At 32.2% G+C, this 72,089-nt stretch overlaps 2 protein-coding genes across 2 annotated transcripts in view; one reads left to right on the forward strand and one right to left on the reverse strand.

Moving 5' to 3' along the window:
* The first annotated feature begins 8,085 nt into the window (after nucleotides 1-8,085).
* Nucleotides 8,086-38,989, forward strand: LOC120076142. The gene is made up of 2 exons (XM_039029916.1): nucleotides 8,086-8,180; nucleotides 38,638-38,989. Exons 1-2 carry the CDS (start codon nucleotides 8,086-8,088, stop codon nucleotides 38,987-38,989), a joined length of 447 nt encoding a protein of 148 aa, XP_038885844.1.
* Nucleotides 38,990-71,619: 32,630 nt separating this feature from the next.
* The window catches only part of LOC120091562 (monothiol glutaredoxin-S10-like), a 670-nt gene continuing 200 nt past the window's right edge, over nucleotides 71,620-72,089 (reverse strand). The window contains exon 1 of the mRNA XM_039049656.1: nucleotides 71,620-72,089. This exon is cut by the window's right edge and continues 200 nt beyond it. Within this exon, the coding sequence (XP_038905584.1) occupies nucleotides 71,866-72,089 (224 nt within the window). The 3' untranslated portion in view covers nucleotides 71,620-71,865.

Below are 72,089 nucleotides of genomic sequence, written 5' to 3' on the forward strand. Positions count from 1 at the left end.
TTGTCGATATATATATATAACAACGTTTATGGATATTGTAGTTTGAATATAGTCACCGCATCCCTAACATTATTATATTGAAAATACTTAGATTTGGAAAGTGACTTATGTTTAATTTACATTAATTTTTTGCATGTATAAATAATTTATTATTATTACTAGAATGTCATATCTTAAATTATAATCAAGCAATTAGAGATTTGTCTCTTCATCTACAACATTATATTGTTAATATATATATATATATATATATATGCTTAGATTTGGAAAGTGACTTATGTTTAGTTTACAATAATTTTTTGTGTATATTTTAGTTTATTATTATTTTTAAAAATATCATATTTTAAATTATAATTAAGTTAGGAGAGATTTGAATCTAACACTTATGTTCAACGACTGAGCTATATATTCATAATTAAACATTGTAAAGTGTATTTTATATTTGACAAAAAAAAGTAATATTACAATCTAAAGACAAGGATTGAAGTTTTGTTCAAGTGTAACCTGAAATTGAAAGGGGTGATTATTTTAAGGATTGGACTTGAGATGGGTTAGGCATCCTAAGCTCAACCTTTGTTTGGGGCAAGGGATTGTCAAGGCTTCCTGGGTTTGAATAGTAAACACTATTCAAACTCATGAGTTACATTTTTTTATCTTTTTTTTCTAATTTAATATAGAAAATTTTCCGACCAACTTCTGAACACTACTTTCGGTGATCGTCATTGGTCAACTTCGAGATCACCTCCGATGATCTTGCCGGCGAACTTCTGGCCACCAACACTGGCCAACCTCTAGCCGCTACCGACAAACTTTGAAAAATATTAATAAAACACTTTTAGTATATAACAAACCAAATAAACTTATACATAAAAATACTTCTAAGAAAAATTTGTTAAACACATGTGTGTTTTTATTTTAAAGAGTTTTTATCAAAAGTATTTCAATGAAAATGATTTTTTGGAAAATATTTTTTTTGAAGTCATTTCAAACATGCCTTTAGTGTAATTACAATAATGTTTTTTTAAAATACACTTTCTCTTTCTTCAATTTTTTTTTTCTTTTGTAGTTTTTTTAATTATTATTATTTATTATATTAGATCTTTTAATTCTCTCTCTTCTCTTGTTTGTCTAACATTAATGTTTCCTTCGTTTTAGATTCCATTTCTTTTCTTGTATTTTTTTTAATCGAAAATTGATCACCTATCTATAGGCTTGTATAGGTTTCAAAAAGAAAACTATTTTAGAAAGTTCATAACCACATGAAATTTCCCTTATATGCTTCTTTTCATATTAATATTATTATTATACTTTTTATAAGGTGTAATGAAATATATTTAATTAAAAAATATATGTAGAAATTCCTAATTTAAATTAGTTAAAATGACAAGAGTTTATGAAATTTTATTTCAAAACTTAGTAAAATCAAAATATCAAATTATTAAAATGATAGATTAAATAAAATTATAATATTTATCAAATCTCTTTTTCAGAAATAAAAATATATATTCTTCTTCTTCTTCTTCTTTTTTGTTTATTTAAAACTTAACTTATTAAAATAATTAAGATAACAAATATAAACTAATTTAAAATCTAACCAGTAATTAGATACAAGAAAACATTTCACAACTCAAGTTTTATAAATTTGCATTTCACTCTCAGGCTTCCTAAACTTGCACTTCAGATTCTTGAACCCAGACTTCCAAAACTCGTATTTTGATGCGTTCATACCATGTGATGAAATGAATGTTGAAAATTGGGTTTTGTTTTATATAGTTAAACCCAAGTATAAACTCAACTAGAGTCTTGGTGAGTCTAGGGTCGAACTCATGGATTGCTTTATTATGAATGTGTTGACAACTAATGTTCTGATCTTGACGCAATTTGAACTTTAAACAGGTGATGGATTTTGATGTTATTCTAATGCTAAGATTAATTTTAGTAATGGATGCGATAGAATTTTCACTTCAAGTGAAACAGTGTATGTGATGAATGTGAAATTCAAATGAGAGATGATAGGGTCGAGAAGAATATTCATTATTACCTAAGCAAATATATAAATCATGCGTTCAAGCAGTGTACTCGATATTATAACCTACACCTTTCAACATACATAGCCACAATATCCTTTTTTCAGGATGCATGCAATGAATGTATATTGCGAAAGATATTTCTTTATTTATAAAGAACCTCTCTTTTTGTTTTACGAGTTATAAATCTCTAGTTCTTTTGAACCTAGATTTAATCTACTTAGAATAATCTCTCGAGTTATTCAAGCATTTCAATAAGTATGCATAAAACAAGTTGAACATATGGTTTAAATATTGTTTAGTTCATGTTAGCTAAATGCTTCTCAACCTATGAATGATTTAGTTACGCATAATGAAAATAGAAAGGATGGATGAGGAATGAATTGACTATGTATTCATATTGAGAAAATAGGGTTCTCAACATTTATACAATATAAATACACTAAAATAGGAAATAGAGATAGAGAAACAAGTCATGGTGTGTAATTTCTTGCTTTCTCCGACTTTACCAATGACTGCTTCACTAGGAGTGTTGAGAAGGGAGTTCCTCTTCTGCCTCCAGAGGTGATTATTAAGTTTTCTCTTAAGATTTACAAATGGTGGAAAGAGAAGAGCCTTTTGCAGAGTCTTCCTATCCTCCCGTGTTCTTTTGCATGGCAATTTCATGGTGCATTTTTAGGAGTTTAGAGGCAGCTTTTCCTCTCTTATTAATAATTGTGCTGATAAGGTGCATTAAATTCCATACCCTGATGCGCCATCTGCTGCGCGTCAGAAATTCATTGGTTTTGCAGCGAAGCTTTCTTATCAGCTACCACTTGATCTTTGATTTGACCCCCACCGCCTACATGTCATTGCATATCTCATCATATGATACCACCGACTTGATCGACTTTGCGATCATATATTGGCATTGAAAACTCATGTGATCGCATCGACAAATTTTCTACACCAAACAAGTATGATTTTTAACCTTTTGTAGACAAATTAAGTTTTGTGTGTGTGATCACATGATGTAATTATTTTCATGAATTTCTTATCAAGTTGTCATATTTTTAGAGCTTTTTCCTAATTGTTTTAGATAAAAGAGGCAGAATAACTTGTATTTCTACAAGTTCACACCCAAATTTAAAACAATGCTTGTCCTCTAGCATATACTTGGAGTCTTAACAAAATTTGATCATTTTGACATGTCACCTAGACTTCTTAGAGTGTTTTCAACAAAACCCGTTGGACCAAGCTTTCTTTAGTTTTACTCTTCTACCTATGAAAATATTTTTAGTTTTTAGATGCGGCAAGCTTATTCTTAAAAAATCCATTACTCATTTCCAAAACTACCTTATATTTCAATTTTCAGGAATGGGCTTTGGGTTTGAGAAATTTTCAAAACAAAACAAAATTCTCCTTGGTGTATTAATTGGATTTGATAATGCGCTGATGAGCATCTCACCTTCGTTTTGGCTTGCTCCCATGGGTGTCATGTGGACATCCAACTATGGGCAAGGTGCTCTTTTCAGACTTAACCCATGCCTATGACAGTGGAGTTACGATTAATTATTTCTTGTGTTGATCACAACATCTCATCTTCGTTTTGGCTTACCCCACAGCAGTGTCGTGCGGATATCCAACTACGAGCAAGATCCAATTTCAACACTTTTTTTAGGAACTCAAATATTAAGAAATGTGAATTGAACGCATTAAGCTCAAACCTCCCCCTCCTCCATCCAAATTTAGAGAGCAACAAAGCCCTCATTGCTGAAAATAAAATTATGTGACAATGTCAGAAAGATATCACAAAAGAGGTTTGAGGTAAAACTTGCACGCATACTAAATTCAAGAAATGTTTCCTAAAGAAAAATCCTAAAACTTAATATTGGCACTAGTCTATCTAATCATTGCGTTGACACATAGTATTATCATTGAAGTCTTTTATGGAACACGATAAAAATAACAAACATTATTAAGTGATTAGAAAAAATAAGCGAGATACAAGAAGAAAAAAAGGCAAGAAAAATTGGCACATATAATGGAATTCATGAATTCATTCATAATGTGATGATAAGTGAATACAAAAGGAGAAAAATTGAAAACAAAACACCCTCAAATTTTAATTTTCTCCTGCATCATTGTTTTGCTCCTGCGGTAGTGCGTTTTCTTCAGGGAATCGTAGTGGAGCTTGGAGATGCGAGGGAATAGGTGGTCCAACCACTAGGCGAGCAACGAAGTCTTGAAAAAATTGCATCATAAAATGAAACTGTTCGTGCTGCCTTTGCGTTTGCTGGCGAATGAAGTCACGCGTAACACTTTGTTGGTTTTGTACAAATTCCTTCAACCTGTTTTGTTGTCAAACGAGTTCCTCTCGTTGTGTTCATTTGCATTGTGAGTGTGATAACGGGCAGAAATGCACGTTATCATAGTGCTAAGTTCTTAGACAATGTTGGATTGCGTTGATAAAACATGTTAAATTGCGTCCATCAAGCATCAATTTTATAATATTATGTTCGCATGCGTTCATCGCATTAGAACAGTTGATTTTTATATTTTTGTGCAGAATTTGCGTTGATGCAATGCAAGAATTGCGATCATAGGAAATCATTGGTCGAGCGCAACTTCACCGCAAGACTTTGCGATGATTGTGTTTGCAAACATTCGCCCAAGAAGGATCGCCGCAACTTGGTCAGCGCAACATGGTAGGCGTATCTGGGTGAAAGGCTAATTAATCGCGATGGGACAGAAAGCTGATGACAATCGAATCTAAATTAAATTGATAGCCGATAACGATCACAAGTACATTCGGCTTTTCGATGACAAATATTCGGCGCATCATCAGGAATTAAAGCCGTCCCATCTGTGCAATCATGAGAAAGAAGCCGCCGTTCACCTCGAATGTTCTATAAATACCAGAGGCAGCCTTCGAAAAAGGGGTTCACCATTCTTTAGTTCGAAATTCATATGTTCGCACGTCCTTATTCATAGTTTTCTTTCATTTTAAGGCGGATGTGAAAGAGAAGGTTGTGCCATCAGATCATTCCGGTAAGCTTGGGAGAGCGTCGAAAGCTTCAAGGACAGAGAGAGGGCCGACGTCTGCGGAAGCGAAAACATCTTTAGAACCAAATAGAGATTTCAGTGTAAAAGCCTCGGTCAACAAGGAATTGCTACTAGACTCTCTACCTTTAACTTCCATTATTATTTTGTACTCAAACTCATTTGTAAAAATGGAATTTCCTTCTCTATATCTGTTCACTCTCTGTTATTCACGAATGAGTAGCTAAATCAGTTGAATGGATTGAGAAGCATTTAACTAGCACAACTAGGGAATCTTCATGCCAAGTGATTATCTTGTATGATGTATACTTCATTTGTCCATTAGAGATACTCAGGAGGGTAGTCTAAGGACAGGATCTAGAGTTGGGAAGGTCAGGTTAGAATCTAGGCTGGGAAGAGTCAGATTAGAACGCATAATCAAGAAATAGAAGCTGAGGAATGAGCACTATTTGTTATCAATGCATCGCATGCATCCTATAAATAGGATATGATTGTATGCGGTCACTTTGCTTTTCTGCATTTTGCATCATCGTATAGGACAAGAGTAGAGACTTAGGGATAAGCTCTATGGACACTTTTGCATTCAAAAAATGCATCCTAGACTTAGGAGCATTGCATTTGCATTGGAAAATGAGTTGTTGTGCATGGTTGTAACATGATCGCATAGTCTGACGCATTCCCAAGTAACACTAGCTAAATATTTTCTCAACCCGTTCATCGCATACTCATCGCGTCTCTCACACAACTGACTTTTCTCAAATCCGCCGCATTTGTTTATTTTCTCATCAACGCAATTAATAACCAACCAACAATTTATTTACTTGGTTACCGCAAAATTTTCATAAAAATTATCAATGCATCCTGCTTTCATAAGTCCCTAGGTTCGACCCTGGACTTACTAGGAAACTAAGTAGAATTTACACTTGGATTCTGCTAAGGAAACTCGAGTGCACAACGAAATTTCACCATCGCATATCATCCACATTTCCATTTCACAAAAATAAGCATCAAGTGAGTGTTGCTGCCCGTGAAAGCTCATCAGGGCCTCTTAAGATTTGTTCTCGAAGGTCATCATGGAGGAATTTATACCACTCATCATCAGGATCGATTTCCTTTAGTGCATTGGCGTCGTTGTGCTGGCTTCCTTCGTCAGTTTGACTCTTACTAGCCTCACCAATGCATGATCGCCGCCTATTTCCAGTATAGGTGTTGGTAAGCTTGGGTCATTAGCAGTGACACGTGGTGGGCCTATGTTGGATTTAAGGGAGGATGGAGGTGTTGGTAGTCTGGTTGAAGTAAGAGCGATGAGAAGAGGGCAGTCTTTGGGAGTATGGGCTTTTCGAGCAAAGGTGGGCATTTGTTCAGATCGACGTCTAGCCTAGAAGACTCCCTTTGATCATCGTTGTTTTGGTTTGAGGCAAAGTCTGTTTTAGGCTGAGGCAATGGGGTTTAGCTTTTGTGAGGCCGGGACCTTTCATCGTGGGGTTGCGCGATCATCCTTTCTTTAACCCTTGGTGAAATAGTCACCTTTCGCTTTTTTGGTTAAGAGGGCAGAGGAAGCGTTAGGATTTATTGGGGCTATCACTTGGTTCGCTGCTTGAGCTGGCTCTCAGATTGAGCTGGAAGTCCCATAAGGCAGCAAAGGGACTGACTTGTAAGAGTGCTTCTAACATTCACATCCTCCCATTCCTCAAAACTTCGTTGCGCAATGCATAGTTTCGTAATTAACGACGGGAAGAAGAGCTACCTCATTGGCCTTGAGAATGATGACCATATCTGATATGCAATAATGCGACCAACATTGATTGGGATTAGCTACATTATGCAGTATATGGCCATCACTCTATCTCTTGATACGGAGTGATCGTGCATTGGTGGGAGTAACTTTTTCTTGACGAAGTACAACCACATGTTTGCTTCAGGCACTAGGCTGTGTGGCGATAGCATCTTGACCCCTTTTGCTGAAGTAGACCACTTCGTCCCTGGAAAAGCTACCATCTTCAATGCCTCTTTCTATTCTTCAAATGTAGGCGCTTCTATCACTCGGTTGTCTTCAGCGTTGAGGATATCTTCCAAATTATATAATTGATTTATCTTTTTAATGTCAAACCCGATAGTTGTTTCACTAACATCCGCTCGGTATTGATCTTTGTGAGGTTTTCCCTTATAAAATGTGGTCATTATTGATGGTTTGACCGTTTTTGCCTCTTAGAAGTCTTTCCATCCCAATGGGCTGATCACATCTATGATGAATGAAGGAAAATGTGCATTTTCAGGGAAGAACCCCATCTCTATCAGTATTGAAGGCCTATTCTTAAGCATTATCTCTTCTACCACCGCAGGCGCTTTGCCCTTGTTTTCTCTTCTTGCCTTCGCTCTTTTTGGCGCCACTTCCTTCTTCAAGGTGCCGCCTACTTCAAACATTTTCTTCCTCCTTTATGCTTTCCTTTTCTTCTTTTCTTTTCTCAAAAGTCTATTTTCCTCATGATTTTCTTTTTCAAATTGCACTTGATACGCTCGGTCTTCTTTTTCAGGCCTTTTTATTCTCATCGCATTCTTCCCTCCACTCCTTTTCAAATTCAAGCGCGGAGATATCCACATTATCTAAGGATTTGTCTGATTGTGGTTGGGAAGATGCCCCTGCTTGTTCAATATCTTCATCGTGTATTTCATGGTGCATTTCTGTCACCGCGATGAGAGCTGTAGCTTCGATCCTTAGCCCTTTGAGGCCCTTTTTTACATTTTTAACCTTGCTCTCGATTTTCTCTAACAATTTCTCGGCAGATGATGTGGGAAAGATCACTTCATTGCTTCTCCTATTTCTCCCCATTGTGTTCTTTTGCTGCATAAGCTCGTTTTCTACATCTACAACATCAACGCATGCCACTTCCATCGCGTTGGTTTATCTTCTTGCCTTTTTCTCTTCGAATGCGATGAACATCCTTCCTAAGTGCTCTTCCTTGATGCCTAACGGGCTCTGTACTTTAGATGTTAGCGCCTCAGGGCCACACACCGCATGGCCATAACCATGTTGAGACATTTCAACACCAACCCTCTCCTTGCTCGGTTGGTTTACTACATTTCATCTTCGAGGGAGTCGAGTGATTTGAGGTTTTTCATAATATCTCTGTAGACTTCCCACTCGTCACATCGCCTCCCTTCATAGGCGTTGGATACTCTCGTTCGGAGGCATTCATGTGGTGATGAAGAATGAGACAATATTGGTTCAGGTCTACCGAGTGTGGGGTTGAAAGAGCGAGAAGACGTCACAGTGGGTGGTGGCGCATAAATCAGTGTGGTGTCGGCTGGAAAGGCAATGGGCTGAAGGCTGAATGAGGGGGAAACCACCTTATAAGAAGAGGAGGATGTGGTGGCGTGGATGGAAGAATGGGTGTTTTGGTGAGCCATTTATGGAGGAAGAGAGCTATAACGTTCAGAGAATGGGTTGGTTAGAAGGCTAGGGTTGCCGGAAAGTTCAGAAAGCTTTAGGGTTAGTTCGTTCAAAAGTACAGAGAGCTTGAGAGGAAGAAAGGGATTGGTTTAAATAAGCTTTCGAGTGGAATAGAAAACAATTTGATGTGCTGCTCGAGATTTGATGCAATGATGATTCATGCACAATAAATGGATGGGAAAGAATGTCAGGTGGAACGTCCCTTCATTTATAGTTCCCTCACCTACGATGAGTTTGATAAGGATGCGTTGGATTGCAATCCCCACCCCAAGCTCATTACAACACTTGACGCATCTAAACCCCGATCCTCCCCTCCCCAAATTTATCCAATCCTACCGAGCAATTAAATGTTCCAAAAGTAGTAAATTAAACGAAAGGCAAAGAAAAAACAAGAAAATCATAAAAGGATACAAAAAAAGATATAATGCATCCCTGAAAAAAAATTCATCGCTTCTCTAAAGGAACTTAGGAGAGAACCTTGAGGGGAAGCAAGATCATCCCAAATCCATTTTTCATTGAATGTAAGTTTTACAGTAAATTAAGAACAAGATATGCATTTACATAAATTATAGCATGCATTAATAAAGGAAAACTTAGGGTTTCAGAAACTCTTACCTTTGATGACTATTCTTCAAGAATTCCTCAAACAAGTCATGAACGGATCTCCTTCTCCAAAAAGGACATCACCAAACAGAGCCTCCTATATTCTCCTTAGGAATTGAGAATGGCAGAAGGTGTGGCCTCTGCCTTAGGGTTTTGGAAGAAGGAAGGAGATGGAGAGGAGGAGAGGGAGGAGAAGAACTTTTCTTCTCTTTTCGTTTTTCTAGAGAGTGATATTCTCTCAGTGTTTCATGGAGGAATATCAATTAGCACCATTCCTCTCTCTGACCCCTCTCATCACGTATTTGGCTGAGAGAAATTAGAGGGGGGAGGGAAGTTGTAACTCCCTCCCTTTAATTAATTAATATTAATTTAATAAAATAAAATAAATAATAATTATACATATAATAACAATATTATTATATGTATATAAACTATATGTTATATCCCATATAATACATAATCTATAGTTACATATTGTATCAAATACAATATAATCTATAGATGTATTTTCTTTCAACTATACATGACATTTAATATAAATCACATTTATAGTAAATTCACTTATATGAACCTCATTCATATAATTGATATATGGATCATATCCAAATATTTAATTCCTCTCAATATAAATCATATTTATATTAAATTTAATTACATGAATCACATTCATATAATTTGTATTTGAATCATATTCAAATTCCTCTCATATTACTTTATATTATAATGTATCAAATACATTATATTAATTATATCACATATATAATTAATTCCCTTAATTAATTTTAACACTTCAAATTAATCCAAAAATAATTCTCAATTAAATCTTGTTGAGCTACAGAGGGGACCTTATGGACCTGTAGATTGAAACTCCAATGGTACTTGGATAATTAATTAAACTCTTTAATTAAATTACCCAACATCCATTAACTGCCAGTCATTCTACTACAGACCGATAGCTGCACTTTTTGCATTATAGATAATTTTTTATGTCCATTGGATATAACCAATCAATAGTGTGATGACCCTTCACGAATTGATCGTAAGTACAGTTACGCCAAAATTATCGTTTTGCCTCTGTAGTTACATATAACTCCTTAAGTACTACGGGTCCCCCTAATGAACAATAAATCATAGTCTAATTATGACCAAGTCCCTCTTGGGCAAGGAGAGGGTGTGGTCAATATGTTCAAGCCCTGGAATTAGTCCTTAAGGGAGCAATTTATCTACTTGTCCCTGCATCGAGGAATGAGTGAATTCCATCTCATGTAGCTGTGTTCCCAGCTCCCCAGTCAGACGAATCCTCAAAATGGTAAGATTATTGAGTTGGCAATCTGGCCACTTTCACCATACAAATCAAAGGACCGCCTTCATGAGCAGGAGTGCACAACTCACTCAAGATTCAGGTCATATCACCTATGGTCATCCTAGTGAAATGTAAGTCTCTATTATTAACGACGTTATATAAAGAGACTAATCATTTCGTGGTTAAGTCTTATACAAACTTTTTGTATAGGATACCCCTGCTCACACGTCTCTATATGAATTATCAAGATCAGATCATTTGTAGTACTTTACAACACTTGTAATACCTACAAAGCGAGCCATATCCATAGTGTCACCAAGATAAGGTACCCAACCTTATCCATCTACTACAAACCGTTTAGGTTATTATTTAAACAAGATCCACTTGTATGTATCTACATACTTGTTTAAATTACATAAAACAACCTAGGATCTTAATTTATTAGATCGAGTATATGATTATAAAATAAAACTTATTTTATTAACAACAATATGTTTATACAAAGTTTACAAACTACGAGATTACAAGGAGATTCAAGGCACCAACCAACATTTCAGCACCGGGACGCCTCGCACTTTATTACTCAAGTTTTCCCAAATCTATGGAGGCCTTTTCATGATCAAACTCGCCTCTATAGTAAGGTTTGATTCTTTGACCATTGACCTTAAATATGTTTATTCCATTCTTCATGCGTCAGCTCTACCGTTCCATGAGGGTAGATTTCTTTTATGATGAAAGGTCCTGACCGTCGGGACTTTAGTTTTCCTGGAAATAAATGCAATCTGAGTTAAATAGTAAAACTTTTTGATCAATTTCAAAAGTTTTCTTGCTGATGCGTTGGTCGTGCCAACGCTTCATGCGTTCTTTATAGATTTTGGCATTCTCGTAAGCTTGCAATCATCACTCATCCAATTCCAACAATTGTAGTTTTTTTGCTTCACCTGAAGCTTCCATGTTGAAGTTGAGTTTATTTGTTGCCTAAAATGCTTTATGTTTGAGCTTTAAAGGCAAATAAATAGCATGCCTTTCCAAAGACAATCGCATATGGGGACATCCCAATAAGTGTTTTGTATATGGTGTGATATGTCCATAATGCCTCACCTAGTTTTTGCACCCAATCCTTGCGCGTGACTTAATAACCTTCTTGAGTATTTACTTGATTTTGCGATTGGACACCTCAGCTTGACCATTTGTTTGATGATGGTAAGTTGTAGCTATCTTATAATGAACATTATACTTGACCAAGAGCTTACTTATGATGTGGCTGATGAAGTGAGTTCCTTCATCGCTTATGATAGCGCGATGGGTGCCAAAATGAGTAAAGAAATTCTTTTGCAGGAACTTCCAAACTGTGGCCGCATCGTTTGAGGCACATGAAATTGCTTCAACCTATTTCGATAAATAATCGACAACTACCAGAATGTAGCTATGGCCATTGGAGAGTGGGAATGGGCCTATAAAATCAATTCTTCATACATAAAATAGCTCAACTTCTAGAATGACGTTTAATGGCATCACATTCCTTTTAGAAATGTTCCCTGTGCCTGGCACCTACCGCATTTTATGACGTATTGACGGACGTCCTTGAATAATGTAGGCCAGTAGTCCGTTTTGCAGTACTTTTGCCGCCGTGCAGTGGCCACCGTATGGTGACTCATGACATTGGTACATAATGCAATGAAAGATGTCTCAATAACACATTGTCTTAAAATATTATAAGGGCCTCTCTTGTACAGATGTGGCTCATCCTAGTAGTAGAACTTGCAGTCATGCAAGAGCTTCTTTTTCTGTTGTGATGTATAATTCCTTGGAAACTAAGTTAATTATCTAAAATTACTGAGTTTAAATTTCCCTCTCATTTGGAAAATTGGGATTAAATTAAAATAATTGAAAAACTTTTATTGGTTAAATTGAATTTAACTGATTAGATATTCGAACTGATTATCTTGAAAATATTGAATTTTGCTCCCATTTGATTTTGGATTTTAGGGCCAACTTAAAAAAAATTAAAAGAGATAATTAATTTCATATGGTTTTGAATTGATTTAATTTGTATCAAATTGATGGATCTTATGCCCTCTAATTTTGGTTTTTGAAGCCTAAATTAAGATAATTTGAAAAGTTAATTGATTTATAAATTTAATAGTATATTTGGAGATTTTGGAGATATTATCATAAAATATTTTATTTATCTTTTCAAATTTGGAAAAAAAAATAAAAGAATTAAGATTTTTTTTTTCAAAATTAAATGAGCGTGAAAAGAGACCAAAAATTGGGAGAAATCAATTCGATTTTTCAGCGACAGCTTCCACAAAATTATCGATTTTTGGAGTTTGAACTGTTGGATCGTGCTCAAATTTGGTCAGTCTGTTAGAGACATATAGAATTTCATTTTGAACGATTGGATCATTGTTTGAAGGTCTGGTTTGTTCGTAATAGCTGCTGAATAAAACCTGTAAAACTAAAAATTTCCCTTCTCTCTCAGTCTCGCAAACCCTCCTCATGCAAGACCCTCACTACCAGCTGCTAACGTAAACAATTTATACCATCCGACAGCAACACCCGCTGCCTATCTATGGTAGCCATGAGCCGATGCGCCATCAGCCGCCACTATCTTTTCCAAAATCTTGAGAAAAACCTTGGGTAAGACTTATTTTTTCCTTATAATTTAGGAGGTGAAATTCACCCATTTGATTTTGGGTTAAATTAGTAACCTCTTTTTGGTGTGAAACTTAGATTAAAGATTTGAAAGTTTTGAGGCATTGACCATCAAGCTAGAGACCATTTTTCGTTTTGTAGAAAATTAATAATGGTCGGTAAGTTCTGGGTAAGAGCGGTTGAGTTTAGAAGGTTCTCGACTGCTCATTAAATTTTGGTTTTCTTTTTGGTTGATGCCGATTATATTTGGAATTTAGATCCAAGATTGGAGTACTTCAAAGTGTGCAATGTGCTGTCCAGCGGATTCGAGTTCGTTTGGCAGGTAGTTTGGTAAACATTGTGATCCTTATTGTTGGTTGTCGGCCACTTATTGATTATTGGACTAAAAGAATGGTTTAATTTTAAGTTTTTTGAAGGTTCTAAGTCGTTATCCATTGAGTTTTAAAATCTGCTAAGAGGATATTTTGGAGTTAAAATTCTGCGAGTATTTGTTGATCAAGTTTCGTTTGGGTAAGTTATTTAGTGACTGTTTGATTAAATTTGTATGTTTGGGTCCTGGTTCCAAAGACTGAAATTTAGTATTATGTCTGTGTTAAGGGACTTAATTCAAGACTTATTTGGTTGGAGATCATTAGCTTGGATTAATATATGAATTTGACTTCGAGGTAAGTAATTTTACTACTAGAACTACCCACGGGCCAGACACTGGATGTATGCTAGCATGATGGTTGAATGTTATGGTAGAATGACAGCATGATGAACTGATAGTTTAGTATAACCGATGCGTGTTCTTGCTTGAGGATCTGAAAGATGTATTTGTGCACATAGATACTTGAATGCTAGCATGAGATGGTATTGATTTCATGAGGTTGTATGTGATATGTTGATATTGAGGCACGTGTATGTTGTAGAGCCATGATGTTGAGGCAGATATATATGTCATAGAACCATATTGTGATAATTATAGTGTCGAGCCTATGATAGTGATTTTACTGATTAGTTAGAATGCCCACTAGGTTTGTGTTTCCTTCGAAATTCACCAGTTTGTGTTTCCTTTGGGATTCACCAGTTTGTGTTTCCTTTGGGATTCATCAGTTTTTGTTTCCTTCGAGATTCACCAGTTATTGTGTTTCCATCGAGATTCACCAGTTTGTGTTTCCTTCGGGATTCACTAGATATTGTGTTTCCTTCGGGATTCACCAGTTTGTGTTTCTTTCGGGATTCACTAGTTATTGTGTCTCCTTCGGGATTCACCAGTTTATGTTTCCTTCAGGATTCACCAGTTATTGTGTTTTCTTCGGGATTCACCAGATGTAGTGGGCATATTTAGCTACAGTAGGATAGAACTCAGTTTTTCATGTATGTATGTGTCCCATGAAGACTAGGACAATTTATATGTTCCACGAGAGGTAGGCATCTAAAGGACATAGATGTCTAACTTGACCCCAGTAGTGGAGTTACTTATTGAGTATTTTATACTCATTCTTTCTCATGTTGTTGTTTCAGGTAAAGGTAGAGATGCACTAGCGATGGACAAACGGAATTCGTTATCGAGCCACTGGGACTAGTTTTATGCTTTCGCTCATGAGATTTAGATTTCCTTTTATGTTTTTCTTAACTTTCAGTTTTGATGTTTAAAACTTACTATTAAGAATCGTTTTCAGACTTATTTATTATCATTTATGATTTATGAGTACCCTACTGTTGTTTTTAATGTTTGAATTTAATGAAAGTCTTCTGAACTTACCTTATTTAATTAGCATTTATTTCACCATAACAGAGTGTCATTTTAAGTTCCATGCATGCACGTATTTAGTAAAAGCCTAACTTAAGTCCTAAGGGGTTAGGTCGTTACACCCTAGGTCTCGCATTTTTTGAGGAATTATTGTGCTGCAATCTTGCGTCAATGCCACTGTCTTGTAATTGCCTATTTTTCTCTTTTTGGATATAATATCCTTAAGGAATTGGGCATATGCTAGCATTTGTTTTAACGCCTCTATGAGTGGGATATTAATGTGTAGTTATTTTAACACTCCTAGAAAGCGTTGAAACTAGCATTCATCATTTTTCTTTCTTAATCTCTGTGGGAATGGAGATAGTTGTATCTCATTTGATGTCGTTGATTTAGAAGTTGTTGCAGATGTGTCTCTGTGTTCCTCTTGAGCTTCATGTGATGGCTGAATGTTGCTTTTATCAGAAGAATATTTGTGTGCTTCTTCAGGGGATTTATTTGACTTTTCCTTCACGGTTTTTGTTGTGATGCGTCCACTCCTTAATGTCACTGTTTAACATTTTTCTTTTCTTAAATTCCCCACACTACGAGGGATCTCTGTGGTGCTTGAAAGTGAACCTTGCGGTCTATTCTTCAATTCCCCTACAATTTGTCCCATTTGGATTCAAGGTTGCAAATCGACGTCTCTTGGTTTTGGAGAACCGATTCATTCTTTTGTATATATTCCTTCAACAACATTTTCAAAGGTAAGGTGGCTGGTGGTTGAGATTAGCTGGTTGCTTGTTGATGCCCATTTTGTCTTTGATGGAACACAGGTGGTCCATTTCTAGGGGCGTTGTGAGAGTATCCTTGTGGTTGCTGATTTCCTCCCCATGAAAAGTTTGGGTGATTTCGCCAATCAGGGTTGTAGGTGTTGGAGAAAGGGTTATTTTTGATAAAGTAAACAGATTGTGGGTTGCGCCGATATACTTCAAAATAATGAGGTTCTTCACAAAGAATGCAACTTTCATTAGTCATTTGAGTAATTGCGTTCACTTGCACATTTCTTGCGCTAGATTTGGTCATGGTCATCGCCTATAGTAGGTTAGTCATCCCGCTCACTAGCGTTTGAAGCATTGCGATGGCATCATTACTCTACCTGTCATTTGACCATGAACCATTTTCTTTCCAATCTTCATAATTCGAGATTCGATCAAGAATGTTTTTAGCTTTAACATATGTTTTTTCCAACAACCCACTTGCTACAATGACATTAACTTCTATTTACGATGCTGAGTTTAGCCATAGTAGAAAATTTCCATTAGTAGGTAGTCAGGGAGTTCTTTATATAGGCAGTCTCTTACTTACCTCTTGAATCTTGCCCACGTATCACTGAGCGTTTCATTTTCTTCTTGCTGAAAATTTGTAATTGCCTTTCTTCTCTTCACATTTTCTGTTAATGGGAAGTATTTTGTCATAAACTTTTCTACTACTTGCTCCCAAGATGTGTGGTTCAAGTGAGTATGCCCACTTTCTGGAGTCATCGCACAATGAAAACGGGAATAATATGAGTCAAACTTCTTCCAGAGTGATGTTTGGTAATACAAATGTATTGCGGATTTCAATGAAACTCCTTAGATGGGCATGAGAATCTTTGCCACGCCTTCCCCCAAACTGGCCAGCTGCCTGAATCATTAGAAGCATTATAGGCTACATTACAAATATGGTTCCATCTAAAGCTAGTCGTATGATTCCTTGTGAGAAATCATACAAGTTAAGTGACACATAGTCCTTGATGGGCCTATTGCAATCATTTGCCAAAAGAATAGGGTTGACAAGGAGAACAACATTATTATTGATCACTGCACGCGATTCTTCCAGATGATCTCGCTGATCTGCCATTCTTTGAGCCCTATTCCTTTTTCGTCTATTTTCTCCTTGTCTTCTGCGAAAAGTCCTTTCGATTTTCGGGTTGTATACAAGCTCGGACGTAGATCCATCACTCATCTTCTTCACGGGCAAAGGTACGATACTCCAACAACCGAGATCTGCAAAAATAAAAAACAATAGTCTTAGCACACTTGGTTACCGTATTCCCCGACAACGGTGCCAAAAATTTGATGCGTTCATATCATGCGATGAAATGGATCGTGAAAATTGGGTTCTAACGCACTGTTTTATCTAGTTAAACCCAAGTATAAGCTCAACTAGGATCTTGGTAAGTCTAGGGTCGAACTTAGGGATTGATTTATTGTGAATGTGTTGACCATTAATGTTCTAATCTTGATGTAATTTGAACACTAAACAGTGTATGTGACGTATTTTGATACTATTATAATGCTAAGATTAATTTTAGTAATGGATGCGATAGGATTTTCACTTTAAGTGAAACAATGTATGCGATGAATGTGAAATTCAAATGAGAGATGGTAGGGTCGAGAAGAATATTCACTAACATTCCATAAGCAAATATATAAATCATGCAAGTTCAAGCAGTGCACTCGATATTATAACCTGCACCTTTTAGCGTACATAGCCACCAATCCTATTTCTAGGATGCATGCGATGAGTGTATATTGTAAAAGATATTTCTTTATTTTTAAAGAACCTCTCTTCTTTTTTTATGAGTTCTAAATCTCTAGTTCATTCAAACCTAGATTTAATCTACTTAGAATAATCTCTCGAATTATTCAAACATTTCAATAAGTATGCATAAAACAAGTTGAACACATGGTTTAAATATTGTTTAGTTCATGTTAGCTGCTTCTCAATCCATGAATGATTTAGTTACCCATAATGAAAATAGAAATAATAGGCGAGGAATAAACTGAATATGTATTCATATTAAGAAAAGAGGTTTTTCAACGTTTATACAATATAAATATACTAAGATAGAAAATAGAGATAGAGAAACAAGTCGTGGTGTGCAATTTCTTACTTTCTTCGGCTTTATCAATAAGTGTTTCACTAGAGTATTGAGAATGAAGTTCCTTTTCTGCCTTCAGAGGTGATTTTTAAGTTTTCCCTCAAGATCTACAAATGGTAGAAAGAGGAATGGAGTCTTTTGTAGAGTTTTCTTCCTATCCTCCCATGTTCTTTTGCATGGCGATTTCATGGTGTATTTGTAGGCGTTCAGAGGTAGCTTTTCCTCTCTTACTAATGATTGTGCTGATAAGGTGCATTAAATTTTATACCCTGATGCAACCATCTGCTGCGCGTTAGAAGTTCATTGGTTTTGTAGTAAAGTTTTCTTATCAGCTATCACTTGATCTTTGGTTTGTCCAACCGCCCACATGTCATGTCATATCTCATCACCTGATACCACCGACTTGGCTGACTATGCGATCATATATTGGCGTTAAGAACTCATGCAATCGCATCGACATATTTTCTGCACCAAACAAAGTATGATTTTTAACCTTTTGTAGATAGATTAAGTTTTTTCATTTGTATGATCGCATAATGTAATTATTTCCATAAATTCCTTATCAAGTTGTTGCATTTTCAAAGCTTTTTCCTAATTGTTTTAGATAAAAGAGGCAGAATAACTTGTATTTCTACATGTTATCACATTTCAAACACGGTTTTCTTAAACCCAAACTACCTAAACCTTCTGGCCTAACTCCCAAACTTAATATTACCAGATTTAACATTTCAAACCTGCGTGCCAAACACCAATGTTTGTTTTCATATTTCTTTCTTTCTTTTTTCTTTTTTTTTTTAGAAAAAGAGGAATAACCAAGGAACTCAAGGAAACGAACCAAGCACGGAGAACGGACTATCCTTGTTTAACGTAAGAAAGATTCAAACTAACACATCTCGCCGTCTTCCATAGAAAAGACCCGATAACTCAACAACCCCCTCTAATCAGGCTGCAACTCGAGTTAACTTATGCGCAACCGAGATCCCAATACGATTACAAAAAGAGAAACTAACACGCTCAGAGCATTGAACTTAAAACATAATAACAAAATTGATCTTCGACAAGTCAACAATCTCATGACTCAAAATCTCCTACAAGTCAACATGTCATGTTTACTTTTCTTTATTGTGTGTATATATATATATTCTTGAATGTCACCCTTTATTACAAAAATATCTTTATTATTTAAAAAATTCAATATTATCCTTCACATCTTATAAATGTTAAGTACTTCTTGGAGTAGAAATTATTTACAATGTCGGCCGAAAAGCCTCTAATATAAATTGTGATCCGAATACCGTGCCACAAAATTCTAAGTTACCATCACACTCGTTCGAATTCTCAAATTTCATTCAAAATTCTAATGAATTTCTTACTCCAACAAGATTCAAGAGTTTTTTTTTTTAAAAAAAAAAAAAGCTGATATATATGTTAAATTACAAGTTTAGTTTTAAAACTTTGAAGTTTGTGTCCATTTAGCCTCTAAGCTTTTAACTAGAGTGTCTTAACAAACAAATTTTGATTTTGTGTCCAATAAGTCCCCAAACTTTAAAAAGTGATTAATCATTAAACTTTTGATTTTGTGTCCAATATATCTTTAAAATTTCAATTGTGTGTTTGTGACCTAAAAATCTATCAATCTACTAGATACAAAATTGAAATTTTATATTTTTGTTAGTTATGAAATTAATAGATCAATTAATTATTAAAAATTTTAAACATGACAGCAAGTCAGCAAGTCAGCAAGTCAGCAACTTGAAAGCTTATAACTATATTATACCATTTTTAATTTAAAGACCATTATATACAAAATTAAGAGATTTAAAATCAATTGAACACTTATAAAAGTTCGAGAACAAAATACACTCTATTCTTAAAATCTTGAAAATAAACTTGTAATTTAATACACAATAAATAAATAAGTAAATAAATTACTCAGGTAAGTTACTGATTTTTTTCGAACTGGTGGAAGAATCACATCCCAATACCAAATATTAAAAAAATAAATAAAATAAATAAATAAAAATAAAAATAAAAATGGCTTAGTCAGCATAGTCAAAAAGTTGGTCGACAATGTTGGGTAAATGATTTTGAGGTAAATTTATTTCTATTTATATCGACAATCACGTTTTTTCTAGTTATCAAATTATTCAAGTCGATGATTACGTTTTTTTTAGTTATCAAATTATTCAAGTCGAAGCAGTATATAGGTGCGATATAGATCATAGATATGAAAAATCACAATCGTAACGGTGAAACTATGTTTGGACGAACAATCACGTTTCGTACCTTTTAAAATTTCATAAATTTCTATTTTGTATTCCCTTTTCAAATATTTACCATTCTAAATTTTTAAAAAAATAATTTTTTTCTTACCATACAATTATATATACATATATTCATTATAATTTATTTAATTTCATAATTATCTTTCAATTATTCATTCTCTAAATGTTCTCTAAAAATAATTATTTTAAGTCCATAAAATCCAATTTTTTAGAATTAAATATTGAAATGGAATGTTTAATCTTAATCAATAATTGAAAATAAATAAATAGATGTTCTAACCTCTTATTTTTTAAAATGAAAATTTAGATAATTAATTGGAATAATCTAAACCAATCTAATCCAAATATTTTATAGTTGGGTTGGGATCATCATTTAATTAGTATTACCGCATAAACATTATTATCCATAATTAGATAAACCTCTAAACTACTACAATTCTTTTCTTTTATTTTTATTTTGAAGATTCAAATCCCACACTTTATTATAGGGATATTAAAAAAATCCGATGCTCCGAAAAAATCAATCAACCAAATCCAACCAATGCAGTTTGGATTAGGTTATCAACTCATTTGATTTGAGATAGGTTGGGTTTAAATCAATGAATTTTTTTTTTTGTTAGGTTGATTCTAGGGTTCACCTAAAGTAATCCAAATCAATCTGAACCAATGCGAACAAACACAAATTTATTATTTACTTAAAATTGTATTTTTTTTACTTATGATACAACTATATACATATATATTTATTTTTATTTTGTTTAATTTCATTATCTTTTAGATAATTTATTCTTTAACAATTCATAAAAATAGTTTTATAGCACTTTGAAAATAAAACTTGCATTATATAAATTGAAATGGAATTGTTAATCTTAATTCAATATATAAAAATAATTAAATCAAATTTCTACATATTAACATTTTACTTATTTTTAGAACAAAAAATTAAATAAATAACATGAGCAATCTGAACCAATCCAACCCAAATATTTCATGGTTGGGATGGGTTGGGTTCTTTTTTCAATAAAGGTTATTTAAGTTAAGAAATTTACCATCCGAATAATTAGGTTGGGTTTAAAAAGTATTTCAACCCAACCTAATTCACCCCCGACCCACAAACACCTCTAATTCATCACATATTCAACATGTTTTTTTTTTTTAAAAAAAAAGTACCAATTCTAGAAACATAAATCTTTTATATATCTTTCCTTTTTCTTTCTAGAAGATCATTTGGGGTCTCTTTTTAATGGGTTTTGTCCATATCCTTTGAATCAATTTGCTCCATTGTTCTATATCCATTTTATATTTCAGGAATAGATGATATTAATAATTAATTGGGTTGCATATTATTTAAATATTAAAGCTATATATAGCTACCTATTAAATTTTCCACCTTATGTGAAAGAAAGAGAATCTAATATAGAGGGGGAATCAATTCCATCTTATAATTAGGTATGGTGAGAATTTTTCTATATTTGGAGAAAAAATAATTTTGACATTTTCACTTATTTTATACTGTGGTTTCTTTTTAATTGGATGCAGTAAAAAAAAAAAAAAAAAAAGTTACAAACATATCAATGGTCTAAAAGTGAAAAATATAGCTATGGAAGAACATCTCTACTTATATTATGAGGTCTTTTAAGTGAAAGTCGGTTGGTCATTTGAAGTTTGTAAATAATGGCACATTTTCCATAAAAAATTAAGTTATTTCATTTTATTTTTTCATATATCCAAAAAAAAAAAAGTAATTTCAATAATTCACCTCTATCATATGTTTTAAAAGAAACTGTACCTAAATTTACGAACACCTATTTGACACACAATTGAAAATTTAAAGATTTATTAGACATTTTTGAAAGCTTAAATAACAAATATATAGTAGAATGTTTGTGAGTTTTTAGGTTGAATTGAAGCACTTTTTATGCTCAACTCAATTATTAGGTTATAATTTTTTTTCAACCCAAATACCCTTATTAAGTAATTAACTCAACTCGACATGAAACATTAGACACTTTTGAAAGTTCATCGAAACAAATAGACATTATGGTACTTGTGGGTTTGGTCGAGTTGAAACACTTTTTAGATCAAATACAGATTGTTTGAATTGTAAGTTTTTTCAATCCAAATAACCCTATTAAATAACGAATCCATCCCAACACAACTATAAAACAGTTGGATTGGATCGATTCGGGTTATTCATGTTATTTATTTATATTTTTATGAAAAAGAAGTTAGATGTTATATGTAAAAAAATTATTTAATTATTTTCATATACTAAACTAAAATTATCGACTCAATTTCAATTTATATCAAGAATTTTTTCTCTCTAAATGGTTAAAAAGAATGTTTTTATGAGTTGATGGAGATTAAATTACCCAAAAAGACAATAAAATAGAAATAAATCTATGTTTTTAGAAATTTTTAAGTTGAGTTGATCGAGCATTTTCGATTCATCAGATTTTTTTAACAATTTTAAGAGACACAAACATCAAAATTTATGGACTAAACTTGAAATTTATGTTTATTTTCGCCCAATTTTCTTATATTATTTTTTTCACTTTCTTAAATAAACATTTGAATTCTTAATTAAATTCATAAAACAAAAACAATTTTAAAAAAATAATAGTAGAAAGTGAATAATAAAATAAAATAACTTAAGAATCGTATCTATAAGCTTAATTTCAAAAAACTAAAAACCAAATACTTATCGAACACACGAAAGGGTCGTTCATTTGGCCACAACTTCAATTACACGGAGTGGGCTATTATACCCATTCATAGATCATTTGGGGCAGAAACTATCCTAAGACTATAATACAATCTAAATATTATTTTATAATCCCTAATTAGTTACAGTTAATACTATTTCAAAATCTCTATTTGCTGTAGTATTTACTATTTTCTACAGTTTTTACTATTTTATATTCATCATTTTTTTATTCTTCGCTACGGTGTTTACTATTTCATTCTCAAACTAAAATAGTTTACATCACAAAACTATACAATTATAACCCAAACTAAAATAATCTATATCCAAACACAACCTATTATAACCTAACTATAATAACTTGATTACAATAACAACTCTTTGTCCCAAACCCCTGCTCACTATTTTGGCCTCCAATTATAATCGCCGACGATGTCAATTATTATAAATTCACAATTAACTACAACAATATTATCTGACTTATTTTTTTTTTGTTATGATGTTAACTATTTTTTATTTATCCTTTCTTTGTGTTATGATATTTCCGTAGACTAATATAATTTATACTTAAAACACATATTATTATACCTATAAACAATAGTGACAAACTGAACACACGAAAGTTTGCTATACATAAGTTGAACAAAACCTTCTGCTCTGGAAAATCAATTCTAATCCAACCATTCAGTTGAATTCAAACCTTCTCCATTTTGGGCTTATTGGGCCTAAACTTGCAATACCTATCTTCGGCCCAAATTTCAATCCAACATTAATAAGGTAATCGTTTGATTCACCCCCACAATTATTGAACTAAAAAGAAAAATAATAACAATCAATTTTCTTTCCAGAAAAGACACAAATGTGAACATATATCTATGTAAAGGTAATAAGAGGAGAATTCTTCTCTTTTATTTTCACCCTTACAATTTTTTACCATTTCTATTTGTTCCTATTCTATCTTTTCCGTTAAAACATTTCTAACATATATCTCATCCATCAAACTCTTTCATCGAAATACCCTTCTACTAAAGGATTTCATTCCTTCTACAATAACTACCTTAACTTTTTTATAGGATTTTATTTATATTATTACCAAAGATTGAAATGGAATCAGAGCGGACATGACTCTGAAATCTAGGGCCATCGTTGATATGACCAAGTGATAATTTCAAAATGATAATTTCAGGTTGAATTTCAAAACGATAATTCTAGATTCTTTTTGTTATCTCTTTTATTTTTGTTTGAATTACTTTTTGGAGAAAATGTTAATGGTCCTAAAATTTTTACTTTGGTTAACCGGACGATTTTTTGTGACTTTGTGTAGGTGTTGAGAGGCAACGATTTATGACATCGTTAATATTTTAGAAAATGTTGGAGTAACAAATTGGTTCTTGTTGTACTCTTTGTTCTTTTAGATGCATGTTTTTGTGCTTTTTTGTTTAGTAATTTCCATTTGATTATATTTTTTTGAGGAATAATTTTCATTTTCACTTAATTCTTTATAGAAAGACGAAGAATCCATATATTTTGATAAGATTTTTTGGCATTCCCAAGGCCGTCCGACAACAAGGTATCTGTATTCATTTGTTAAAATTCATATTTACTTTTTTTAAAATACATTATATATATATATATATATATATATATANATATACAATCATTTTATTTTTATTAAATTCTTATGTTACTCTTTGTCAATACTATGAGTCTTTTCGAGTGTAGGTATCCATTCAAAAGTTAATAGATGTGACAATTCTAATTTTTAATTTACAAAATATATTTTTATGTTTCAAAATTAAAGTTTTATGTAGAATATATGCAACTGGTGTTGACGGGACGCTAATCTTCGAGCGTATGCGTTTGATGAGCATTGATTGATGCAAATGATGCTAACAAGATGTGAGGATGATGGATACACATCGAACAGATGCTTCTTTTCATGTAGGTGTGAGATGCATACATAAAACAATAAGTTTGCTTATGTTCTCACTACAAGAAAAGAGAGTTTTAATAATAATTTTTTTAGCAGCACGTGCAAATTTTGTCACTAAAGGTCAATTTATAACAACGTTTTGCAAAAATGTCATAAAAAATTCATTATTAGCAACATATCTTAAATTTGTGTCACTAAAAGAATTAGCAACACACCCATCAACGCCACTAAACATTAAAACTTTTAAGCAATACATTAAGATGAAAAAATGTATATATTATTGTTTAAAAAAAAAATTGTGGCTTTCCTAATTTTTTGACACTCATTCCTTTCCCTTCTCCCCTCTATTCCTTCCGTCCCTCTTAACTCATGCATCACTGCCAGGACGAACAGAGGTTTCTGCTCACCGCCAGCAACGAACGCTGTTGTTTACCGTTGCAAGAACCTGCTGCGAACCCACGAGATGAATGGCCTGCTGCGCAAAAATGGAACTCCTTGTTGCAAAAGGAACACCCTACTGCCAATATATCGCCAATGAATGGACACCTACTGCGAACGGATCGCTGGTGAACAACCTCCCTACTGTGAATGGACCATTGGTGACCGGATGTGTTGTCGAACCCACTCATTTTGGAACTCACACATCACAACCAATGAATGGGTTGAAATAAACCTACGAGATATTTGTTTCCACGTGATCCCACTCATTTTCAAGTGATTTTTGTGTGAAATTTTTATCAATTAGTACACATTTAACCTCGATTTCCAGACTCACGCAGCTCTTTGATGATTCCCACCTTCTTCTAACCACAAGGCACTTGTTTTTAGTGAACTACCCATTTTCAAGTACTTTTATGTGAAATTTCCATTAGCTAGTACACTAGAAACACTTTTCGATAGTTTTCTACCTTTCGACAAACTAGAAACAACTTTATTTTCGATAACCCACTCATTTTCAAGTTATTTTTATGTGCAATTTCCATCAATTAGTATGTATTTTATTAGTATATTTAGCCAATCAATTTTTCATCAAGAGCTTATTTTACGAACTCAACAAGTTTTAATTTCTAATTTTAAGAACATATGGGTTTGGTTATTTAGATTAATGCATGTTAGTTTCTTTATTTGTTGAGAAATGCTTCTTGTATATTAAAGATAATATGATAAAGAATTGAGAACCTTTGTACAAAATCCCTAAAATTGAAGTTAAGTTTAAGAATTTATGGATAGTTTTTCCCTAAAATTGAAGTTAAGTTTAAGAATTTATGGATAGTTTTCAATCTTTCCTTATATTAGTTCATGAAAAATAGAAAATTTGGTAAAATAGTTTTTTTTTTGCTGGTAGTGCAACAACTCTATTTAGGTATCTTCTCTCACTTTGAATATAGTATAGGGTAGTTTTAATGATTTGTAGCAAGTGATTTTAGCTTCGATTAAAAAATTTACTATATATCCCAACTCATCAATTTAAAACTGAATGTTATTAGTAATTTAACGTGGTATTGAAACATCTAGTAATTTAACTTTAAAATTATTTTGATCGCCTATTTTACAATTTACATATGACTTAGACTCCATTTTGATTTATAACTTAGGTACTTATTTGTATTTGTCCCCTCCCCCTTCCCCCTACTTTGTTTGGTCCATTTTAGTATGACACTAAAAAGTCATCCATCTAGTATGAGTTTTCTTGTTTGTGTTATGTTCTATGTTAATGAGTTTTCTTGAATTGGCGATGTTTAGCATGAGTATTCTATGTTATGCTTTTGACCCCCTAATCATATTTAGCATGAGTTACTTTGTTTGGTCCCTTTTAGTATGTCACTATGAAGTCATCCATCTAGAATGGATTTTCTTGTTTGTATTATCTTCTATGATAATGAGTTTTCTTGAATTGGCAATGTTTAGCATGAGTTTTCTCTATTGTGCTTTTGACCCCCCAATCATATTTAGGATAGTTACTTTGTTTGGTCCCTTTTAGTATGACACTATGAAGTCATCTGTCAACATGAGTTTTCTTGTTTGTGTTATGTTCTATGTTAATAAGTTTTCTTGAATTGGCAATGTTTAGCATGAGTTTTCTCTGTTTTGCATGGTTTTTGTTATTGATATTTAGAATATGGTCGTGCTTTTGACTCCCCCTCCCCCTCCCGCCCAAATCGTATTTAGGATAATTACTTTGTTTGGTTCCTTTTAGTATGAAATTTAAAGTTCATCCATCAATTTTTTTATCCTTACGTGCTTACATATTTCACTTCTTTGATTTCCGGCTTTGATGTCTCGATGTCTCCCGTACAAGATGTTTAAGTTCAACTTGGAGATGGGAATGGATAGAATTGGTATTGGCATTTTATACTTTTATTTCACAGTGATATTGCAATGCTTCAAAGACCTTCAGTTGAAATTTTTGTAATGAAAACTTGTGATAGCTAGTATTCTTTTTGTGATAGATAGTGCCGATACTAAATTTGTTCATATTATTGAAGTTTATTGATATAACTTGTAGCCAAGTTAGTATTATTTCTTTTTGTTTCAGTGATAGTCTGTGATATTGGGAATATGTATCTTCAATTATAACTTTTGGTTTAAATATAAATTGATTAGTTGATTCTTGATTTGCTCAAAAGATTATTATATTTTAAATTTTATAACAAGTTTATATATTAAATTGTGTATTATTTTTTAATTAATAAAATACTTTTACTGACGTTTTCTATAAAGTCAGTAAATTGTATCTTTAAAAAAAGCATCCAAAAATTTACAATGGCATAAAATATTCATTTTACCAACACTTGCAAAAGATACTTACAATGATCATTGATCTACATCTAGCAACAGTCTTATATGTTGCTAAAACATAACTTTCAGTGACAAAATGTCAGTGTCACTGTATATGACAAATAGTGACAAATAATGTGTTGCTAAAGTTAATATTTAGTGACGTATATGCGTCAGTAAAAAATTACTTTTAGCAACGTGTGCTAAACACGCCACTAAAACCTTTAGCTACGCGACAATGACGACATTTACAATGACGTGCTTCTACGTATTGCTAATACCTTTAGTGGTATTTTTGGGCTTACAACAATATTTTTTGTGCGCTACTAAAACTAACTTTTTTTTGTAGTGTTAGTTAAACAAAAAGTATTTCATAGAGCTAAAATGTAGGGAAAAATACAAGAATTTTTAAAGAGACAAGTCTAAAAGTAAATAAAGTAGATTTATATATAAAAAAGTTCGAAGATTAAAATTATGCACATGCGCATAAATTAATTACGAATCTTGAATTTTTACTTAAAAACTAGAATAAAGATTTCAAAACAATTAAAAAAATTTGAAATTACTGAATTTCAGTAGAGATGATTAGTTCTCAAATTAAAAATTTACATGTATTGTATTGGTTTTTTAAAATTAAAATATAATCTTAATTTTTTAAGTAATATTATATTACATTTTTTCATAAATTTTATGGAGAATAAAACAAACTTCAAATAATATTTAATTATGATAAAATGATCTTAAAAAAAAAAAAAATAAACCTCTTTTAGTTACTTTAAATTAAGACAAGATTTTATGATGCTATAAAGAGAATATTTATCTTACTATTTAATTCTTAATTTTTTTTTCATAAAATCCTCTTTTGTCATTCTGTTCAAGTAGTTACCAACAAAAAATAAATTGTTTGGTACTCTACAAAATATAATATAATTTCTTTGTTAAAAAACGATAATATAAAAATATAAAAAAATTGTTATATTTTCTAACTATTAAAAGTTTATGGTAATTAAAATAAAAATAATAATAATTTATTTATTACAGACTAAAAAATCACTATAGTTAAAAAAAAATTTTAATAAAGACTAAAGCTTTACATGCATATCCACGTGTTTCTTGACTAGCATTTTTAAAATTTACGAAGAGGATTGATAGAATTTTTTTTCTTAAGAGAAAGGTTAATCATAAACTAACAACTAATAGGACTAATTTTAACTTAAAATCAGTCCTATTAATGATTTAAGAATGGTTCTACATTAATTTCATAAAATAAATTCAAATATGATTACCAATTTTCCACTCTTAAAATTCTTATAATACTACAATAAATCTGGCCTTTTACAACTAATAAAATTCATTGCTAAAACTATATTTTTGTTGAAAAACATTTTAGTAATTAATATATATTGTTGCATTTATTAGACGCTAAAGGCATTCGGTGAAAGTTTTTTGCAACTTTCTGAACAAAATCGTCGCATCATGCAACAATTCTGACCAAAGTCACAAGCTGTGACGTCCAAGATGCCTAAACGAAAGTCACAGGATGCAACGTTTACTACAAAGTCGTAGGATGCGATGTTCTACATTAAAAAGTTGATAGATGCGATGTTTTTATGTTCATTGCATTGTTCGTTGTCTATGTTCTCGATGCAATACATGATGTTTTAAGTTATGTCTCAAATTTTAATAATATTTTAAAAAAATTAGTGGTGCAAATCTATCGTACTATATTAGAATATGTTTATAAAATATTTCATATCCACTACAAAAAAAAAAAAAAAAAAAATCAACAAAGTTATTGCTACCAACAACTTCACAACTAAGTCCAAAATGTAGCCTACTACAAAGATTACAATAATAAGCTATGGTTTAGTCCTGCACACACGAATAGATACATGTTACATTATTTTAAAATGCAAGTCACATATTTCAACAATATCCAAAGTTAAATATCAAACTTAAACAAATTTACCATTTTACATAAGAAGATTAATCCATTTTATGTTATCACTCGGAAGTTGGTCTAAAACATAATTATCACGCAACTTAATTTCAAATCTAATTATTACAAAAACTTATCATGTCACAACAAACATAAATTCTCATTCACCAACTATAGTTTTCACAACAACAAATATGAAATATTCATTAGCTACTACATAATAAAAATTATAAACATATTTCTTAATCACGCATATTTTGCATTTATTCTTCTCTCTCCTCTCTCTCCCCCCCTAAAATATGTAGTTTTCATATATGTAATTTTCACCCCTAGAATAGTCGCTACAATTTCTTCATCACTCACTGGCGTACTTGAGTTTTCTAGCTCTAGTTTTAAGGCAATCATTTTTTTCCTATATGATTCAAAATAAACAAATAAATGTCATAAATATTAAAACATTTGAAACTAATATTATTTGTTAAAACACTTTAAATAATACTAACATATGCTTCATGTGTTGCATCGCCAATCCAACCTTTTGTAACAGAGCAATAAGTTTGGTAGAAGATGTCGATGGGACTTAAATAAGTACCATCATCCCCTATCTTCGAAAATATTATTCAATATTAGTAAGTAAAATAATATAGGTAACTATAGATAAAGTATAGTATCATAACTTTTGAGCTCGATGAGATAGAAATGATGTTGTTCCAGCATAATGATCGAAAGGAGTTTACTTCTACTACTTTTTGTTTTTGTTTTGATTTTTGTTTTTTGTTTTTTGTTTTTTGTTTTGTTTTTTTTTTTTTCACTTTTCGTGCATTATAATGTATAGTTATAAACAACTTGTTTATTTATATATTAGAAATTATTAATACTCCAATTTATCACACAAAAATTGTCATTCTTCAGTTGTAACACCTTTATACGGATGTTGACAAGCTTGCTCTGAATCACCCAATTTTCTATAATACTGGTATAATCTTGCTCTGTAGTCCTTAAATTGATTACCAATCTCATATCTAATGTAGCTTCTGATATGTGGTTGAGACTAGTATCTACTGCAAGATAACAATGTTATGACTTATGTTATAGCAATCCACAAGACAATTATCAAAATGTAGAATAGATAAAATAACACTAGAGATTGGTAACCCAATTTGGTGTAAATCACCTACGTCTGTGGTACAGTATACCCAAGGAAGATAATTTCACCAATGTTAATGATAAGTAATTACAGCACAATATTTATCTGTAATAGATGCACGACTACGGTGACTTTCGTATAACTTTATCACGCAACTAATAAACTAGGCTCCCCTAGGTGTGAGACTCATTCTCATGGTGTTTTAGACTCCCCCTAAGTTATATTAGTGAAGCAAATCTTAGGCTCCCTCTAAGATCGAGACTCTCTCTCTATAAGGCTTGAGCTTCCTTCAAGACGTGGACTCCTTTTCACTCGTGTTGTATCTTTCCTTCTAAAAGCTAAGTCCCCTTTGCTCGAATGGCCTAGGCTCCCCCTAAGCTTGAGAATCCCTTCTCAAAAGATCTTTTACTCTTGATGTGAAGAACACAAAGTACGTCTTTGAGAAAAAACACAACTTTGTCAATGTACTACAATGTTGACTTGATACACGTTGATTGTTTGATTCAATAAGAGCTTTTTACAATAATAAGAATCTTTTAAATATGAGCAGCAAAAACACATCGGACAACCCTAACTTCCATAGCAACCAAAACAACAACATTTGAAAATTATTTTCTTCGTCTTCTCCTCTTTCTTGGTCATGCTTAAAAAAAACTTGAGAAGATTTTACCAAGGGAGATATCATCCACATCGTCATCCTATGCATCAGAGCTTCCACTCTGACAAAGACCATTGTTCGTCACCTTATATTCGCCGTTTGAAGTGCGTAAGTGTACTTAACTTGAAGCTTAAGTCGTGTCTAAGGTCGAACGCAGGGATTTTATAATGTGACTCGTTGAATGATTAAATGATCTATTGTAGTAAAATGTAAATCGTAAGCAATGATGACGTGTTTATATTAAATATGTTAATAACTACAATGGTGATGGTGATGATGATGCGATGACTGTGAGATGATGACTAGGCGAGCAATACAAAAATAACAGGCGATGGAATGAGGTTGAAAAAAGATGCATAAAGTAGAGTCAAGAAGATTCACTAACAACTCCTTAAGCATAGCATACGTAAGCATTCATGTATCGATTTTTGTTAATGAACCCACCTCTCGATGTCAGAAGTTACATTTGTTCTATCCTTAGAATGCATACTGAGTTGATTGTTTCACAAAAGATCTAACTTTATCTCTAAAGCTAAATCTCTCTTTATTTAATTAAGTCTAAGTCACTTGCTCTTTCAAGTAGTTGACCATTTATACCTAATCGAGTTTTCACTAAATTAGGCATTAAAATAAATGTAGATTAAACAAGATGAATTATTTTACGTATGTATACTTTTGGAAAATGTTAAGTTATCTTCTCAATTCATTGAGAGTTTAGTTGCACATGGTAAAAGAGAAGGAGAATATGAGTGAGATGAAATGTATAGTAACCATATATATATAAAAAATAACAGAATTCTTAAATGTGATTCGTAATACGAAATATGAAATGAAATGCGAGAATAAAAATAATAGATAGAGATGTTAAGCTGTAGGTTGCAATCTCTTACTTCCTTTGGCTCAAACGTTACCTACTACTGTTGATTGCTTCGTAATAAACGGCGAATTCTCCCTCAGTTCTAGAGAAGAGACTAAGCTCTCACTTAGATTCTTCACTTAGAACTTATGAGATTGAAGATGGAGGTATTTTGGCAGAGCTTTTGCAATCTCTTGTAGAGCCTCTATGTCTTTTTCATGTGCTGCCACGAGCTATTTATAGGTATTGAAAATATATTATGAACATCTCTCTAATGATGATCTGACACTTTTACATTTAATTCCATGTCCTACTACGCCAGCTAATCGTGTCATAGATTCATTGGATTTGGCTTGCTTGGGTTGAGGTCGGTTACCAATTTGCTTTGTAATTTAACAGTTTGCCAACCACGTTATCGCTTTGTGGTTTTGTCGTGTACTAGAATCTTACTCGCATGGTTGTTCTATGTGTACAAGTTTTGTATCACCTTCCTTTTGTCTCTGTGATTAAGGCTGTAGCTTTCATCTTTTCATGAGAAACTTATTCCTTTTTTTCATCAAATCTTGCGTCGAAAAAAGTTAAAACTTTTAATTTCCAAGATATTATTTCTTCTAAATATGTGATCACGTAGCTTGGATTGTTTTTATGAATTCTCCTTGAGTTAACACATTTTCTTCTTATTTTCCTTAATTATTTTAAATAAAAGGTTAGGATAACTTGTATTTCTACAAGTTATCACACTTTCAAATTTAAAACAATACTTGTCCTCAAGCATATTTTTAGAACTTTAATTAGATTCTTAACTTGAGATGCAACATTAACTAGATGTCTCGACATGTTTCCAATGTTTAGGACTCGTTGGGCAAACTGATCACCCCAATGTTTTATTCTATTTCCCACAAAAGCATTTCTTTAGTCTATACGCAACAAGTTTAAGTCTCAAAATACCCTTACTCATTTCTAGACAATCTTTTTCTCCCTTTTCAGAATGGGCCTATGGTTCAAAGATTTACAAAAAAAAAAAAGAAAAAAAGAAAAAAAAGAAAAAAAGGTATTTAACTCCTTGTGTTATTGAGTGATCATGCGTTCATACGGGTGTCTTACCTTCGTTTTGACTTGTCCTCATGAGTGTCATGCGAACATCCAACTATGAGCAAGAGCTCTTTTCAAATTAAACTCCCGCCTTTGAAATTTTCTTTCAATTTACGCAATGGAGTTGTGCTTATCATTGATCATGATTCCCGCCTTCGTTTTGACTTACTCTCATAGGTGTCATCCAGACATCCAACCACGAGCAGGTTCTAATCTCAACGCTATTTATTATCATCATCACCATCATCACCATCATCATTATTATTATTGATGAAAACAAAAATTTGAACGCATTTAGCTCAAACCTCACCCCCTCCAAAATTTGAAGGCAGCAACGTCCTCATTGTTGAAATTGAGTTGAACGCCTAGCAAATATCAGAAATGCTTCCTAAGGCAAATTTCCTAAAACTAGAGTTGAACGCTTGATTGTTGAATCCTAAAGTATGGTTAGCATAAGTATCTTCATTGAGGTCATCATTGCAAACACACCAAGGTAGGAAGAAATAATTAAAGTAAAAAAAATAAATAGACTAAACACAAAAAAAAAAGAACATAATCCAAAAATGGATAACCAGTGACGTATTTATAATAATAGCAAATATAATATAGTGATCACAGGTACAAAATATAGAAAGAAGAAGGACAGAAACAACCAAAATAAGCAACATCCCAAAATTAATTTCTCCTTGCATCATTGTCATTATTGGGCGTGGGAGGATCGTTGTCATGCTGGAATGGTAGGGGTTGTTGAAGTATTGGTGGGATGACTGGGGCGGGGACGCGTTAGACAAAGTGTTAAGTTGTATGTTCTAAAACTCATCGTTTGTAAACATTAAACATATTATATTTTGTAATAAACATGTTATTGAGGTTTATTTAGTAAATATGTTATTGAATATGTGAATTGCACCTTTTAACCCTAAATCCAATAAACTAAGAACCCCTGGCTATAGCATGAATATTTGAACTATATATGGATGTTGGGATTGGTGTCCTAATTCTCCTGGTAGTCTCATAGTTCTTAAATACTCTATAAACATATTGTTATTAATAAAATAAGTGTTATAATATAAGCATTTACTCAATCCAATAAACTAAGATCCAATGTTATTTTATGTAACATAAGCATGTATGTGGAGACATACAAGTGGATCATGTCTTAAGTAATAACCTAAATGGTCTGCAGTATAAGGATAAAGGAGGGATACCTTATCCTTGTGACACTACGAATATGACCCGCTTTGTAGATGTTACAAGTGTTGTAAAGTGCTACAATGGTCTGATTCTGACCATTCATGTGGAGACATGTGAGCGAGGTATCATATACAAAGAGTTTATATAAGACCGGACCACAAAATGATTAGTCTCTTTATATAACGCCATTCATAATTGAGACTTACATTTCACTAAAATGACCATAGGTGACATGACCTTAATCCTGAATGAGTTGGGAACTCCTGCCTATGAGGGCGGTCCTTTGATTTGTTTGGGTGAGAGTGGCCAGATTGCCAACTCAACAAGCCTACCATTTTAGAGATTCGCCTGATTGGGGTGCTGGAAACTCATCTACACAAGACGAAATTCACTCATTCCCTGAAGTAAGGGTAAGTAGAAAAATTGTTCCCTTAAGGGCTGATTTTGGGTCTTGAACATAGTGGCCACACCCTCTCTTGGGAAGAGAGGACTCAATCATTGTAGAACTATGACTTATTGTTCATTAGAGGAATCAATGGTACTTAAGAAGTTAGATGTAACTATAGGGGAAAAACAGTGAATTGACCCAGTTGTACTGATGACCGATTTGTTAAGGGTCATTGCACTGTTGATTGGTTGTATGGACACAAAAATATATCTGTAGTGCAAAAAGTGCAGCTGTCGGTCTTTAGATGAGTGACCAATAGTTAACGGATGGTGGATCTCGTGATTAAAGAGTTTAGTAAGTTATTCACGGACCATTGAAGCTTCAAGCTACAGGTTCATAAGGTCTTCTTGGTAGCTCAATGGTTCAAGTTGAGAATTAGATTTTGGGTTAGTTTGAAGTGTTCAAATTAACAAGTTCGAGTATATAGCCAAAACGGTCTATAATATAGTGATAAGGCTAGATACCTCAACCTGGGGACACTGTGGATGTGGTCCACTTTGTATTTGATACAAATGATGTGATTCTGAATCGTTCATGTGGAGACAAGCGAGTGGGGGCATCCTATGTAATGAGTTTGCATAAGACCGAACCACGAAATAATCACTTTTACTTTATAACGTCGTTTATAGATAAGACTAACTATTTCAATTCGATGACCTAGGTAACTCGATCTTAATCCTGAGCTAACTATGAACTCTTGTTTACTCGGAATTATCCTATAATATGCATGGGTGAGAGTGGCTCAACATACCGACTCAATAAGTCTTCCATTTTAGGGGTAAGACCGGGTAGATAGTTGGGAACATAGTCCTGCAAGATGAAATTCTCTCCTACCTGATTTTAAGGATAGTAGATAGGTTGTTCTCTTAAGTGCTGACTCCAAGTCTTGAACAAGGGGCCGATCCTCTCATTGGCCTGAGAGAAACTCAATTTAGTGGTTGGACCACAAACCAATCGTTCATTAGAGTATCGGTGAGACTTAAGAGACAAGATGTAATTATAGGGGTAAAATGGTAATTTTGACCCAACTGTAATTATGTACAACCTCTGAAGGATCCATTTACTAATCATGGTTATATCAAGTAGACAGAAATATATCTATAACGAGGACAGTGTAGCTACTAGGATTTAATGGAGTGTCCCGGTAGTTAACGAATGTTGGTTAATTAGGTTAAAAAGTTTAGTCGGTTAACCTCAAATTATTGGAACTCATCATCTATATGTCCATTAGGTCCCCCTGCTAGTTTATATCGCACTAAACCTTAGAGCAGTGTGATGAGAGAATTTGAAACGTTCAAATTTGGTTTAGGGAATGATAGTTAATTATGTGCGATATAATTAACGTAATTATATAGTTTAATTGTTGAATTAAACGAAATTGGAGAGTTGTAAATATTTAAATTTAATTTAAATATTGTACACGTAAATGAGGATTCACGTTCAAGATTGGTGTTTTATTAATTTAATATTTGATATTAAATTAAATTGTTTAATTAATTATTTGAAATTAATTATTATTTTAATTATTTGAAATTAATTATTATAATTAATTGTATTTAAAATTGTTTTTAAAGAAATTTTAATATTTAAATTGATTTTATGTAAAACTAAATTTCATTTCAAAATTGGATTTTTGGAAATTCATTTTTTTTAATGAAATTGGAGTAAGTGGAATTATTCCACCTTCTCTACTTTGCTTAAACCCCTAAGCCCACCCACTTTTGCATGTTGAATTGGTGTCAACATGAGAAGCAATTCATTTTGCATGATTTATTTGACTAAAAAGAGAAATTGTTTTCTCAAGTTATTAGCTCCAAACTCTTCCAAAACTCTAAAATCCCCTTCAATTTCTTTATAAATTGGATCACACAATCCATTCTAAGGTCAAAGAATAGTGGAGAAGACTCTAGTGCTAGTCCACGACGAGTTCATGATCAGAATTAAGCAAGGGATTGCAGAGATCTACAAAGGTTGTGTTTCTGAAACCCTAATTACTTGTTATGAACATGCATGCTTTAATCTTAAAATTAATGTAGTTAAAGTGCTTATAATCCTGATTGCTTCCGCATGTGCGTTGAGCATGATTTAAGCATTCAATTTGCATTAATTTTAGCTTGGTAGGTGTTAATTCATGTGATGAATGTTGTAGTGGCTGAAGTGGATATATTACGGTTTTGACATTAAACTTTACCTTCAATTCTGTTGTAATTGTTGTAATTGGCCCCTTGTTTATGGGTTTTGATGTGTGAAGAAGGGTCTTTAAATTTGCTAAAGTATTCAGAGTTGTTCTTTAGCAAGGTGCGTGTGCGAGGAGCAATAGTCCAATTCGACCGGTTTGGCTCGATTCAGCCCATTTCGGTTTGGTTCAGTCTATTTTGGTGCCTTGGAGGTTCGGTTCAAGGGTTTTTTTAGCTGGTTTGGGTCGGTTCGAAGTGTTCGGGAGCGGTTCAAAGCTGTTTTTTGATCATTATTGTAATAATTTAGTTATTTGCTTGCATAGGATGCCAAAACCAATCCACTTCAGTGTGTTTAATTAATTTTGCATTTGAATGTATGTTTTAATTAAATTAAATCTTATTTATGTATAAAGTATGCCATGTAGATTTATAATCCTACCATAGGAAAGCATATTGCATGCATTGAAAGTATATTATAATTGTTATAATATATATTATGCATGTGTAGGATTTCATGGGATTTAATATAAGTTATTATATTAAATCATGAAATATGTGATGTATGTTATGGAGAATGTCTAAGTTATAAGTGTTACTAGATATTTCAAATATATAACAAAGATAAATGCATGCTCACCTAGGGTTGACAGATTACAACTTATTTTAATAGTTGAAATAGGTCGTTATCTTGTAAAACTTTGGTAACAAACTCACCCGACAAGATCCTGTCTAAGGTTGGAGGTACTTACGTTGACGGTTTATAAAACACCTGCCTTCTGAAGATCGAGCCGGTTCTTGAGTTTCGTTGACTCGGTTTTATGAGCATGCTTGAGCGATGTAAGGTAATAAATAGTTTATCACTTAGAAATCGTAAGTTAAATACAGTGTGAAAGTTATACTCGGATAAACACCTAGATTTAGGTTGTATTTAATTAGCCGGAATATACTTAAGTAAAAATTTACCCAAACTATCTAGAACACTTCGGAGGGAGATTATTGATATATATGATATATTATTTTTAGCTCTCACGTTCCTAAGAGTTCACACCGTGAGATTCATGTTTGGCTTTATGTCGTTTGTAAGTGACCGCTCCATTCAGAAAGTGTTTGCATGGGTCAATAACAAGGTGAATAGGAGAAGTTGTTCATAGTAAGTGGGTGACAGAAGCGTGTCAAAATATAATACAGTCTCCTCCATTAGGTTGCACTGTGAGATTCCCATGTTCCGACTGTGTGTCGTTTTTAAGTAATCACCCATTTGGAGGGTTGTTTCATAGGGATCGAAACAACACAAACTCCAGAAATGGATAGGGTCTCCTAGATCCATCTTAAGCATTGTCTATCCCTCTGTAGCTTATTGATACCGATCTATAGGATCTGAAAATGGCGGCTTACACTAATAAGAATTAGTAAGTATTAGTAAGTTCTTTACCAAAAAGCGACAACTAAATGTCTTGATTCAAGGAAGGAGTAATTGACTGCCCCTTGTTAGCGATTATTTTGACTCATTCAATGAGATATAGGTACCTTATTACTTTTACTGAAGCTTGATTGGATTTAAAAGCATTTCACTAATAGAACTTGTTTAATTTTTCAACATGTCTAGCTCAATCATTCAACTACTCGCTTCTAATAAATTAAACGACAACAATTACACAACTTGAAAATCTAATTTGAACACGATACTATTGATTGATGATCTTAGGTTCGTTTTAAATGAGGAATATTCTCCGACTCCCAGCTCATCAGTAAATCGAAATGTTCGGGATGCCTATGGTAGATGGGTTAGAGTAAATGAAAAAGCTGGAACCTATATCTTAATAAGCATATCGGATATTTTGACTAAGAAACATGAGAGAATGGTTACTGCTAAGGGGATCATGGATTCCTTACATGCAGTATTTGGACAACCATCCTCATCTGTCAGGCACGATACTCTCAAAGAGGTTTACAACTACCGCATAAAGGAAGGAACCTTCGTTAGAGAACATGTTATGGATATGGGGGTAGAAGTAAATAGTGCTGTCAGAGATAAGAAAGTTGAGAAAGCAAAGTAAGGTAAATATGATTTACTCGTTATTGAAACATGTTTAATAGAGAATGATACATTGACATGGATACTAGATTCAGGGTGCTGGAAATCTCTTAGAACTCAAAGTTCGTATTAAACATTCTATTTATCAATAATAATAAGTTGTTGATTTTTCATTCTATTATGAAAATCCAATAAACATATTCATGGCTATAGTCGGAATACTTTAACTTTATGTGGTGACATAAACAGGAATACTATAAATGGTCTAATAAGTATATAGATGAAATTGGGTATCTCATCCTGGTAACACTATTGGATGCGGCCCACTCTGTAGTTGTTACGGAGTTATAAAGTGCTACAAACGATGTGATCCACAGATCGTTCATGTTGAGACATGTGAGTGGGGGCATCCTATGCAATGAGTTTGCATATAGACTGAACCACGAAAATAGTTACTTTTCTTTATAATGACTGTTTACTGTTAAAACTGACTATTTTATTATTAAGTAACCTAGGTTAACTTGATCTTAATCCTGAGTTAGATATGAACTCCTGTTTGTTCGGGATTATACTTTGATCTACCTGGGTGAGAGTAGTTCAACAACATTGCTCAATAAGCCTCCCATTTTGGGGATAAAACCAGATGAATAGCTGGGGATATAGCCCTACAAGACGGAATTCACTCCTACCCGATTTAGGATTAGTAGATAGGTTGTTCTCTTAAGTACTGATTCCAGGTCTTGAACAATTGGGGCCCCATTTCTCTTGATAGAGAAAGAACTTGATTTATAAGCATTATGAATAAAAAATTGTTCATTAGAATGTCAATAGAAACTTAAGGAACAAGATGTTTTCATAGGGGTAAAACAGTGATCTTGACCTAGCTGTAATTACCAACGACCTATGAAGGATCGACTTACTTATTATGGTTATATCAAGTGGACATAATATATCTACAGTGAGGGGAGTTCAACTATGGGCTACGCTATAGTGGAGTGACCCATTAGTTAACAAATGGGGATTAATTCCGTATAATGAGTTTAGCCAATTAATCTCGAATCGTTAGAGCCTATGATCTGTAGATTCACGAAGTCTCCCTACTAGCTCGTAAATGGATAAGCTTTAGAGTAGCATGATAAGTTAATTTGAAACATTCAAATTAGAATTAAACGGAAGAGGAGAATTTATACTTAAATATGATTTAAATATATGAAGATGAATTTGTGTAAAAATTAATTTAATATTTGATATTAAATTAATTAGAATTATTTAAATAATTATTTATTAATTTTATCAGAAAATTAATTTATGAAATTAAGTTTATAAAATTAATAATATTTTCAGTTTTAAAATCAAATAGATTGATTGAAATCATTTGTTTTTTTTGGAAAAATTATAAAAATATGCACAAAATGGAAAAATAGTTTTTTCTATTACCATCTTCAACTAGCTCACTCAAAAACCATTCACTTTCTCTTCAATTACTCCAAGCATGAGTTGCACCTCATGTAGCCATCTTCTTTGCATGTTCAATACAATAAATAAAGAAGATTGGAGTGGAATTGTGGCATGCATTCAAAATATTTTTATTGAAAAATCGGCAGAAGAATTGTTCTTCAAATGGTTTTGTAGCAGTGAGCTTTACACCTAATTTCTATTTGTTCAAGTTGTTCTTGAGTCCCACAACTCATTCTAAAGCTTCAAGAGGATAGTGGAGAAGATCTTAAGGTGGTTCATGACAAGTTTTGGAGAAGACATCTGTTGAGGATCAAGATCTTGAAAAGTTCTACAAAGGTATGACTTTAAACCCTCTTATATTAGATGGGCATGCTTCAGTTTTTGCAAAAATTAATGAATTAGAACGCTTATTGATCCTTGTTACTTCCATTGCATGCTAATTTACTCTTACACAGGGGAGGCTAATCATATTTATGCTTTCGCTCAGGAAACTAATTGTTGGAGGCAGCTTGTAAAAGGCGAGATAACCTTCAAAGTTGGAACAAAAGAAGTTGTCTAAGCTAAAACAGTGGAAGACTTGAAGTTGTTTTTTAGAGATAGATTCATTTGACTTGAAAATATATTGCATGTTCCTATTATGAGAAGGAATTTAATATATATATCTTGTTTGTTAGAACAATTGTACAAAGTATCTTTTGAAATAAATGAAGTGTTCATTAGTTCAAGAGGTATTTAAATATATTATACAAAACTAGAAAACAACTTATATGTGTTAAAACCAACCGAGGCTAAAGCTATTTTGAATACTGAGATGTTTAAAATAGTTGAGACTCAAAATAGAAGACAAAAAGTTTCTCCTAGCACCTATCTTTGGCACTTAAGACTTTGACACATTAATCTCAATAGGATTGGGAGATTGGTCAAGAGTGGATTCCTAAGTCAGTTAGTGGACAACTCTTTACCTCCTATCTTAAGGGTAAACTAACCAAAAGATCTTTTACAAGAAAAGGACTTAGAGCCAAAAAAACCCTTAGAACTTTTACATTCAGACCTCTATGGTCCGATGAATGTCAAAGCATGAGGAGGGTATGCATATTCCATAAGTTTTATTGATGATTATTTAAGGTATGACTATGTTTATCTAATACATCATAAGTCTGAAACCCTTAAAATTTTTAATGAATATAAAGCTGAGGTTAAGAACCTGTTAGGTAAAACAATTAAAACACTTTGATCAGATCGAGGTGGAGAGTATATGGACTTGAGATTCCAAAACTATTTGATAAAACATGGAATCCAGTCTCAACCCACTGCACCTGGTACACCTCTACAGAATGGTGTACCAGAGAAGAGAAATAGAACCTTGTTAGACATGGTTTGTTCAATTATGAGCTATGCTCAGTTGCCTAATTCGTTTTGAGGATATGCAGTACATATTGCGAAATACATTTTGAACATGATTCCTTCAAAAAATGTTTTTGAAACACTGTATGAGTTATGGAGAGGGCGTAAAGGTAGTTTTCATCACTTCAGAATTTGGGGATGCTCGACACATATGTTAGTGCAAAACCAAAGAATTTGAAACATCGTTCAAAACAGTGCTCATTCGTAGGAAACCACAAAGAAACGAAAGGTGGTCTATTTTATGATCCTGAAGGTGACAAAGTGTTTGTAACGACAAACACTACATTCTTAGAGGAAAACCACACGAAAGATCATCAACCTCCCAATAAACTAGTATTGGATGAAATTTCTAAAGAAGCTACTGATAAACCAACAAAAGTTGTTGATCAAGTTGGTCCTTCAACAAGAGTTGCTGATGGAATAGGTACTTCTGGTCAGTTACATCCTTCATAAGAGTTGAGAGTGCCTCGACTAGTGGAAGGATTGTTCAACAGCCTGGTCGTTACAGGAGTTTAATAGAAACTTAGGTTATCATACCTGATGATGGTATTGAGGATCTATTGACCTATAAATAGGCAATGAATGATGTAGATCGAGACTGTGGATTAAAGCTGGATAGGGGTAAGACCTATTGGTAAGACCAGCCGGATATGTACTTCAATTCGGTCTGGAAACTTGTAGATCAGTCGGATAGGATAAGACCTATTGGTTGTAAATGGATCTACAAGAGGAAATGAGACCAAGCGGGTAAGGTACAAACCTGTAAGGCTCGACTGGTGGCAAAGGGTTATACCCAAAGAGAGAAGATGGACTATGAAGAAACCTTATCTCCTGTTGCCATGCTAAAGTCGATTAGAATACTTTTATCCATAGCCGCTTTTTATGATTATGAGATTTGGCAAATGGATGTCAAGACAACTTTTTTAAATGTCGATCTTGAAGAGAGTATCTATATAGTTAAACCATAAAGGTTTATTGAACAGAGTTTAGAATGCTACAGTTTTGTTGACAACACATTTAGAGCCTCGACCTCAACATGTTTAACATTTTGAACAATTTTATCAACATTAAATTCAATACCCAATGCAGTTAGACTGCTTTAAGTCAAATTATCTTTTGAAGAATTTGTAACATTAGAAACCCTACACCCTTTTACTCTACTTTCATCATTTTGAGTTTGATCATCATTCATAACATGCATGAAAACCCCAGGCAATGTAAAGTTTTCATTTCCAAAGTCAACAAGGGGAGGATCGATAGTTGGAGAATTCTGAGAATCATATGAAAGTTGAGAGGGATCAATTTTTACACCAGGACTCACAAGGTCCTCCATGGTCAGTCTAAGAGAGATCTCCCCCTTCTTTTTCTTTTTTCTTTCACTCGTTGTCATGTGACACAATTTTTTTCACTTTTCACCAGAAGAGGAAACAACATTACTTTGACGCGATGTCTCAACATCAGGATTTGAAATGTGATCAGCTTCAATAACATTAATTGGAGCATTTCGATCAGAAGATTCGCCAATATTTTTCCTGTTGGCCTTTTCTTTATAGCGCACAATTTTTTATTTAGAAGTGTGAGTTCCTCTTCGGGTACTCACCATTTTGTTTGGAACCACTAGAGAGAAATCACTGTTCAAAGGGGAAGTTCAAGAGAATGTGACATGCAAAAATTCAAAATCTTCTTTCCTACCAAAAGACAACTGACGAGAGTTATGATAGAAACACAAGCAGTACATGTTTCTCTACTTACAATGATCTGCCACACGACATGAACTACTAGAATGCCACAAGTCCTACGTCAGAGAAATGAAATGATGCCTGATGTCAATATGTTTTGTTCTACTCTGTTGAACTGGGTTCTTAGAAATAAATATTTATGGCACTCAAGTTTTCATAGTACAATGTCATAGTATTTTGCGAGACATCATATTCTTTAAGCATCTGTTTCATCTAGAAGCTGAGTGCAACTGCTTCAAGCAGCAACATATTCGGCTTCAGTAGTGGAGAAAGGCACACAATTCTGTTTCTTGCTGAACTAGGACACCAAATCATTTTCTAAAAGAAACATCCACCAGAAATACTTTTCTATCTTATGAGCTTCCAGCTCAATCCAACAAATGACTAGCTCTCGGTTTAACTTGATATCTGGCACAGACCCCTACAGCAAAAGCAATGCCAGGCCTACTAACAGTGAGATAAAGTGAACTGAGAATAATGCTTCAATACAGGCTCTAATCAACACAAGACCCATCAGAGTCATTATACATTTTAGCGTGAGTAGGAGCAGGGGTTCTCTTTGTACAAGAGGAACAAGGGTTCTCTTCATACAAGCCTTTTAAAGCCCAAGCTTTTTTACTAGGTCTTTTGCATGTTTTCTCTGAGAGATGAAAATTCCATGTTTAAGCTGCTTGATTTGGAGTCCCAAGAAAAATGTCAGTTCGCCCACCAAAGTCATTTCATATTTAGTCTGCATTTGATTTACAAATTGATCTACGAGAAGCTGAGACATTCCTCTGAACATAATAACATTCATATAAACTTTGGATATCACAAGATTCCTTTTTCTTCCTTCATAAACAACATTTTTTTTGTCAACTTCTCCTCTCACATATCCCTACTTAAGAGGAAATTCATATAAGTGAATGTACCAAGCACTAGGGGCTTACTACAGACCATACAAAGCTTTTTGAAGCTTATACACATGACCAATGTGAATAGGATCAACAAAGCCTTTAAGTTGTTCGGCGTAAACTTCTTCATTCAAGTACCCATTGAGAAAGGCACTTTAAACATCCATCTGATCAAAATTGAACTTTAGTAAATAAGCAATACTAAGCAAAACTATGATGGCTTCCAGACAAGCTACAGGGGCAAACATCTCATCAAAGTCTACACTCTTTATTTGAGAGTATCCTCGAGCAACAAAGCAAACTTTATTTCCTGGTGTCATAATATTTGCTGAAACGGGATGTGGAGCCAATGACCAGACCTGAAGTTTTTCAAACTGCACCAATTCTTCTTGCAGATGATTAGCCCAACACTAATCTTTTAAAGCTTTAGATGCTTGGGTTCCATAGGCAATGTGAAACAAATGTTGTCAATCATTTGGAGATAATACACCTTTTCTTTCTTCCTAGTGGAAATTCCAAACTCAACATCTCCTACTAGAAGGATGATTCTGTAAGGTTCTACTGAAAGGCCGTTTTGAATGTTTTATTATCATCTTCATTGCCTCAGACAGTACCATATTGATAAATTTTAGTCTTGAATTGTTATCAATATTTGGTGGAATCGTCGGCTTTGGTTTATGCACATCTGTCACAACAGACACAACATCATCTTCATTTGCCTCAGCATTAAATTTTTCTCCATCTGTATCATCTATAACAACATTGATAGATTTTATAACACACTTTGTATGCTTGTTAAAGACCTTATAAGCTTTGTTGTTTCTGAATAATCCAAGAATATTTCTTCATCACTTTTGAAATCCCCTTTTTTTTTATCTCAGTTAACTAATATAATAGGGACTGCCAAAAATATAAAAATATTTGATATTGGGTTTCCTCCACTTCTAAATTTTACAATGTCTAGCCAGTGCTAGGACGAATAGTAATTCGATTATTTATGTGGGAAGCAATACTCAGAGCCTCGGTCCAAAAATGATAAAAAAAAAAAAAAAAGGTCATAAGCATAAAGCATGACCATAACCATCTATTGTAGAGTGCGGTTTTCTATTCGAAAACTCCATTCTACTGAGGTGTGATGGGAGCAAAGAATTCTTGGTGTATTCCTTCATAATGACAACATTTAGCAAATTGACTGTTTTCAAACCCCTTTTCTCTCTTTGCAATTGAACACACGGTGTCTTGAGCACCTGAAACGACTCAAACTTTTCTCTTATGAATTTAACCCACATGTATCTAGAAAAAGCATCAACATAGACCATGACATATCTTTTTCCACTAAGGCTTTCAACCTGTATGGATCTCATGGGATCAACATGAGTCAGCTCAAGAATCCGATTTATATCAGTTACTTGTATCTGTTTATGAGACACTCTCGTTTGCTTCCCAACTTGGCATTCCTCACATATAACTCCTTCGTAGCTATTGACATTTTGAAGGTCAATCACAACATTTCTCATCACAACCATCTTTCAATTTAATGTCGATATGTCCAGGATGTTTGTGCAACAAGGCAGATTCACCTTGCTTAGAGACAAGACTCCTTTGTTTCGAGTCAGTAGGAGTTCACAGATTGTCTAATGAGTGCTTTCTTGTCATGACAAGAGATGTGACATTATTTGCAACAATACAACCATCTTTGGTAAAGTTCACTTTCAGCCCATGATAACAAAGTTGGCTTATGCTGATCAGGTTTGTCATCAAGCCCTCTACCAGCATCACATCATGAAGAATAGGTAATCCATAATATTTAAATTTTCCTTACCAACAATCTTCCCTGTGGCTCCATCACCAAATGTGACCTATTCTGATCCAATAGCCTTTATATCAAATACATAGCTCTTCTCACCAGTCATATGCCTTGAATACCCACTATATATAAAAAAAAAAAAAAAAAAAAACAATCACCTTTGGTGGAGGATCGAAGAGATGTAAGAACCGCAATACAACGATTTGGGTTGGTTTTAATTTTCCACACCTTCTTCACAAGGGAAGAGATTGAGTTTTGATTGTAGACGCCCTTAGGAAATCTTGAGTGATTCTCACGTTTATGATACTCGTGTACCTTCTAGCAATAGGGTCTTTTATGGCCTCGTTTTCCACAAAAATGAAAGATCCAATGTACTTTATTTACATAATTCTTGTTTCGAGATTCACTTGTGGTAGAACATTCAAGCTATGAATTTCTCCAAGGCTCTTGCTTGTTGACAAAAATAATCTTATGTTTCCCTTTGTTTGAATATTGTCTCCCTTTTGAAGTATTGGAACCAGTAAACCCAATGCCACAAACATCCCTAGATATCTTACTTTCGTAGAGAATCTGTTCAAAGTGATCGATTCTGGAATTTAACACCCCTACAAATTTACACTTCCACCCTTTCTTAGCTTTAACTTAATTGAGTTCACATTTTAAGCTAGAGATAACAGATATGAGGCGAGTGTTATAAGCACTAAGAGATTATAATCTTTCCTTCTGAACATCAAGAGTCTTAGCATCCTTACATTCCTACTTGTAAAGATCACGATAGCCAGCTGCAATAGATGGGACATGAGTTTCTTCATCACCAATAGTTGTAGTGAAGTCATCTATGGAATGTTTATCTTATGAGCTATCAGATGAGATGCAACGGAAAAATCCTTCACATCTTCTTCTGGATCACTACTGTCATCAAACTCTTCATATGACAAGGTCAAATATAAATATTGTTGTCGTTTAAAAAATGTAGAGCATTCTACCTGATAATGACCAAATCCTTTGCATTCTCTACATCAAAACAGCTTATCTTTGTTTGTATCGTTCCATTCTAGTTTTTCAGAGTCCTTCTTGTACGAATGGAAGCCCTACTGCAGCGAAAGAAAAACACAAGATCATTGCTCGTTATTAATTTAGGTATTTTGAATTATCAGTACTCTAGAAATTCTAGAAATAATTATAGAGGCCAAAAATAAAAATAGCCTACCGTAAAATTAATCTAGGTTAAGCATGCAGTTGAATAATTCTACAAAAAAAAAAAAATAATAAATAAATCTTACTATCGTTGGACGACTCATACGAAGTGGCAAATTCTCTCTTCTGATTGAAATCAACACCACCACAAGTGTAGTCTTCCTATCCTCTGAAAAACCTTAAGGATTGATTTGTGGGAACCAAATATCAAAATTAGGGAAAGGATGGAAGAGGTTTTTTTAGAGATAATTGAGATAGAACCATTCTGTATCATCAGATCTATCACACAATACCTGTAAAAAATATGTTTTGTAGGTTTTGATCAAAGGAGAGAGAGAGAAACGTGGGAATCATCCCACGTTTTTGTTAACTCCCTGCATAAGAGTTAATTTTTTAATTTAATAATTAATTAAATCTTATTTAATTAATGATTTCATTTAAATCAAACATCTCTCACATAACCTTTGGTTTTAATTCAATTAATTTAATCAAATCAAATCAAATTAAGTTAAATAATTATTTAATTCTCCAATTAAATAATTACCAAATTAAATATCAAATATTTGACTTAACCTACAAATGAATCATATTCAGTTATATTTCTCTCATAACCTATGGTTGTAATATGCTTCAAATACACATTAATTATAATCTATAGTTTCAAGATGAACTCAATTCATATTAAATTAATATTTGAACTCTTTCAAATATTTAATTCTCCATAAATTATTTTTTAGTCATATTCAAAATTAAACTTATATTATAAAATTTAATTAAAATATAAACTTTATATTATAATGTATCATTATACATTGTATTATTTTCCCTAAGGGAATTTGGACATTTCAAACTTAATTCAAGACATAGTTACCTCAATTCCTTTTACGACTAGGAAGAGGACCTCCTGAACCTACAAATCAGAAGCTCCAACGATATAAGATTAATTGGCTAAACTCATTAATCATTAATCAATATTCATTAACAATGGGTAAACTTAACTAAAGAGCCACAATTGCACTATTCTCACTGTAGATATATTTATGTGTCCATGAATATAAACCAATAACAACAAGTTAGTCCTTCACAAGTGTTTGTAACACCAGCTAGGTCAAATTATCGTTTTACCCATAGGTTACCTCTATATTCTTAAGTACCAGTGCTCCTCTGGGTAGGGTCTTTTGTTCAGGTCCCAGAGACACCACTTAAGGGAACAATCATCTACTTACCTTAAAGGTGGGAATGAGTGAATTCCATTTTGTATTATTATGTTCCTAGCACCCCACTCGGTCTTGTCCCTAAAATGGTAAGCTTATTTAGTCAGCGAATTGGCCACTCTCATCCATACTAATCAAAGGATAGTCCCTCGTGAACAGGAGTTCATAATATACTCAGGATTAAGACTAAGTTGCATAGGTCATCCTATTGAAATAGGAACCTAACTAGTTAACGGTGCTAGATCTAGTGGTTACTATTTTGCAATCTAGTCTTATGCAAACTCATTGTATAGGATACCTCAACTTGCACGTCAACTACAAAAACGCATTGGATCATTGTGTTTGTATCAAATATAAAGTGGATCGTATCTATAGTGTTACCAGGATAAGGTACTCAACCTTATTCCTATACTATAGACACTTCAGGTTGTATCGTGAACATTAATCCTTGTATGTCTTTCCACATAGTTCAAGACTCATAAAGTAGCCTTGGATGTTAGTTTATTGGATTTAGGGTTATTAAGACAAAATAGACAAACAACACAAACAATAACATTTATTGAATTAATATCTTTCTCTTTATTGGTGACGATCAATTAATAACATTTACTATCTATGAGTTTTAGGGCATAAAACCCAAAAAAACTCCCACTTGAACTAAAACTCTAGTCAGTGGGTTGTACATGATATCAGGTTCTAAAAGGCAGAATTATTGTAAATAAATACAATAAACTAGGGCATCCATATACCCATTACACATCTTCCACTTGCCCTAGATTATACAATGTACACTTCTCATATACCTAGATTCTCTAGATGACCGTCAAACACTTTAGCCAAGAGAGAGCATTCATAAATAGATCAGCAACGACTACTTCCCCATTGTTGGCACAATTTAAGTTGTTGGGCAAGTTCATATTTGGAACCACTTCCAAATCACTTAGGAACTTCTTTAGCCAAACTGCTTCCTTTTCTGCTTCACAAGCAACTACATACTCAGCCTCCATAGTGGAATCTGCAATACATCCTTACTTGGAGCTATGCAACACTATAGTTCCCCTATTCAGGGAAAACACTGATTCTCACGTAGATTTTCTAGAATCCTTGTTAATTTGAAATCAGAGTCGGTTATTCTATAAGGATTAAATCCTTAACTCCATACACCAACTTATAGTCCCTTATTCTCCTAAGATACTTGAAGATGTTCTTAACCACAGTCCAATGGTCTAACCTCGGATTGGATTGGTACCTACTGACTATTCCCACTTCATAACAAATGTCTGGCCTAGTGTAGAGCATAACATACAATAAGCTGCCCACAATGTCTTAGGACACTGTTTCATAATGTCAATAAGGTACCCTACATCATTTCCAATGAGTAGGATATCGTCCACGTAAAGTACTAGAAAAGCTATTTTATCGTTGATGATTTTCTTATAGATACAAAGCTCATCAACGTTTTGATCAAAATCAAAAGATGTGATCATTGTATGAAATCTAATGTTCCAAGATTTGGATGCTTATTTCAACCCATAAATAGATCAATTCAGCTTGCAAACTTTTTTGCTTCTGACCTTGGGCTATGAACCCCTCAGGCTTAGACATAAAGATATTCTCTTCAAGATTTTCATTCAGAAAGGAAGTCTTGACATCCATTTTCCATATTTATAGTCATAATATGTGGCTATGGACAAGAGAATTCTTATATACTTAAGCATAGCAACATGGGAAAAAAAGTTTCCTCATAGTCAACCTCTTATCTCTAGAAGATAAAGTATGCCTATTTGTAGGCTACCCTAAGGAGACAAAAGGTGGTCCATTCTATGATCTTCGGGAAGATAAAGTATTTATATCAACAAATGCAACCTTCTTAGAGAAAGATCACATAAAGAATCATAAACCTCACAGTAAGCTAGTATTAAATGAAATGTCCACAGAAGCTATAGACAAATCAACAAGGTGTTGGGTTTTATATCCTAAAACTCGTAGTTTGTAAAGTTAAACATATTCTATTATCAATAAAGTTGTTATTGAATCTATAAATTACATACATAAAGTCCAAATCCAATAAACTAAGATACATGGCTATTACATGAATACTTGAATTTTATGTAGAGACATAAAGATGGATCAAGTTTGAGTAAATAGCCAAAACGGTCTATAATATATGAATTAGGTTGGGGGACCTTAGTCTAGTAACACTATCGAATGCGACCTACTCTGTAGAGATTACAAGTTGTTGTAAAGGTGCTACAAACAAAGTGATCCTGATTTGTTCATGTATTGACATGAGGAGTGGGGGCGTCCAATGTAATGAGTTTGCATAAGATTGGACCAAGAAATAAGTCACTCTTACTTTATAATGATGTTTACTATTTAAGACTGACTATTTCACTTAGATGACCTAGGTAACTCGATCTTAATCCTGGGCTAACTATAAACTCTTTTTTATACGGGATTATCTTTAGATTTGCATAGGTGAGGGTTGGTTCAACATTGCCGGCTCAATAAGCTTTCCATTTTAGGGAACATAGGGTGCAAGACGGAATTCATGCCTACCCGATTTGGGGTAAAACAGCACATTGACCCAATCGGTATTACAAACAACCTGTGATTGATCGACTTACAGGTTATGGTTAAATCATGTGGACACAAATATATCTACAGTGAGAAGAGTGTAACTACCAAGCTATAGTGGTATGACTAGATAGTTAACGAATACTGATTAATTCGATCTAAAGAGTTTAGCTAATTAATCTTAATCGTTGGAGCGTATGATCTGTAGGTCCATAATGAACACCTTGAATTATTAAATTGAGTGAATTTGGGATGATATCAATTTGAGTTGTTCAAATTGAAATTAGGGTTTTGAGTTTGAATTAATTCAAATTCAAATTAGGGTTTGCATAATTATATTTGATATAATTAAAGTTTAATTTATTGAAATTAAATGAAATTGGAGAGTTTATAATGCTTAAATATTGTTTTAAATATCAATTACATGAATTAAATTCATGTTTTAAATTTAGTATATGATTGATTTGATATTTGATATTAAATTGATTAATTAATTAAATATGTTTAATTAATTTCCATTTTTAAATTTCAATTTGAGAAATCGAAAATTGAAATATAACATTTGGTTAATTGAGAATTAATCAAATTAAATTTAATTATGGAAATTAATTTTTGAAAAATGAAAAGTAGGAGAAACTGGGTTTATCCCACTTTTCTCTAGCATGAGGTGTAATCCTCATGTTTGATCACAATTCCACTAAATTAGAAGAAGCAGCTACTGGCCATTAGTTTTTTGTTGATGCTTGCATGTTGTTGAAGTACAAAATACCTCCAATTTGTTGAGTAAGAGGGGATTGACTTAGAATTGAATACAAAAAAAATAGTTTTTTGCACTTCATCTTCTTCTCTCTTCAAACCTACAAAACACTTACGAAATTCATTCAAATCTGAGTTCCACCACTCAAATTTAAGGTTGATATTAGTAGAGAAGACCTTTTGGTGGTTCACAGACTTATTTAGAACTGAATTGGAGTAAAGAGCAGCTTGGATTTGAAGATTTCATTAAGAAAGGTATGTAACTTGAAACCCACTTAAATATGCATGTTTTAGAACTCAAATTAAAAGTAATTAGAGTGCTTATTGATTTTGTTTGCTTTCATTACTTGCTTGTGTATTCTATCAAATGGTATCAGAGTGTGATTTAAGTATTCAATTAACGTTAACTTGAGTTTTGGTTGGTGAATTTCTGAAGTTGCATGTTTGGACTAATATGACTGGTTTTTATCAAATTTGACATCAGATTCCTCTTTGATTTCCAAGTTAAGTTTGTAATTGTCTATTGATTAATGAGCTTATATGTGTGCTCTAAAGTCTGTAGTTTATTTGAAGTCATTGGAGTCTGAATTAAGCTGTAATTTAAAGATTGAAGTAAGCAAGGTCGAAGAGAAAATTTCTGGAGAATGGATTCTGCCAGGCAGTGTTGCAACGCTGCCCTTGAGCGTTGCAATGTTGTTCTTCGTGGCTGCCCAGATTGTGATGTTCTTCCCGTAGCATCGCAACGTTGGGATGTAGCGTCACAACGCTATTCATCCTAGCTAAGATCCAAGGCGCACACTCGAGCCGGTTCATGCAGGAGAGGCCTAGTTCGACTAGTTCAACCCGTTTTTTATACATTGGAGGTCTGGTTCGGGTCGAGTCGGACAATTCTACACCAAATTGAAGCTGTTTCTTAGCCTGTTTTTGTAATAATTTAATTATTATGCTTGCTTAAGATGCCAAAGTTGAACCATATCAGTATAATTTAAATAATTATGCATGTGATGTATGTTATATTTAAATTTAAACATGTTTGTGCATATCGTATGCTATTTAGATTTTAAATCTCACCATAGGAAGCATGTTACATGCATTATTTATATGTTATAAATTGTTATAATGCATGTTGTGGATGTATAAGCATGTCTAAGTTTTCTAAGTTGTTATAAAATTGAATTAAAAATTAAAATCCATAACAAAGATAAATTGCATACTCATGTAGGTTAAACACTTGTTTTAATAGTTAAAATATGTCGTTATCTTATAAATCACGGTTACAAACTCAACCAGTATAAGGCTGGAGGTTCTTAAGTTGACGATTTACGTAACACCTCCTACCTAGGGACTATGGTCGAATAATTGAGCATTGTTAACTGGGTCTATAAGTGTACGTGAGCGATGTGAGATAATAAAATGGTTTATCACCTAGACATTGTAGGTTAAAATCCAATCGTTATACTTGGATAAACCACATAGACTTGGGGTTGTTTTAATTAACCAAAAAGAACCTAAGTATAATTTCACCCAAATTAATAGAACACTTCAGTGGGAGTTTAATAACTTATATATGATAAAGTTATTAGAACACTTTAGTGGAGATTAATAACGTATATGGTATGTTATTTTTAGCTCTCACATCCCTAAGAGTTCACAATCGAGATTTAAACGGTACTTCGTGTCACCCTGGTAGTGACCTCCATTCGAAAAGTATTTGTATGAATCTAGATTCTGGCGAATAAGGAGAAGTCGTTCAAACATCAATAAAATATATGATAAATAGATTTCAACTTCCACATCTCCATATAGTTCACATTGTGAGATTCATATGAGGCTTCGTGTCACCCTACGAGTGATCTCCATTCGAAAAGTGTTTATATGAGTCAATAACAAGGTGAACGAGGGAAGTAGTTCATAGTAAGTTGGTGAAAGATATGTGTAAATGTGTCCTGCGGTCTCTTCCGCTAGTTTGGACCGTGAGATTTCTATGTTGCGCCTGCTGGTTTGCTTTAGACGACCCTTGCTAGTTATTTAACGACGACTATCCCCTTTGAGGGTTGTAACATAGGATTCAGAACAACTCTAGAAATGGATAGGAATTTCTTAGGTCCATTCTCAACCTTGACTCTCCATTTCGGTAGCATAGTTGAGACCAATCTCTGACGTCTTAAAACGAAAGGTTACACTTATAGAATTACTAAAGTATTAGTAATTTCTGATAAAAAAAAAAAAAAGGTAACTAAACTGTTATAGAAATAAGACTTATTCTGGAGATAGGGTTTGGTCAAATTTTTTTTGCTTAGTGAATGAGTATCTGACTGCCCCTCAGTAGATAGTATTCTAACTCACTAAAGTATCGTTGCAAATAAATAATAGTTATAGGTACATTATTACTTGTTTTGCTAAAAAATGGATTTATTTGCAATTTGCTAATTAGAATTTGTTTAAATTTTTCAGCATGTCGAAATCTTCTAGAATACTTGCTTCTAAATTAGTTAACGGTAAATTCAAATCGACATACAAATTACTAGCGGTTAATAGTTCTAAAAGGGCTTTAACAGAGGATTGTCCTCGATCTCCCAATTCATATAAAGTTTTGAACTATATAGGTGAGAATACAATATTCGAAAAATAAGATGAATATGATTTACTTGTTATCGAAGCATGTTTAGTGGAAAACCATAAGACCTGGATAATTGATTCAGGATCGCTGATCATGTCTGTACTTTCTCTCAGGAAACAAGTTCCTGGAGACAGCTGACAAAAGGCAAAACAATCTTTAAGGTAGGGATCAGTGAGGTTGTTTCAGCTAAAGCAGTGGGAGATATGAAGTTATTTGTAGGAGATAGATACATTTATCTTAAAAATATTTATTATATTTCTTCTATGGAAAGGAATATAATATCTATCTCTTATTTGCTAGAACAAAATTATAGAGCTTCTTTCGAAAATGTTGAAGTGTTCATCAATTCAAGAAATAACAAAAAAAATTTATGCAAAATTAGAAAATAACTCATATATGTTAAAAGACGTAAAGGTTGTTTTGAACATAGAGACCTTTAAAACTAATGAGACTCATAAGAAAAGGAAAATTTCTCCAAATGCCTTTCTTTGGCACTTGAGACTGGGTCATATAAATCTCCACTAAATGAGTTAGAAGATAATTTATTACCGCCATGTGAATCTTGTCTTGAGAGTAAAATGACTAAAATAAATTTTTCTGGAAAATGTCTTAGAGCTAAAGAATCCTTAGAGCTCGTATATTCTGACCTTTATGGTCCGATGAATATTAGAGCTAAAAGAGGGTATGAATATTTCATCACCTTTGTTGATGACTATTCAAGGTATGTGCATATTTACCTAATGCACCAAAAGTCTGAAACATTTGAAAAGTTCAAAGAATATAAAACTGAGGTTAAAAATCATTAGGTAAAAAGATTAAAACACTTCGATCAGATCGAGGTGGTGAGTATATAGACATGGAATTCAAGAACTATTTGATAGAACATGGAATCCAGTCTCAACTCACAGTACCTAGCACACCTCAGCAAAATGGTGTGGCGGAAAGGAGAAATAAAACTTTGTTAGATATAGTTTATCCATTATGAGTTATGCTCAGTTACCAAATTTTTTTTTGGGACACGCAGTTAAAAGTGCAGTGTATATTTTGTTCCTTTGAAAAGTGTTTCTAAAACACTTTACGAGCTCTGGAGAGGACGTAAAGGAAGTTTACATCACTTCAGGACTTGGGGTTGCCCGGCACACGTGTTGGTGCAAAATCCTAAAAATTTAGAACGTCGTTCAAAAGCTTGCCTATTTATAGGTTACCTAAAAGAAACAAAAGGTGGTTTCTTTTACAATCCTCAGAAAGACAAAATATTTGTATCGACAAATGTAACTTTCCTAGAGGAATACCACATAAAGAATCATCAACCTCGCAGTAAACTAGTAATAGATGAAATATCCAGAGACACGGCAAACACATCAACAAGAGTTGTTGACAGGAAGGGTCCATCAACAAGAGTTGTTGATGATATTAATACTTCACATTCTTCTCAAGAGTTTAGAATGTCTCGTCGTATTGGAAAGGTTATGCAACAGCCTGATCGATACATGGGTTTACCTGAAACTCAAGTCATCATACCAGATGATGGCTTAGAAGATCCATTGACTTTCAAACAAGTGATGAATGATGTGGACAAAGACCAATGGATTAAAGCCAGGGACCTTGAAATGAAATCTATGTATTTAAATTCAGTTTGGGATCTTGTAGATCAACCTAAAGGGGTAAAACCCATCGGTTGCAAATGAATCTACAAGAAAAAATGAGATAAAGCTGGTAAGGTACATACCTACAAAGCTAGACTTGTGGCAAAAGGGTTTACCCAAAGAGAGGGAGTAGGCTATGAAGAAACCTTATCTCTGGTTTCCATGATCAAGTCAATAAGAATACTTTTGTCTATTTCCGCATTTTATGATTATGAAATATGCAAATGGATGTCAAGACAGCCTTTTCTAAATTGTTGTCTTGAAAAGAGTATCTACATGTCTCAACCATAAAGGTTTATTGAATAGGGTCAAGAGTATAAAGTTTACAAGTTTAATCGATCCATTTATGGGTAGAAACAAGCATCTAGATCCTGGAATATAAGATTTGATAATACAATCAAATTTTGTGGCTTTGAAGGATGTGACCTTCCCATTTTCAGATCCCAGAGTCAACAAGCTACCAAAAGGAAAGACAACTGTTGAAGTTTGCATTGTTCCGATCCCCATGATCAGACCATTCGAAGGGATGGTCGCTCTAGGATGACACGCAGGCGAACCATAGGAATCTCACAATGCAACATAATGGAAGAGACCGTAGGATACATTAACATGCATCCCTTTCCCACTTCCTATGAACACTTCCCCATTTACCTTGTTATTGACCCATGCAAATACTTTCCAAAGGGAGGTCGCACCCAAGGCAACGCGAAGCAGAACATGAATCTCATCGTGTGAACTCTTGGGGACGTGAGAGCTGAAATTTTGATATATCACATATACCAATATCCTCCCACGAAAGTATTCTAATATTTCTTTTTATTTTATTATATTTAGTTAAAAGTCGGCTAATGAATTTATCTAAGTCATTTTTAATTTGCTCAATATAACATTTATGTTGAATAATTTAACAATACTTGATTTCATTTATTAGACATTTTTAATAAAATCAATCATTTATTGTATGCTTATAAAATATTTGTCCAATTCACCTTCTGGGTCGGTTCCCGGATGGAGGTGTTCCGTTTTGTCAGCTTAAATACCCCCTCCTAGATAGAAACTTCCTTAGATGAAGGTCCTTTATGGGCAATTATTTTATAAATTTATTATTTTATTTATATTCATTTTAATCCTATTAAAACAAATTAAAAAGATTAACCTATTTCTAATCCTACTAGAAATAACATAAGTCTATGTTGATTAATTTTAAACTATTTAAAACTAATTAGGACCTATGTTTGCATGCAATTCTTGATTATAGATTTTAAACTATCTCATTAAAACTATAACACTTAAATTTTAATGAATATCTCATTAAAGATATTCACGCACGTCATTCCACTATTTATTATAACGATTTTAATATATAGTATGATGCATGAACATATTTAGGTTAATCATACATCACTAACATAACACTTATATCATCATGCATGAGCATGCTAATTTAATCATACATCTATATAATATAACCCTTATATTTAATTATGATGCATGTACATGTTTATCCTAAGGTGGGTATATTTGAATCTATATGACATACAATATGTAATATGAATTCAAATATTAATTTAAACATCTATCAATGCATAATTAAATTAATTTAAACAACAAAAATTAGACCAATTTTGATACCCTAATGAAAAATTAATTGATTAAATTAATATAACTATTATATTAATTTAATTAATTAATAATTAAATTAAATAATACATTAAAGAATTAGGTTAAAACAGCTGTTGAAAACGTATTGAGTGTGTCGCCTGCTTTCCGTCAACTCTCGGAGCATTGCAATGCTGTGACTGCTATGCGCTGCTGTTGCCTTTCAACGTTGCAATGTTGCTATAACAGCGTCGCGACACTGATTGGCAGAATCATTCTGTTTTGTACGTTTTTGGCTCCAAACTTGCCCCGGACACCTCCATTTCTTCACGATCTCTTCAGTAACCGTTGCTCTCTCAATCAGCACAGACTTACAGACTCAAAGCAAGAATTAAAATGCCTAAAAAAAATACAACGGGCCCTAACAATTTAATCAAATTAAAAGTAATTTAGTACCAAATTTTTTTAAAAAAACATTCAATTTTACAAACCGACATTCAAACATTCCAAATGAAAAATATTAAACCCACCTCTAAACTGATTTTGTTTTGAAAAATACGAAAAACGAAGATGCAAGAAATTGGCTCTAATACCAATTAAAGGGACCAGATCCCGCAACGAAGGTATTTTGTTAGAACGCCTTGCATCCTGCAATTCGATTTTTACATGAAATCATCATACTAAAACAGAATATAAATATGTAAATTAGCATGCTTTGGGAAAAGATTAGAACCATTCTTACCTTTGTAGATTCCCAAGTTCCAAGAACGATCCTCTCGAAGTTCTAACGAATAGCTCCTCCTACCGTCTTGATCACGAACGATTTCTTGAGTGATCTCAAACACAACCACGAGAATAACCTCGTTATTCTCTAGGATTTCAATAGAATGATAGATGGTATCCAATTGGGAGAGGGGGAGGAGAAAAGGCTTTTGGGGAGTAGAAAGGATTCTCTTTTTGTAGCTTCAAGAAAATTTTCCACAATAACACTTGTGTGTTGTGTATTATCTCTGTATCTTCAAAAGGGGCCACAGGGAGGTCTTTATATAAAGAAGGGTCAAGCCTTTTTCCTAATCCTTTTCCTATTCCCCTTTTCCACAATTAATTAAAACTTATTTAATTAATTAACTCAATTAATTAAATAACATTTATTTAATTAATTTAGCACAATTAAATAACACTTATTTAATTTAATTTGTACATTAATTAAATAACTATTTATACAATAAATCCAATTTAATATGTATATATTAATGATCATAAATATCGTATGTATATGTGCAATACCTCTCTATTAATTAATTCTTTATGAATCTAATTCACTTGAATTAATTAATCGAATCTTATTCAAATATTACTTTCCAATTTATTTTTAGCTATAGATCATATCCATAATCAATTATATATTAATCACATTAATATACGATTTCCTAAAATTAATTTGAACAATTCAAATCATCCATCTTAAATATCCTCTAGTGAGCTAACAAGGGAACCTGATGGACATGTAGATCAAAAGCTCCAACGATATGAGATTAATTGGCTAAACTCATTAACCATGTCAATCAATATTCGCTAACTGTGGGTGCATTCCACTAAAGACCCACAACTGTACTCTTCTTACTACAGATATATTTCTGTATCTATCGATATAGATCAATAATTGCAAATGAGTCATTCACGAGTGTTCGTAACTCCAATTGGGTCAAATTACCATTTTACCCTTGGGTTTCCTCTGACTCTTTAAGTACCAGTGCTCCTCTAATGAACAACCTATTTATCATCCAACCAATAAACATAAACCCTTCCTGGGCCAATGAGAAGGTAAGACCCTTTATTCAAGTCCCAGAGAAACCACTTAAAGGAACACTCATCTACTTACCCTTAATGCAAGAAGAAGTGAATTTCATCTTGTATTATTATGTTTCTAGCTCACCACTCAGTCTTGTCCCCAAAATGGTAGACATATTGGGTCGGAAAAATGGCCACTCTCACCCATACAAATCAAAGGATAATCCCTCATGAACAAGAGTTCATAATATACTCAGGATTAAGACTAAGTTTCCTAGGTCATCCTATTGAAATAGGAACCTACCTAGTTAACGGCGTTACATCTAGTGATTACTATTTCGCGGTCCAGTCTTATGGAAACACATCGCATAGAATACCTCCGCTTGCATGTTAATTACAAGAACGCGTTGGATCATTGTGTTTGTATCAAATATAAAGTGGGTCCGTATCTATAGTGTTACAAGGATAAGGTACCCAACCTTATCCTTATACTATAGACCCTTCAGACTGTATCTTGAACATTGATCCCTGTATGTTTTAACATATAGTTCAAGACTCATAAGACAACCTTGGATGTTAGTTTATTGGATTTAAGGTTATTAAGAAAAAATTGACAAACAATGCAAACAATATCATTTACTGAATTAACATCTATAACTCTTTATTGATGACGGTCAATTAATAATATTTACTATGTACGCATTTTATGGCATAAAACCCAACAAATAGGTCATCTATTTTAAGAACTTCAATATCATGACTATGACAGAAGTCATAAACCATACTCAATAACGAATCCCAATCAAACTCTCTTGTTTTCTGCAGTCTTTCTTTACAAATTTTGACTAAATTCATTGCATTCACAATATCTTGATATTTTCTTTGTAATGATTGGGACAAATCATTTGTGATTCTTAAGATAATTTTCATAAAATATATATGAAAAACAAAGTCAAAAGATAGAATTGAACTTATTAGAGTTTTTGCTTCATATTTTTATTTTGAATTTGATCCACCTTGCACAATTGTCTTAAGTACATCAACTACTGGAGAAAACATTGTAATAAAACTCGTTAAAGTGTAGTAACGTAATCCCCATCAAGTATCTCCCAGTCGTTTAATCATTGTCTCCTAATTTATTCCTTGACCACTAAATATTTCATCATTATTTAAATCTTCAAAAATTTTCATTCTATGTTTCTCTCGTAGAATATCTCGATATTTTGCTGATGCCCCAATTACATTCGTCACATTTGTAACAATTAAAAGTAGACCAACAATTTCCACATGACCAGACATCCATTTAAAAAGTTTCAATATGTTGTTTTTCTTTCAAAAAAGCCTCACATTTACCGAAAAACCTTATTGTGTGCACTATTAGGACCACCAATATGAATATGCAATTTCTCTTTTTCCTTCCAATTAGAAAATCCTTCACTAACAAAACAGTCACCTCCTGACTCTTCACTTACTTCTAGTTTGAACAAATAGCAATGTAAACAAAATGCGGCATCATTTAAAATGTTATATTCTAACCAATTAGAATATTCACTAAATCAAATTGGGTTAAATCTTCTTGACTTTGTACCAAATTTCTTAAGTGGAAAAGTACAATTAAGAGGCTGACAATGACCATTTAGTAAATATGCTTTATAAACTTAATCTCGAATATTATAATTATAATCATAAATTTTGGTTCTTAGACCAGGATCTACGGGTAGTTCTTCTAGGTTGAATTCTGTATAAGATCGATCATAACTCAAAACATTTTTCTTCTTTGAAGATGATGCCTCCATTGTCTCTATTGTTTTTTTTTTTTTTTTTATAATATCTCACCATATTAATTTTGAATTAACTCTACAAAATTATTAATAATAAAAATATTACATTATATTACATAGGTCCAAAAGCATGAAAACTAAGTCTAAGAATATTTTAAAAAGTTTGTGTATCCAAACGAGTGACAGTAAATAATCCTCTAACTTGAACTCTGAAATTAATTTTAAAAACCTATACGAGTAATGTGAATGTAAAAATAACATGAAAACAAATGAAAATATATAGAGTAATGTGAAATAAAAAATATGTACAAAAATTTAACGACACGATAAAAATATCTCTCCATTTTGAATTAGAGCTAACTCTACAAAAGTATTCACAATAAAAATATATATATATTAAAAACTATTATGTAGATTTTAAAATATAAGAACTAAAAAGTCTAAGAAGAATTTCAAACTTACAAATCAATAATATGATACGTATAGGCTGACGAGTAACAAATAAATTATCATATACAAATCTAAAACTGATATATATAACGAAAATGACGTGGGGAAAGAAAAGTAAACATTACCTATTCAAGAGTAAAAAAATCCACTTTTATTTCCAATAAATTCAAATGAAGTCCAATGAGAATCAAACTTGAGTCTTGTACAAATTCAATCAACCCTTTAACCACTAAACCACAAACAAGATTTAGTAATAAGAATGCATTTCTTAATAACATTATTAACTAACTTAATTAACACATGCATTTATTAATTGTACAAGTTCAATCACTTCTAAATTAATTAACACTTATTTATTTAATTAAACATAATTAAATAACATTTATTTAATTTAATTTGCACATTAATTAAAAAACTATTTATACATTAAATCCAATTTAATATGTATATATTAATGATCATAAACATCATATTATATGTGCAATACCTCTCTATTAATTAATTCTTTGTGAATCTAATTCACTTGAATTAATTAATCGAATCTTATTCAAATATTACTTTCTAATTTATTTTGAATTATAGATCATATTCATAATCAATTATATATTAATCACATTAATATATGATTTTCTCAAATTAATTTGAACAATTCAAATCATCCCTCTTAAATATCCTCTAGTGAGCTAACAATGGGACCTGGTGGACCTATAGATCAAAAGCTCCAACAATATGAGATTAATTGGCTAAACTCATTAACCATGTCAATCAATATTCGCTAACTGTGGATGCACTCCACTAAAGACTCACAACTGCACTCATCTCACTACAGATATATTTCTGTGTCTATGGATATAGACCAATAACTACAAGTTAGTCCTTCACGAGTGTTCGTAACTCCAGTTGTGTCAAATTATCGTTTTACCCTTGGATTACCCCTAACTCCTTAAGTACCAGTACTCCTCTAATGAACAACCTATTTATCATCCAACCAATAAACATAAACCTCTCCCGGGCCAATGAGAAGGTAAGGCCTTTTATACAAGTCCTGGAGACACCACTTAAAGGAACACTCATCTACTTACCCTTAATGCAAGAAGAAGTGAAGTTCATCTTGTATTATTATGTTCCTAGCTCACCACTCGGTCTTGTCCCCAAAATGGTAGACATATTGAGTCAGAAAACTGGCCACCTTCACCCATATAAATCAAAGGATAATCCCTCGTGAACAAGAGTTCATAATATACTCAAGATTAAGACTAAGTTGCTTAGGTCATCCTATTGAAATAGGAACCTAACTAGTTAACGGCGTTACATCTAGTGATTACTATTTCGCGGTCCAGTCTTATGCAAACTCATTGCATAGGATACCTTCGCTTGCATGTCAATTACACGAACGCGTTGGATCATTATGTTTGTATCAAGTATAAAGTGGGTTGTATCTATAGTGTTACCAGGATAAGGTACCTAATCTTATCCTTATACTATAGACCCTTCAGACTGTATCTTGAAAATTGATCCCTGTATGTTTTCACATATAGTTCAAGACTCATAAGGCAACCTTTGATGTTATTTTATTGGATTTAAGGTTATTAAGAAAAAATTGACAAACAATACAAACAATATCATTTATTGAATTAACATCTATAACTCTTTATTGATGACGGTCAATTAATAATATTTACTATGTACGCATTTTATGGCATAAAACCCAACAAATAGGTCATCCATTTTAAGAACTTCAATATCATTACTATGACAGAAGTCATAAACCATACTCAATAACGAATCACAATCAGACTCTCTTGTTTTCTGCAGTCTTTCTTTACAAATTTTGACTAAATTCATTACATTCACAATATCTTGATCTTTTCTTTGTAATGATTGGGACAAGTCATTTGTGATTCTCAAGATAATTTTCATAAAATGTATATGAAAAACAAAGTCAAAAGATAGAATCGAACTTATTAGAGTTTTTGCTTCATATTTTGTTCTGAATTTGATCCACCTTGCACAATTATCTTAAGTACATCAACAAAAAACATTGTAATAAAACGTTAAAGTGTAGTAACGTGATCCCCATCGAGTATGTCCCGGTCGTTTAATCATTATCTCCTAATTTAATCATCGACCACTAAATATTTCATCATTATTTAAAGCTTCAAAAAATTCCATTCTATGTTTCTCTCGTAGAATATCTCAACCTTTTGTTGATGCCCCAATTGCATTTGCCACATTTGTAACAATAAAAATCATACCAGCAATTTCCACATGAGTTTTAGCAGCAGGTAAGCGTTAATTGAAGCTAATGAGAAAAACAATGAATGTAAAAAGCATATTCATTTTCTTTCACCATAAATGCTTTCAATCCATTGAACTGGCCTTGCATATTACTTGCTCCATCATATCCTTGTCCTCATAATCGAGTTTGATACTCAACTCGTGCTTGGCCAGAAATCCTATTTAAAAAGTTTCAATATGTTGTTTCTGTTTCAAAAAAGCCTCACATTTACCCAAAACCTTATTGTGTGCACTATTAGGACCACCAATATGAATATACAGTTTCTCTTTTTCCTTCCAATTAGAAAATCCTTCACTAACAAAACATTCACCTCCTGACTCTTCACTTACTGCTGGTTTGAACAAATAGCAATGTAAACAAAATGTGGCATCATTTGAAATGTTATATCCTAACCAATTAGAATATTCACTAAACCAAATTGGGTTAAATCATCTTGACTTTGTACCAAATTTCTTAAGTGGAAAAGTACAATTAAGAGGCTGACAATGACCTTTTAGTAAATATGCTCTATGAACTTAATCTCAAATATTATAATTATAATTATAATCATAAATTTTGGTTCTTAGACCAAGATCTATGGGTAGTTCTTCTAGGTTGAATTTTATATAAGATCGATCATAATCCAAAACATTTTTCTTATTTGAAGATGATGCCTCTATTGTCTCTATTGTTGTTTTTCTTTTATAATATCTCACCATATTAATTTTGAATTAACTCTACAAAATTATTAATAATAAAAATATTACGTTCTATTATATAGGTCCAAAAGCATAAAAACTAAGTCTAAGAATATTTTAAAACTTACTTGCCAAGTTTGTATATCCAAATGAGTGACAATAAATAATCCTCTAACTTGAACTTTTAAATTAATTTTAAAAACCTATACGAGTAATGTGAATGTAAAAATAACATGGAAACAAATGAAAATATATAGAGTAATGTGAATATAAAAATTATGTACAAAAAATTAACAGCACAATAAAAATATCTCTCCATTTTAAATTAGAGCTAACTCTACAAAAGTATTCACAATAAATATATATATATATATATTAAAAACTATTGTGTAAATTTAAAAATATAAGAACTAAAAAATCTAAGAAGAATTTCAAACTTACAAATCAATAATATGATACGTATAGGCTGACGAGTAACAAAGAAATTATCATATACAAATCTAAAACTGATATATATAACGAAAATTACGTAGGGAAAGAAAAGTAAACATTACCTATTCAAGAGAACTTTGTTGAGAATTGAGATTAAAAGCTTCTCTAAATTTTGAAGGAAAAAAACTTCCACAGATTTTCTAATTTTTTGGAGACTGATTTGCAATTGCAACCTTAAAAGCTAAAACCTACTTTGTATTTTAATTTCATATTTTGATTTTTTTTTTTTAAAAAAAATCCACTTTTAATCCAATAAATTCAAATGGAGTTCGGCGAGAATCAAACTCGAATCTTGTACAAGTTCAAACAACCCTTTAACCACTAATCCACTAACAGGATTGAGTAATAAAAGTGCATTTATTAATAATATTATTAACTATAACTTAAAAATTTATATTAAAAATACAAAAACTGTTAATTTGAGGGGGGCATGTGCTCCTGGCCCCTTTGTGGCTCTACCCTTAGTCGAAATGTATTTTCATCACTACCTGCGACATATTTATGGATAGTTGCAAGTTTTTTTTTGTAACGGTTTACTATTTACGCAATAGTTGTGCGATGATTTCGGTGGATCGTTGCAATCTTGCAACTTATTATTTTTTCGTCGCATTGCTAGAGACGAAAATTGAAAATTATCGACAACATTGCGATGATATGATAATAATCGCTATTTATTCATCGCTAAAGGCTAGATTACTTGTAATGTAATATTGTTATGCACAATTATATTTCTCAACATGATGACAAGTGATGAAGGATAATATCGATCTTCAAAAGAATTTCCAACTCTTATCTTCTACTTAGTTTCATCCTTATTTTCAAATCAAGTTGAACCGATCTCTTTTCTAAAGGGTTAAGAGATCTATTGTTTGAATTTTTGTGATTGATTGATTTGATTTACAATTTATTCTTGCTCAATAGTTGTTTGAGTTTATTTTGTTTTTAATGCTTCTTCACTTTTGGTCATAGGAGAGTTGATTCTAAAATTAGATTCTCTTGCTTAGTAGAATTAGGAAACATGCAATGGCAATATCCCATGAGGCACGCCTAAAGAATTCTTTGTTCATATTAAAACTTCAACATTTTATTCTAGATAGGGAATTTTATGAATTTGAAATAGAAATTATGAGGCCAACTTTTGCTCATAAGAAATAATTACATAAATTGGAATTCTTGTCTACAACCCAGGAACAAAATAACTGAAAATTAGTTGGCATAAATGGCATGGTTTTAATTTATTAAAATCATGCAGGTAAAATCAAATCCAAGCCTATTTTATCTTTTAAAAAAATATATATATTGTAACCTTTTATTTTAAATTTCGAAGGTCGGTTAAATTTTAGTTTATCTAAATATAAATTATGGTTAATTGTCCCTACTTTAGAATTTATATCTCAATCTTAGAGGACATGGAATGTAAAAAAAAAAAAAAAAAATTAAAATTACAAATATAATAAAATGTCACTGTTTATTAATGGTAGACAGTAATAGACTACTATCATCTATGACTGTTTATCAATATATATCACAGATAGATTGTAACATTTTATTATATTTGAAAATATTTTCAACCGTTTTATCATTTAAAACAATTCTCCTTTTAAAAATAATTCGTGTATATATATATATTTTACAAAGGATTTGTATCTCCTTTTAAAGCATGGGACCGATAATCTCTTTAGTACAATAGAATGTGAGGGGATTTAAACCGTGAACCTCTTGGGTATTAATATATAGTATATGTCAGTTGAACTATGTTCGTTTCACTTTGGTACTGTTATTTTTTATGCAAATTTATGTTTATTATATAGTTTTTTCAAAGATTTTCTTTTATATATTATTATCATAAACTAGATAAGCCCTACAAAGCATTAGAAACCTACCTATGGATGAAATTAGAAAAAGCTAATTAATGGGATATTGGAATTTCCATGTATAGGAATCTATCCCATATTCTTAGCCAAAGAATATATTCTCTTTTCTTTCTTCTTTTTTTTTTTTTTTTTTCTCATCCAATTTTATTTATTGATTAGACATTGGAATATAAAACAATCTTTTTCAAATGCTTACAAACCACATCATCAATGTTGATGCATTTATATTGCATAATTCCTACGAATTTCTCCAATAAAAAGTGCTCGTGACGCTCACGTGGGCCCTAAAATTTCTTTTTTCCTATCTAATTTCTTTCCCTTACGTAAAATAAATAGATACATATGGAGATATGGAGATATGGAGATATCGAGAGTTTAAAATGTGGATGTCCACTAAAATTTTGATGTCCCAAATTATATAAAATTTTAGATAAAAATATAGAAAATGTTCATATTAATAGATGTTTTTTTTTAAAAAAAAAAATTATAAGAACAATTTTTTTAAAAGAAATATTTAAATTAGTAAACTAATTGTTATACTTTTTAAACTAATTAAAATATTTAGGTTTAAATACTATTTTAATTCCTTACACTTTGGATTTTGATTTATTTTGTTAGAATCGAATGTCGATTCTTGTGCCGTAGATAAACTCATTGCCTTGAAAGCAGATCGGCGCGACCTCGGTGTTAAATTGCCAAAGCCGGTTGCTCCCCAAAGTTAACACAACTCTCAATCTTTGACGTGCACTTGTCGGAGAATGAGTTGGAATCGATTAAAATAATAAATCTAGAGAAGAAAACATGAGGAAGAACAAAAAGTGAAATATTTTTCGTCTCTTTTCTCAAAAACTAAGAATCATTCTTAAAGGAAATGGAGGAATAAAAAGTGTTTTTAGAATTAATTGAATAATTAAATAAAAATCTTTTACAATCAATTGAAGAATTAAGTTTCACCAATTAATTTTTGGAATTAATTTAAATAAACAATTACAAAACGGTTAAAAACTCTTTTCTTTTTGCTATAGGCTAAAAGCCCAAAGTCATTCCTAACACATTTTGGTCTCTACACTTTGACCGTGTTTATTTTGATTCATGTACGGTCAAAATGTTCATTTTGGTCCCTACATTTTTATTTCATTTTTTAGATATTAAAATGACCATTTTTTTAAAGTTTAAAGACCAAAATGAATTTAAATTGAAAGTACAAAAATCAAAATGAAATTTTGAAAGTACAGAAACAAAAATGAACCAAAGTTGAAAGTATAGTGATAAAAATGAACACTTTTAAAATGTAGGGACCAAAATGAACCAATACTCAAAGTATAGATACCACGATAGTATTCAAACTAAATATTTATTATTTATATTATATTCACATCATTGAGTTGTTTTCTCTCTATATGTTTGACTAATTTCTCTTATAATACAATGGAAATATCAATTCACCATTCATATTGAATAGACATATCAACCATGATTAGGTCAAGTTGCCAATTAACACTTTTGGTAATATCTTGCATCATCGTCTTAGACGATGATTATTACGATTATAATATTTTAATAATAAATTTCAAAACAACCATACATTTCTGACAAGGTTAAAAAACACAATATTAATAAAAAAAAAATTGTATGTTTTATTGAACTCAATATGACATATAGGAGAAAATAGAATAATATCGATTTATTTATTTTTACTTATTTGTGATTGTTAACAGATATTTTTCAAAAAGTTACAAGAACAAAAATATATATATATATATATATATTTAAATTAGTAAACAAAATTTTTTATGCTTTTTAAACTAGTTAAAAAAATATTTAGTATTTATACTATATTCACAACATTTGATTGTTCTCTCTTCATATGTTTGATTAATTTCTCTTATGATATAATAGAAATATCGGTTCACCATTCATATTCAAGAGACATATCAATCATGATTATGTTAAGTTATCAATTACCGTTTTTGGTAATATCTTGCATCCTCCTCTTAGACGATGAAGAATACTATTACAATATTTTAATAATAAATTTCAAAACAACCATACGTTTTTTATAAGGTCAAAAAGAACCATTTTAATTATAAAAAAATCGTATTTTTTAATTGAAATTAAAATGACATGGGAGAAAATAGAATAATTTCTATTTATTTATTTGTGATTCTGCTTGAAAAAACTTAAATGGTTAGGTTATGAATAAAACCTAATATTTTTTATATATATTTTCACGTGTGTTTGCTCACGTGGTGCTCAACTCTTGGTCTAAGTATGAGAGACGATATTAAAAAGATATTCATATTCTTTTACTTGACTTTTATTTTTTTATTTTTTTTATTTTGGAGCATAATATCGTCATGAAATCTTCCATCTTTATTGTGTTGAATTACATTTTTCTGATAGCATCAAAACTTATACTTTCAGGTTTTTTTTTCTTTGGTGGTGTGTGTTTTTTTATTAGGACGGTGCTCATAAATAAACAAGTTTTCGTTTGATAATTATTTAATTGTTTTTATTTTTTAACCCTACAAACACATGTTTCACTTTAAAATTTTTTACTTTTTCGTCTAAAATATTTTTTTTATTTTTTAGAATTTGACTAAAATTCACTGTTTTATTCAAGAAATATGAATATTATTATAAGAAATTGAGAAATAAAATAGACCTTTAATAACTATTTAGTTTTTTGTTTTTATTTAAAAAATTAAGTATATTTCATCTCTCAATTTGTTTCTATTTTTCTTAAGTAAAAGAGTTTGATTTTTAGCCAAATTTCAAAATACAAAAAAAATATTTAAAAAATTAATAATTTCCAATGTTTAGCTTAATTTTTTTAAAACACTGATAAAAGTAGATTATAAAACAGACCTTAATAATTCCAGTGTTATGAGAAGTGAGAATTTGAAAGAAGACCCTCCTTTTGTTTTTCAATTTTCAATTTTTTATTTTGATTTTGAAAACATTAGTAAAGATAGTTAAAATAGTAAAAAAAAAATGAAAATAATATTTATAAACTTAATTTTAGAAAATTTATATCAATAAACCATTGAAAAATGTGGTTACAATCACATTACTCAACCCCAACCTCCTCTTTTTTTTTTGTTTTTACATGTCTACAATTTGTTGAAAATAAAACAAAATTTGAAAAAGTGCATTTATTTATACTTTTAAAATTTAACGGTAATAACAGTCCGACTATATCTTAGACACTCAAATATATAAATGAATAATTGAGGTGGTTTGATAATCATTTTATTTTTAGTTTTTAGTTTTTAAAAATTAAATTTATTTTCTTGATTTGCATATTTTTTTAATTACAATTGTTGAATTGTTAACCAAATTCTAAAAATAAAAACAAATTTTTAAAAGCTACATTTTTAGTTTTCAAAATTTGGATTTGTTTTTTAAACTATTGGTAAAAAACGATAACAAAGGAAGAAATTTGAAAATAGAAATAGTGTTTATAAGTTTAATTTAAAAAAATAAAACATCAAATGATTACTAAACAAGATTTAAATTATATGAAAGTTAATCTTGTTTAACAATTCTACTTAAAAAAATAGATCTTGTTTAACAATAATAAATATTTTTAAGTAGATCTTGTTTAACAATAATAAATATAGGTCTAATTTAATCGATAGAAACATTTGATAATCATAAAATCTTGCTTACCAGATTTTATATAACTGGATTATTATCTTTTTCCATCTACCCGATTTAACCCTCGACGATTTACATAATGTATGTATGAGTGTGTTAGATCCGTTAACTAACTATTTGATTTTTTTTTTCCCAAAAGAATAACAACATTTTAGTTTTTAAAAATTCTACTCATAAACAATACTACCACCAATTAAATTTCTTTTTATTTTGTTATCTAATTTTATGGGTTATTTTAAATAATCAAGTCAAATTTTAAAAATTTAGAAAACAAAAAACAAAAAAAATGGTTTTTGGTTTAATTTAAAATTGGGCTATGAAATCTGTTAAGTTAAGAATAATAAAAATCATTAAAAAATTGTAAGAAAACAAGCATAATAAGAAAAATTGCAAAAAACACCAGTAAATTATGGTGATAGTTGCAATTACACCCTCAAACTTCTACAAATTTATAAGTTTGGGGACCTCATTTTAACAATTAAATTTAAGGATTCAATTTTTATTATTAAAATGTGTTTGGACCCAATTTTCACAATCGTATAACTTTAAGGGTCTAATTTTAATATTTATAAGTTCAATGAATCAGTTTTTATACAATTAAAAGTTTGAAGGTGTAATTTTGACTACCACCATATTTTAAAGGTGATTTTTACCATTTACCAAAAAAAAATATTAAAAAAATAAATAATTAACGAATGGAGCATAAATTAAAGTTTTCATACCATATATATCCTTGAAGTAAAAGTATTAAACTCTTCATAGATGGTAACTTCCCTTTGGAAAAACCTCATGAATTAAAAAAAAGAAAAAAAAAAAAAAAGTAAACTTAGCTTATGTCATCTACTATTCTCTTACCCACGTGGTGTATTTTCATTGGTCTAATAAACAAGTCAACTCTACTAAAATCTACGAGCGCGACTAGAAAAAATACACCACATCAGAAAGTCAAGTACGTCGGAGAATATCAAAGCCAAAGAGCTCCGGCTTCTTTGAGCAATTTGTTGAGACAGCCATTGAGGTGGAGGGTGATGATAGCATTGGCGGAGCCAACGAATCGGCCACCGATGAAGACGGCAGGGACGGCGGGGTTGCAGCCAAGGTGTAAAAGGGCCCATTCAATTTCTTTACCTCTTGAGTCCTCGTCGAGCTCGTACACGGCGGGGCTCACTCCTTGGTCGTAAAACAGTC

The sequence above is a fragment of the Benincasa hispida genome, chromosome 1, assembly GCF_009727055.1.
Source record: "Benincasa hispida cultivar B227 chromosome 1, ASM972705v1, whole genome shotgun sequence".
NCBI lineage: Eukaryota > Viridiplantae > Streptophyta > Magnoliopsida > Cucurbitales > Cucurbitaceae > Benincasa > Benincasa hispida.

Bases quoted from the DNA above. Each gene is read 5' to 3' on its own strand.
- LOC120076142 (XM_039029916.1), top strand. From the start codon at position 8,086: ATGGCCATAACCATGTTGAGACATTTCAACACCAACCCTCTCCTTGCT. The intron at 8,181-38,637 runs GTTTTTCATAAT...TGATGATCTTAG, and splicing joins AGGGAGTCGAGTGATTTGAG to GTTCGTTTTAAATGAGGAAT.